Source organism: Ascaphus truei, chromosome 16 (assembly GCF_040206685.1).
Source record: "Ascaphus truei isolate aAscTru1 chromosome 16, aAscTru1.hap1, whole genome shotgun sequence".
NCBI lineage: Eukaryota > Metazoa > Chordata > Amphibia > Anura > Ascaphidae > Ascaphus > Ascaphus truei.
This window is the reverse complement of record NC_134498.1, coordinates 40,820,372-40,892,460: the sequence shown is the minus strand read 5'-3', so window position 1 is coordinate 40,892,460 and position 72,089 is coordinate 40,820,372.

The window sequence follows — 72,089 nt, the reverse complement described above, 5'->3', positions numbered from 1 at the left end:
CCTAAATGTTTTCCTCCAACCTTCTGCTTCATCAAGGTTTACCTTTTTCATTTGACTCTGTAAGACTTAGGGTCATATTTGCTATGCAAAAAACTTTAAATAAATCAGGTTCATCATAACGCATTTTTATCTGACAGTCATTAATATAACATCTCTATTGATTGGCATTTATTTAAAGGTAAAGACAACAAATGGGGCATTGTTGCTTAGTAAATAAAATAAAATTCATTTGAAGTTCGTATATAAACAAAAATTGTAAAGCTAGTAGTAAAATATGACTTTACAAAGCTCAGAATAATTATGGCTGTGAAGCGGTATAGCGATAGGTATGTATCAACTAATACTTTCCTATAAATATCTAGTTTTTTTTAGTCATCATTTTTGTTATGAGTCAGATATTTTGGTATATAGAATTACTAATTTGCAATAACTTTCTTCTGAAAATTGCAAACCCTACCCTGATATAGAGGGGAAACTCTGACCAATCTCACCAACAATATCTGCAGTTCCTAAGAGGTACTTGAAATAAAATAAATTGCTAGCTTCTAAAATATATAATTTTCTATAATGTTGAATATTTCATTCTGCAGCCACAAAATGTTTCCACTATTTTCAATTTAGCAGTGTGAGGATGAATTTGTTTTTACATTAAAGCAGTAAAACTTGTAGGATTGTGCTATTTTTAAAAAACATTTTTTTTCATTCGAGGATTGAAGCAGGGAGTCTGAACTTTGTTAATTTCAGCTCCGGGGACCCCGTGCTTCCAGAGATAGTTACCTCCGTATAGGGTGGTATAGGGTATAGGGTGCCGGTATCTCTGTGGACTTTAAATGTCCCTGTCACTCGGGCCAATAGGAAGCCGCAAGCGATCACGTCACGACTTCTTATTGGCATGTGTGACGTGGGACTTTAAATGCCACCAATATGTTAAGCACACAGTTCCCTGGCTGCAGACACCGGCACCCGCTACAGAGTTAAGTATCTCTGAAAACAGGGATCCTCGGAGCTGAAATGAACGCAGTTCATCTCCGGCGACCCCCCTGCTCTAATCCTGTAATAAATAATAACATGTAAAATTGCGCAGCGCTACATTTTCTTCCGCTTTAAAAAGAGATGGCCACAAAACTTGTAGTTACAGTAACTGAAAAGTGTGTTGATGCTCAACATTCGGAAAGATCATACCAGGTCACGGTAGCACAGCATGGGGGATATTGTGCTCACATTACCTTTAAACCCTTCAGAAACTCATGTTGTTTCGGTGGCCAATGGATGTTAGTACAGTATGTTGTTGCTTGTGATTTTGTGGAATTCGTTTATAGACGGAATAACAACAGAATACTGATTAAATCAACCGTGCCGAAAGAGAGGAGAAAGTTGGGATCCCTGAGGTCCAAACTTTCTGCCACAGACACTTTAAATAGTGCACCGCTTTCACCGGATCCCTAAACTAAACAAGTGCCAGCTGTTTTCTTTGTACAGATGCACATAGCAGCACGTGTTGTGCATCCTCTGACATGCGCCAGCAGGTGTCATATCGTCATACCTCCACCCCTTTTTTAAAGCATGCCTAATTAAAAGATAATGGTGTCTGCTCCAGCTTATGTTTGTGTGTCCAGCCGGTCTAGAACATTTGCTTACACCCATTTTGCCGCGACATCCCACCGCCGGAATCTGCCACCACCAACCATTTCGCTGCTAAGGGTAAGTGCCTAAACCCTTTACCCTAAAACCCTCTACCCTAAAACCCCCTACCCTGACTGACTGCTAAAAACAAAAAACCCTTAAAGTAGCCACCTACCTTAAACAGCAATAAATCTTAATTTAGAAGCGTCTCGCAGCAGGGATTCCAGCGGCGGATCAGCTGCGGCAGAGGGTCCCTCTGTGGCAAAGCGACGATCATTTGATCGCGATGAAACGCCCATGACCAAATGTCCCAATCTGGGTTCCCGCCACAATGTCGCAACAGGGGCAATTACATCTGCTACATCTGTTGTTATATCTCGTAATTAGAACAAGTGATGAACTATGAATAGGCAAGTGACACATCATCTAAGAAGACTCTCGAAGTTTGTCCAAGCTCTTTAACTCCTATTGACTGTTCAAGATGCGTCTACCATCAGTAACATCCACGGGGTTTAGACATCGTTTTAGAAAATAATAGAAATAGAATGAATAGAAAAAAGGATTAATGTTCCATTATGCACTGGCCTTCCAAAATTGAAATTCAGCAAACATTATCTATTCCACACAATAGCGGATTATAATACTAAAAAAAAAAAACATTTTCAATCTGTTGTGATATTAATTTCATAGCAGAAGATGAGTTTTGAATCACGATGGCGTTAGCTGGTGCACATTTGAGCATTTTTTCATTTTCAATTCTGAGAATGCAGGTAATAATTCTTAACGTATTTTTTTTAAAAAATTCATGTGATGTACTACTGTGTATATAAGATGTCAGTCATCTTTTTGGTGAATACCTCAAACAAATGTTAAGAATGAAATTGAAGTTCGCCATGGTCATATTTATTTGCCTTGTGTGTGTGGGTGAGAAAATTACAATTGTGGCAGCGTTGTCTTTTCCTACCTACTGTACAATGTGTGAGGCCGAGCATATCAAAGCAGCAAAACATGTCAAATCTTAAGTATATATTTTTAAATAAATCAGTTCGGTAGTATTAGATAATAGTGACTTTATTGTGTGTTTTTTCTTTTTAATTCTTAATGCCATTTTTAATATGTTTTAAAGCATCCTTTGATTTCCATAGCAGGTTTTAGCTCACCTCTCAAGCAGTGCAAGATATTTGCAACACTTTCCTGTTTGTGATAATATGTTGTCAATGTTCCCAGCAGTTTGAGCTGTAAAATGTCATAGATAATGTTACCTTAGCAGCTACAATGTATTGTTATATTACTGAGTTACACTGACTCAAGGATTGATTGAAACTGAAAGGCGGCCATTATGTTAGGCACACAATCAGGATTATTACAGATTTATAACAGGAGCACGAAATGATTGCCAGTTTAGGTAAGAATGTCGAATTATACATTGTCACATATTTTATATATAAAAATAATAAGAAGAAATAGAGTCAGAAAGTAGTAATGCTGCTTGAAGGCCCATATTAAGAAGAAGAGCGTATAAGAGAAAGGGTGAATGGTGGATTCTGTTTTTTTCCGACTAGCAAAGGAGGCTGGGAAGTTTTTGATATAAAGCAGAGATCATCTGTGATTGATTAATCAGCCTGTTGCAGCAAGGCTTACTGAAAGGTTTGTCTGGAATTGCCACTCCCAAAACATGACAAATACAGACTATTACTTTCCAATTGCCACTCATCGCTTGGGTATGCGCGGTTGGCTTTCGTTTGCGCACACGCGCAAGACGCATTTGAGCTCATTCGATGTTCCCGGACATTTTTAGTTATTTCAAATCCCCTCCCGGATGGCGACCTTCAATCAAAGAGCCGGACATGTCTGGGAAAATATGGACACATGGTAACCCTACTTGTACAAGCAGCACACAAGCCTGGAAACTGCCCTCGGGAAGGAAACCGGTAAGGAACCGTGGCATGACATACTGTACTAAAGGAAGTAATACTTTACAAAAAGGGGATAAGTATTTAAGATAAAAGATCCGTGCCTGACAGTTGGTGCATGCCAGGGAGGGGTTTTTCACAGCATAGGCAGATTGTCACTATTTGACAATGAACCCTATGGATGGGGCCACACCAACTTCTAGCCTTGACAGAGGGAGGCAAGAGCACACAGTGCCGGCAGGTGCCACAGGCTGACAAAATTATTTTCATGAAAGTTCTTGAGGACACGTGCCACTTGTGGAGAAGTCCTTAAACCTTAAGGGCACTGAGGAAGAAACTAGGGGGGTAAAACTGTTGTCGGAAGCGGCCAATCTGGCTTTTTTTGGACCAAATTCCCCATTGAATTCAGCAGGAATGCCGATTGGCATGAATGAATGCATGGGAACGAAGGTATAGAGGGGAGATACGGGGGTAGGACTATAGAAAGGGGCTCTTGGTAGGCGCCTTAAGGGATTTGCCGGGGTAGGTGAGTAGGAACTCCCAAACGTGTGGAAGCCACACCACGGGGGGAGGGGGGGGGGACGGCAGTGCGCTGAACCATGGAAGGCAACACAGTCGAATAAATTCTGCACCCAAATCAGGTATGGTGCAGATGAAAATGATAATATGGCAGAGTGAGAAGTTAGCTTTGGGTTAAGCAGGGAAGTGAAGGCAGAGATCAAAGGCTTTCATTGATTAATTATTCTGCTGCAGCAAGGCAGACTGAAAGCCAGGTCTGGAATTGCAACTTCCCCAGATGACAAATACAGGCTGTAGCCTTCATGTCTTAGGCTAAGGCCCCTTGCTTGCACGACAGGTGCCTGGCGGCGCTCGTTACCTGAGTCAGCACGACTTGGTGGACTCTAGGCAACACGCGACGGGGAGGTGTGGTTGGGTCGAGGGCCAAGACATCACGTGGCTGGTTCACTCTCATTGGCTGAACCGCCGCTGTGACGTGGCCAGCGCTCTGTCGCCAAAAGAAAAGACAAAATCCTTGTTTTTGCTAATTTGGTCGCGCATCGCGCATTGTGCCGGGGCGCACAGGCAGCTACTGGGGCCAGCCCCATAGAGTGTCGTACCTTGCGTGTGTCACGCACGCCGTCGCAGCCACGGCAACTGGGGGCCTACCATTAGGCCTCATCTCCACTGCTCGCGGCTGCGTGCGTGCTGCGAACAAGGTATGGCCCTCTATGGGGCAGGCCCCAGTCAGCATGTGTGCGCATGCTTACAAAGTGCGATGGCGCGACCGCATGTAGGGAAGACAAGAAATGTTTTTCCGTGCAGCGACGGCATCACATGGTTGAATATCAACCAATGAGTGCACAAATAGTTTTAACCAATGAGAGGCAAGTACTTTTAAACCAATGAGAGGGCGAATGTGACATCATGAGTCATGGAGGCACGACCCCTAGACCACATATCACGGCTGAAACTGGTATTCATCGGACGCACGCATGCACGCAGTGACTGGACCGTAGCCTTACTCACAGCGGACAAACTTGTTTCAAATTGAATGAGTATAAACTCATGACAGAGCTTCATTTTTTATTTTTTTTAAAAGGGGACAAACTATCATTTCAAATTTAACCTTTGTAATAAAAATGTGCTAGTTTCATAGAATTTCTCATTTAATGATTCAGTAGAGATGAGAAAAGTACAAAAAGATATAAAATTGTTAAACATTCCAAAGCTTCTTTTAACTAAATCAAAATCTGCAAGCTTGAAAGCTTCTCTGATAATACTCTTTTTGATGACCTTTTGAATGTATACTCGGGGAACAATGCTATAGACTTAATAACCATTCCTTCTCGTTATCATTTATTTTGACCTCAAGGCAAATTTTGCAGCCTACAGGGGAAAATGTTGCCTCTTAATTAGTTCTTGTTGGTACCAGTCCAAGTGGAATTGCACATTTCACCTTGTTTAAGATGCCTTTTGATAACCTATTAAGTCAATGTAAAATACTTGTACAATCAAAATGTTACCAAGTTGATATTTTCCTGAGGAGACGCACGATGATCAGAGGACTCGCGATGTTTGGGATGTGAGAAGTGAAAGACCCTGCAGACATATTTTACCAGGCACACTAGTTTATTCCTAGATAGCCTACATTCTTATTGGTTAACGTAATGGAATAATGTAAGTCCAATGAGATGAAATGTGTCAAAATAACATTACTATTTTTAAAGACATATCCATGTCTATTATACTGTATGTGTAACCCCTCTATATTCCTGTACCTCAGACTATACACCTGGTGCTGAGATGGGGGCCGAGTTGTTATGCCTATGATAAATACCACACGTGCGTGGGGCAAACAAGGGGACACAACTGCCACAGCACTTTAATATATATATATATATATATATATAAAACAGTGATATAACAAACGGTTAACAGGAACCTTGTGATCCCTAGAAACAGGATCACCACATACGATCACAATAAATGCTCATTACAGTTGACATAATCACGGCACTGGTTTGTGTGTTAAAGCCAACCTAAGAGGCCTCCCAATCCTGGGTATGTGAGCCTATATTTCAGGTACTGGTACACAGTTCCAGCTCGTGTTTGTCACTGAGTGTAGCAGGCCTATAAATTACAAAGGTTTATTTTGGTACCACTGTTTCCTATGTACGTGGGTGGGGGGAGAGAACACCTCTGTCGGCTGTGTCTCCTCCGTACGACTCCCGATCTCAGCTGCTCTTTCGGCTGCTCTCAGTCCTCTCAGCAACTGCGATCTCATTCAAGTGGGGCGCATCCAGGTCCCGTCAGACAGGCTAGATCGAGCCCGACTCCTTCAGGCCCGTGCAGATCTATCTACCTCTAACTAGTATGGCTGCCCCTTATAACAACTACTCTCCTTCCAAGTCCCTCTTTCTTCACCATCACCACCATCATCAGTCACATGTCCATAGAACAGGAACCTGCTAGGCGGAAGTGTGCATGTGTTGCATGCCATACACGGGGTAAGATATGATATAAATGTTTATATATATATAAGTTATGGTATACAGGGTTTAGTTCAGAGAACAGGAATAAATCATATATTTTAAGTGATAATGGTGGAAATAATATTTAACCAAAGTATCTGATCTCATTGGGGGCTCTATATTAAACTATTGGAATGTATGTTTCGACATGTTCCTGTTCATATCGCTCTTTATTGTGCTTAGCAGAAATCGTGACAATATATCTTCTACATCTATGATGGTTCCACCCCAAAAGATCTTACAGTCCATGGACTTTATGTACAGTATCATGTATGTATATCTTTATTTATATAGTGCCATCCAGGCAACACAATGGGAATAAACACTTGAGATTAAAACAATAGGAAAAGGAGTCCTTGCCCCAAAGAGCTTACAATCTATGTGGTAAGTGGGGAGCACTTACCAGAACGCCCTCCTACTCTCTCTGTAAGTGCGTCTGCAAGGAGTCAAGGTCAGTGCATCGGAGATATATAGTATCAGCCAGCGGAGCTACCCATAGGATTCGTTAAACAGGTGTGTTTTAAGAAAGGTCTTAAAAATGGAGAGAGAGAGGGTGCCAGTCGGATATTGAGGGGAAGGGCATTCCAGAGGTGTGGAGCAGTTTGGGAGAAAGATTGTAGGTGAGAGAGATCTTTACATACAAAGGGGTATCATTCAACTGAATAAACCCCACATACTGTATTACTTCTCATGATGATGTGTGGTTTCCTTACCTCCTTGCACTGGCACTCCAGGACAAAGTAGATGCAAACTACCATAAGACATTGATACTTTGATGAACAATCTACATATTTTCTTGATGAAAATTCCTCTCTTAGCATAAACACCATGACTTTGATACATACAGTATCACCACTATATTATGTAATGCTTAAGGCTCATAAAATAAAACGACTAGCCTAAAACCAGAAGTAGCTGGTACTGAAATTCAAAGGTTCTACTTCTTACACTTAAAAGGCAGCTATAATAATACTAGACCATTTCATCTCCCTAGTTGATGTGTGGATCATATGTTGATTTTATCCATGAGATTTATTTTTGTAGTTTGCTAGCATTCGTTTATTCAGATACATATGGAAATATGCTTGTCTTTAAGACATGGTAAAAACAAAAATCTCTTGTGGCTGCCTTCATGGCCAGATGAGATTATTATTATTATTATTATAATCATTTATTTGTAAAATGCTAACATATTCCGCAGTGCGGTACAGAGGGGGCACAGCGTGACATCAATTACATAAACGGAATTACATGCTATATAAGTAAGAACAAACAAGTGCAAACAGATTCTGAAGGTAATGAGAACCCTGCTCATGAGAGCTTACCATCTAGAGGGAATGAGGAAACAAAAGACAAAGTGGCTACTCATTGTGAGGTGGAGTATATCTCAGGATGGAGTATGGTCTTGCCTCACTGCTGGATCTATTAAGGTCTGGGGGTGTGGATAGAATGGAGTTTGGTCCAGCCGCACAACTGGCACCATCATGGTTGGTGGGTGGACGTTAGGAGTATGCCAGATAGACTTCCTTAAAAAGGTGACTCTTTAGAGAGTTTTTGGAATGTCTGAAAAGCTATGAGAGGGTCTGATGGTGCGTGGTAGCGAATTCAAGAGAGAGAAAGCAACACGGGAGAAGTCTTGTAGGTGGGAGTGAGAGCAGGTAATAAGGCAGGAGACGAGGCAGATGTAGTATGAAGAATGGAGTTAGCGTTTAGGGATATATTTGGAGGTGAAGGCTAAAATGTAAGGGGGGAGGGCAATGTCGTTGAGAACTTTTGTATGTCAGAACTAGAGATTTAAATTTAATTCTAGAGTATATGGGAAGCCAGTGTAGAGATTTGTATAGTGGAGTAGCAAAGGTGAAGTAGTGAGTGAGGTGGAGGAGTCTGGCAGCAGAATTTTGGATGGATTGGAGTTGGGATAGGAGGACGAGGGGAATCCCAACTAGGAGAAGGTTGCAGTAGTTCCCTGACGAAGTATACATCTATACGAAACGCGTAGGAAGAGGGCGCGTTCCATATCCTATACCCATTGAGGCTCTGATTCTCTGAGCAACACTGACTTTGTTCGGGACAGTCGTTGGTTTGTTCCAACACCCAGCGTGACGCAACACAAACTTTGGAAAGACGCCAGCTGATGACATCATGGAGCAACACGGAACCGGCAAGGAGAGTCTCCTTCTCCACAACAGCGGTAGTGGCGTCCCCACTGTGAAGTGAAGAACTCTAATTTGGAGTGGAGAGAGCTGATCCTGGGTCCTTGCTACTAGAGGAGAGAAACCTAAGCCACCACGGCGTGTTCCTGTGTTGCTGTTCGCCGAGTGGTAACATGTCCCTAACATGTCATGCTGTTTATTTTTAATCTTGCTGTACGTGCAATACTCACCATTAATATAAAATTATATTTTTAATTATACTACACTATGAGGTTTTTTTGTGCTGTTTTTCTTTTTGTTTTGTACTAGTTTTGGTGTACTGAGCCATCCCACGAGAACAGCGGCATCAACCTCATCCTAATCAGGTTGTCTAATTCCCCTAAGGGTGACAATTGCACCAATTCACAATTCACTTATATTACAATTTATGAGCACAGATCACTTTGTTTCACTCTATCACATGAAAAGCCCCATTAACGTCAATAGAACTTTTCATGCAATAGCACCTCATCTGCGCTTATCACACCTTACAGAAAAAGCCCCTTAGAGTATTGTGAAGTGACTCTGGTTTTGAATATAGTTTTGGCTAAATAAATATCGAAGATGCTGTGCTTTGATGACCAGTTGAACGTTTATGTTGCATTTGGTTTATATCAACTTCAGAAGGAACGACTGGATTTTGCCCGCTGGCGCTCTTACAATTCCCCTGCTCCAAAAAAAAATGACAAAATTCTCCTGCTCGAAAAAAAATTGACACGTTTGGGCTGACACGTTTTGGGCTGACACGTTTTGGGCTGACACGTTTTGGCGTGCTGCCAGGATTTTTTATTTTTTTGGGCACGCAGCTAGGCTCTATTTGAGCTGAGCAGTCAAGCCCATCCTTCCCTTTCTGCACAGAGGTAAGTAGTGTCTCATGCCCTCTCATGCCTCCCCCCTTGTCTCCCATGGACCCCCGTTTTCTCCAGGGTGTGTGGGGCCACCACCCCGCTCCCGTCACTCATATCCGTCGCTGCCTCATAGCTTTTAAGCAAGGGCTTGGGAGATGCAAAGCCAGTAAACCCACTCACAGACATGTTTCAACCTTGATGGGTATCATCAGTGTGAGGTTGGTTGCTGGCATTTGCTGGTTTGAGATTAAGAGTAGGTAATCAACACACTTATTAAGGTTATGGTGGGTAAAAAAAGTGACAAAAACCCTCCACAGTAAAGCATATAGCAACTGTAAATATTACTATATATTCATTTGCATGTCAACCAACAAATGCAAGCGACCAACCTCACACTGATGATACCCATCAAGGTTGAAACATGTCTGTGAGTGGGTTTACTGGCTTTGCATCTCCCAAGCCCTTGCTTAAAAGCTGTGTCTAAAGCAGCATGCATTGGCGAAGGGTGGTTCATGTAATGTGAGCTTGAGATAAAAGGTGGCACTGTGTGCTCGTTTGCATGTCATTTCCCAGAATCCCTTGCTGCAGTGGAAGTGCTGTGTGCTGGGCGATAATGGTGAAAGACAAGGTTGCAGACCTGTCTAAGACATGTATATATATATATATATATATATATATATATATATATATATATATATATATACATACTGTACATACATACAAATAAATGGCTGCACTCGCTCAAAATGGAGGGCCCTGAGGGCCAGTCTGTGCAAGGTAGAAAAAATAATATATACAGGTTTAACATTCCAAATTGAAATGAATACCAGCACAAGAAGATTATAGTAAAAAATAAATAAATATGAGTTTATTAATACATATATATCACATCCAAACATAATGCTTCAGTCCCTGGGGAACGAAATGTCAGGTCTGGGTGTGATATATATGTATTAATAAAGCATTATCTTTTTTACTTTTTTTCTATAATATTCTTGTACTGGTATTCATTTTAATTTGTAATGTTAAACGTCTCTCTCTCAGAATATATATTTATATTCTTCACTATTAGCTATACTATAATTATCATACATCTGTGTATCCTACTACCTGAAGAACAGCACAGTATACGTACTGTATATTATACAGTTTTCGCAAGTTGGTAACTTCTGCAATACCAACATACTTTCCAGTTTCCATTACATATTGTCATGGTTATTACTGTTTCATTTTATAAACATCTCTAGGCTCCCAATAGTGCCTTTTACTGGGTTCTATGGCATGGAATGTAGTCACAGAGGATTTCTATCACAATAACAATTGTAGGGAATTTGGTATCATTCATTCACAATCTGAATTCCTGGTAGGTACATGTCACGGGAGACCAGGTCTCTTAACACATTTATACCGGGATCATATGATTGAGCAAAGCAAGGAGGTAAAATAAATTGTAATTTATTTCCCGAAATGACATACTGTACTCATAATGTTCCACAATTACAGTCAAAATACACTTACTGGGACAGGGGCAAACAAAATAATTTATTTTAACAAAATGTTGCAAAATAAAGTCTGTAGGAGTAATTTCCCAGGAGTGGGAATTACTTGCAAAAGCCTTGGTCCGTTCTCCAATCTGCCGCTGCTGTACTGGCACTTGGAATCTTAATTAAACTTATGAAGCTTGATGAACCTTAAGATGAATCTGATTCCCGATGGGCTGCAGGGTTTTTTATAAGGTTCAAAACCCTATACCTAACCAGGGCAGCCACTCTCTCCATGGGAATAACTTTTCCCACCTATCCCGGAGTTGCCAATACCTCAGACACCTGGCAGAGGGGGCTTCTCATTCTGCTAAGGGCATGCGCGAACGTAGCACCTTTTCTTCTTAGCATGTGAGACCAAGCTCCTCTACCTGGCGACAGTAAGTCTGGGCTGGCAACCATTTGCCAAACTGCCCAGACTTCACATTAGCATGGGGTTACTTGGGCTACCCCTCCCCCCACCCTGACACCTCAGAGACACTGAGCCCTTTCAACTCCGGACTTTTACATACATTGTGGCATCAAGTCAGCGGGATGCCTTAGAAGTCCGGAGCTGCACATCCTCAGCTCATTTATAGTGAGTCACTACACGCTTACTAAATAGGGTGCTATAATAAATGAGTGTTTCCCTGTCTCCGGTGTTCTGAATGAAAGCCCAATTATTCCTATCATGTTTAATACACTAATTTAGGGGGACATTCATTCATCAATTTTTATAAAACGCTATAAAAATGAAGTTATGGTCGTTTTATATGTTTCTCCCTGAACTATGCGCACAGCAAGATTCAGAGCGCTAGGAGCTTCCTAGCAAAAGTTAGCAAAAAGCTGCTTTTATTCTTTAAGCACTGGACTTGGAAACATTTCCTCACTTTATCTTACAGGTAAAACATTCTACACTATCACTTAGAAAATAATTCCCTCTCGCCACCTCTTACCTGGTGGGAGATACTCCGAACCCCTACACTGGGTTCTGGGGGTTTGGGCATATACCGGGGACCCTGGAATGTGGTTCCCCCTGCCCAGTCTTGCTGTTCTGGTCTGTGCTGAAGCAGGGAGATCTGGCGGTGAGCCGCTAACTGCTTCCTTGGGAGAATTTTGTCCGGTGGTCTGTGTCTTCATTTCTCCAGGAATCTGGTACGATTCCTGGGTACATGTTTCGGGGTAATCAGCAAGTCTGGCCCCATTGTACCCAAGCACACCCTGACAACATTTTACCGTAAAATCATCCCTGAAACTCATGCCCTGCGAATCTCCGCTGGTTGGCACACCTGGAACAGTAAAACCCACATACCTCTTTATTAAAATACAGTACACACGCCTAACTTGGTTGCAGAGCTGACACTTCAAGCTCCCCAATATGGCTCAGGGGCACCCATCCGGGCATAATACCTTTATTATTGGCATGGGTACCCCCTAACCGTCACAGTACACAATTGAGAGCTATTGCTAAATTATATAGAAAGCATGCTTGTAAAAGTTGAAGAAATTAGATTTGTGTCTAGGACAAAAATCTTTCATGAACATATAATTATTTTTATTTTATTTGCCCATTTGCTGAATAGTTTTGGCAGTGAACATTTGAAAGTTGTTCCATTCCTAATTTTAATTAGAGAGACAATATATCTGTTATAATTTCAGCAATGTGGTAGAAATTATATGTTACACAATATCAATGCAAATTGGAGAGTATTTTAGAATAACTGTCAGTTATCATGAACAATAATTCATTTATAGTTTTTCTGTGATATTGTAGAGCAGCTATTTTGAATAGTGAAGGATCTCATTCTAGATGAAATGTATTCTGATTAAATCACCTTACCTCACTTTATTTATATAGCGCCCACAGTGTACTCAGTGCTTTACAAATACAATACAGTAGAGAGAATTATAATACAATAAGCTCAACAAAGTCAGACAATAGGAAAGGAAATCCCTGCCCCGGAGAACTTGCAATCTAAGTGGTATGTTGGAAAATGTTCTGCACTCACCTATTGTGCTTTGTTATCTGCATCCTTCTCTATTTGTATATACTGTGATTGTGTATTTACTTATCTCTTTGTTCTTTGCTACAACTTTATTAGCTAGTGTAGCCCATGCCCCCCCCCCCCCAGACACAGATCATGCCTCTAAGGCCTCGGTCCCGCTGCGCTCGTTGGCGCGGGCGGCAATGTCGCGAGTTCCCCACCAGCAGGGGAATCCTCGCGAGCCGGTCCCGGTCCCCACTGGCGGCACAGAGCACTACACGCTGTCGCGCGTCAGCCGCTGGAGACACCAGAGAATGGTGTTTTCTAGCTTTGACGCGTGACGTTTGTGGCTGTGAGCCAATGGGGAGGGGAGGCTTCGGGAGGAGGAGAGGCTTCGGGGAGCGGGGAGGAGTGTGGAGTGAAAGCAGGTGAGTGCCTTTCTCTGTGTGTGTGTCTGAGTGCGTGCCTGTCTGTGTGTGTATGTGTCTGAGTGCGTGAGTGCCTGTCTGTGTGTGTGTGTGCCCGAGTGCCTGCCTCTGTCTGTGTGTGTGTGTGTGTATGAGTGCGTGAGTGCCTGCCTGTGTGTGCGCGCGTGTGTGTGTGTATGAGTGCGTGAGTGCCTGCCTGTGTGTGTGTGTGCGCGTGTATGAATGAGTGCCTGCGTGTGTGTGTTTAAACTTACCTTCCAGCTCCAGCCCGAGTCCGTGGAGGGAGGGGGGGGAGAGTAGCGGGTCCCTCCGCTCAAGCCACGCCCCCCCTCCCTGTCAAACCGCCCACCTCCCGCCCACCTCCCGATCAAACCTCCCACCTCCCGCCCACCTCCCGCTCCGGCTCCCGCTCCCTACAGACCGCAGATCGCGGTCTGTGTATCTCAGCGCACCGCCTGTCAGCAGCGCAGGTGCGCTGACTCTGGGAGCGGGGCCTTAGCCTTAGGTGTATTGAGGGCTGGCTACATGTGTATGGTGGTGGATACCTGCTTGTAACAGAAGGGCCTGAGTCTCCCGCGTTGGTGTGGGGGATAACAGGGCCAGGCTTCTGGGGTATATGCCTCCATTCTTTAGTGGTTGTGGTGCAGCGCCTCAATCTCCATAAGTCCCAGGGATGTGGGATAGGACCCTTACAGAGAAAACCCTGGTCCCAGGACGAATGATCCAGCTCTCACACAGTCTCTTTGTGTAAAACAGCAATGTCTTTATTGTCTCTTAGCTCATACACAGCAGCAGTTCATTAGCAGCAGTACTTCCACCCCCTGCAGGGTGAGGGGCATTGGTCCATTTGTAGCTGTATCAGCTCTACTCAGATGGGGCTCTGAGCATTTCTTCCACGCACCGTTCTCACTCTACATGCGGTCTCTCAGTTCAGCCATTTAGCTCTGCTGGGTCCTACTCCACTTCAGACCAGCACGTCACTCCTCAGCTCCCAGGACATAACTCCACAGACTCCCTCCAGACTCTCCACAGACTGACAAGCTGAACGCTCAGCTTTCACAGGATCATCTCTCTCTCTGCTCCAACAGCACTCTCAGGCTGACGGTTCTCTCACTGCACAGAACAGACACACTGCTCTCCAGATTCTGACTGTCCAGCCAGACACTCCAACTCTACAGACAGAACTCTCACCGAACTCCTCAGACTCAACACCTTCCAGAACTGACACACACACACACACACACACACACACACACACACACACACACACACACACACACACACACACACACACACACACACACACACACACACACACACACACACACACACAGGACAGCCCACTAAATAGATACAGCCCTGCTCTTATGATGTCAGCAGGACCCTCCCCTGTGTCTATGCCTTCCACACAGTCAGGGGCCTACCTCTATCACTCAAAGCAGGGCTTGGTGAGGGGGGGAAACCCATGGTTACTACTGGTGCCTGCCCTTACCAGGGCTTACTCCAATAGGAGAAGGATAAGTAGCCTGCTCTTTCTTACAGGGGCTACACTAGTATTATATTTCCTGTGTATATACAGTATACTGATATTATACGTTCGCTGTGCATTTATTAGTGTTCTCTGTCATGACATTATAACATAGTAAAAAATATTTTTGGCATACCTAAGTGATATTTACTCTTTATTTCACCTATGAGTGCTGGAAACCCAGTTGGAGTTTTGTCTAATCCAACTTCACATTGCAAAGCCAGTATAACCAACCTCACACTAAAGAGACTCAAAAGTTCAAAATAGCTGTCTGTGAGTAGGTTACTAGCTCTGCACTTAGTTAACCCAGGCTGCGCTGAAAGGCTGTGTAATAAGATAGGCATATTCTTATAGGGCACCATGTTAAAATGGACATGAAGTAAAGAGTGACACACTGTGCTCATTTGCATGTCATTTCCCAGAATCCATTGCTGCAGTGGAAGCAATTTATGCTGGGAGATAATCTGGAAAAGCAGGGTGGCAGACCAGTCTGAGACGTGGAAAAAAATAAATGTTTAAGTGTAACCCCTCATTATTTTCCCCAGACTGATTGTACATATGCTAGGGCCCAAGTCCTACTCCTGTAAGTGAACGATATGCTATGCCACTAGCGGAGAGCTTGACAGAGGTCAGACAATATGACACAACATGTATCTTTCAATAACAGGGGCTTGTATTTATATGCTCCAACAGTAAGTCATCAGTGATCCTCAATCGTGAGGATCACATACAGTACTTCTCATTCAATACAGTTTGTACAACAATACACCAATATGTGAGTCACTGCGCGTTTGTCTCTCAATGTCTCTCATTAAGTCCCAATGACCAGTGTTACGAAGGGGCCCTGTGTAGGTGCCGGCACAGCGATGGCGCTCTTAGATGTGTTGGGTTAAACATGGCAGGCCTGTTACTGCACAAAGGCTTGGAAAGAAACCGGTACATGTAACCAGCGGTTCTGGGGTGTTTACAAGTGGGATCCCTTCGGGGATTACACATCACTCTCGGATCACAACCAACTGATTCGTGGGGTGTCCCTTGATTGTCCTATCTGCTCCGAGTCAGCAGAACTGAATTGGTTTTGCTCACATGCTTATCTGGGCCTCCAACCTCACTGGGAAAGGGACGCGATCCTACTAGTCTCGGCAACTCTCCCCCTTGTGATCCGCTGTGGGGCTCTTAATGTCTCTCTCTTTAGCCCCGCCCCTCCAGATAACCAATCATATGAAACCTCCTTGGATTCACAGTCATTGGTTCATGAGGCTGTCCATGAATCTCACGTATCCTTCAAGGGGTTACATAATGTTAATAATCATGATTTGTTTTGTGGCTAGCATCTGTGGTTGCCATGGTAAACTTTAGACTGCACTGGTCTCTGGGGAAAGCCCTGTCTGTTTGGTGCCTCCCTTAATTAATTTAAAATCAGCACTTTATATTCTACACTCTCCTCTGAAAAAAATCAGCCTGTAATATAAAGTTAAACTGAGCATGACTAAGCAGTGAGGCACTCCCAAAAATTTAATGAACTAGAAACACTAATATTAATGCTAAACCAGGTGCGCTCAAACTAATTAATGATACTAATGATAAAAATATATATATAAGGAAAAAAGTAGTACTGAATAAATAAAGATCTAAACTAATATGTTAGAGGCAGAATTGACAGGAAAGGGAGTCTGTCTCAATAAAGAATATATACTATATATTAAACAACACTAATTGAATAATGATAATAACAAATAGAATACAAAGTTCAAATATAAAGTATAAAAACCACAATTGTGTCCAAATAGTGTCTCAAGATTGTTGCTGCTTCTACAAAAGGTTCAGTAGGACCTCGTGGTAGTTAAATAATCTAAAAATAAAGAAAAAAAGCGCAACCACCATAGTGTATTATTTAATGTACAAAATATGTCAACATTAAAAACTTGAGGTATCACACTCGCAAATAACCATAGAATATGCGCGTTGCGCAGTAATATCTTTGCCGTCCTGTGGAAGCGTCTCACTCAATCCTGTGTCTGCTCTGTCCTGCGAGTGCAGTGTAGGATGGCGTGTCTGATGTTACACGTTGCCTAATTTACCAGGCACACACGATGGCGCAGATCGTGAGAGAGGAGATTGTGGATGCTCAGGCTACGGCCCCCGGTGTTGGCTGCTGCGCGGCGCGTGCACAGCTTAAAACCGTGGTCTGTAGGGAGCGATGGGAGGCCTGGGGGGAGTGGCCAAAATGGAGGGGGGGCGTGGCCATGACGTCAGGCACAGCCCAGCAGCTCAAAGCACCACAAAGTGGAATAATACATGCTATAGCAAAAACTTTAACAGATAAATAATTTTGCCCTCAAATAAACTTTCCCAAGATAATAATAACCTGTCACATGAATGTGCTATTTCAACCCCTACTTAATAACGATACACCATTTCCATGCCTTATTCATGGTGCATGCAGGGTTTATTTATATTCCTTTTCTAAAACTGTACCATACCACGGATAAATGCTTACGGGTTTATTTTGCTTGTAAGAGGAATATTAATAAATATTAATAAAAAATTACCACTTTCTGTCTATTAAGTGTTTCCTTAACTGATCATAAAGAATTGCATCTTTAACCTGCGCTAAAAGGACTTAGAAAGTCAGATGTCTAAATCCCTGGCTTCATTCTCCTCCTTAAACTGCTATTGGCTCCCAGCCCACCACGTGACTGCGTCGCTGCGTGGGAAGACATATTTCTTGTCTCCCCTGCTGGCTGAGTCAACTCGAGAGAACCTACTGGGGCCCGCCTGATTGAGGTTAGTGACTGGTGTGCAGCGTGTGCGTCGTGGTCAGCACCGGGGACTTAGCCTTAGAGTCAACAGAGAGCTCATTCAACTCCGCTTTTACTGGAATGCAGCCATAGTGATATATTTCGTTCACAGAGGCAGGTCAGCTACTGGCCATAACCCTATGCGTTTTGCAGCAGCCTGGCTACTTCATCAGGGGTCCTATGTATTCAAAGCAGTTTGTTCCCATCTGTTTGCTGTATCCCATAGTTAAGTTAAAGCATACGGTATATTCTACACTCTGCTTGTAAAAAAAACAGGCTGTAATATAAAGTTAGAAGGAAAAAACGAATGGCGCACAGCCAGGGAGCCAGGTGTGGAGTAAAACTGCTTCTTTATTGGTGCATGCAGGGAGACAAGTAATCCCCTTGGTGGGACAAAGACAGGAACCTCCTACGCGTTTCGGACCCCCAGGTCCGAAACGCGTAGGAGGTTCCTGTCTTTGTCCCACCAAGGGGATTACTTGTCTCCCTGCATGCACCAATAAAGAAGCAGTTTTACTCCACACCTGGCTCCCTGGCTGTGCGCCATTCGTTTTTTCCTTCTGTCTCTATCTGGATTCCGGATCCCTCATGGCTGGCACGCCTGTCCACCATCCCTGGAGATGACGTGAGTGGGGTTTTATGGTCTCTAGACTTTCATGGTTAAGTGTGACAGTTGTCTTTGAGGACTTACAAGTCTTTATTTACCACCCACTCCCACTGGTATCTCCAGGGTTAAATGTTTATCAATCATTGAATTGGATGGAGTCGTCCTGGGTTTGAGCACCCTATTTTTCTCATTCATGTAATATAAAGTTAAACTGAGCATGACTAAACAAAAAAAGTAAGCTGCTGACTACATGCATTTTCATCTCCCAACACCACAGAAGCCCTGCTATAAAAAAATAAAAATAAATCAATATTCTGGGGGGGATACTCTGCCAATGTTGGCTACTTACCATTTTCTTTAATAAGAAAAATCTACAGGAGGCTAGGAATGAATAGAAACAAATTGCAATTTGCTCACTAAAGCAAAAAAAAAATTAAAATCCAGCTTTAATAGCTAATGATTTATAATACTGTATTTCAATAATTAAAATATATATATATATATATATATATATATATATATATATATATGTAACGGGTATTTCCTGTGAATACAGATGCTACTACTGCTGTGTATACCTGTGTGGCTCTGAGGAGCCTAAGCCTCCGCTCGGAGAGCTTGGGGTACATACATATAACAATCTCGTGGTGCAATGCCTCCACCTGGGAGGGATCCCAACGGAGTGGAAGGAGGCCCTCACAGGAAACAATCACGGTAACCACACAGTTGTAAAACAGGACAGGCTTTACTGCATATATGCGCATAACTTATACTCTACTATACATAACATTCAACGTTGCATTTGGCTAAGGTATAACATACACCCCGCTCCCACCACCGTGTATCCCAACACCGTGTCCAATCGCACTATACAAGGCCCTTGGCCACTCTCCCGCAAGTGTCCCCAAATGATAACCCTACCCTTAGGTGTGCTTCTTGCGTTGCTGTACAGTGTTGGTGCACTTGAAGAATGATACCTGCCCGGGTCTCCCACCCCGGGGTTCGCAGACTATGACCTGGATTCCGCCTGATCCGACGTCGTCCTCCGCACCGCGTTGGGTGAATTCTGGCGTGGATTATATCACCTTAGTCTCAGTGTCTTTGGTGGCGTTCTGAGCCCAGAACCCACCTCGCAGGTCTGCACGGCTTCATCGCTGTGTCCCTGACTATGCCAATAGCTAATGGGGCAGTGTCCCTATCTAGGGCCTGTCCCTATAGCACCACAAGCTGGGGGTTCAGGACCTATCTGGGGCCTAGGGGATTGCTGGCCTAATGCAGTGGGTCACTGACCCCTGCACTCACCTCCTTCCCCTAGCTCTTCCTGGTCCAGACTAACGTGCTGCTCAAAACCCTGTGAAATGTATCTAAAATCCCTTTGGCAGGGAGATGCTACAGCCCTATTGGCTCCCTGGCGTCACGTGGGGTCCCCTAAGGCTCATGGGACTTGTAGTCCTTATCTAGAGCCCTCCTCTCATTGGTGGTGTCCCGCGCGCTCTCATTGCGCATGCGCAAGCTAACAGGGGCCTCCCGTCACACTATCCTCACTGCGCATGCGCGAGGCAGAAAAACATGGCGGCGCCCTGCAACGGGAGCCACCGGGAGTCCTCGCAACGCGACCGCGGCCTTAGCAACCGGCCGCGGCATCCCCGGCAACCCCCACACAGGCTCCTATGCGTTCTCACTCCTGCGACCTGCTGACGGGCCCTCCACTGTGCTCGGCGGCACCCGCGAGGGGGCGACAGGCAGGGGGGACCTGGCTACATCTATTATTCTTGAAAAGGGTGACACCCCTTTTAAGGCAGCTCAAATATAGTACTAACCATTGCATTCAATGTTTGAAGCATGCCGTATAATAACGAATTATTCATAATTGGGTCACATGCCATTGGGTTTATGACACTTGTATGGGACAGTCAGATTTTAATGTTCAGACAAGGATTTGCCAGCTCCAGTCCTCAAGGGCCACAGATAGGTCAGGTTTTCAGGATATCCCTGCTTCAGCACAGATGGCTCAATCATTGACTGCAGGTCTCAAGGACTGGAGTTGGTCACTCCTGCAATAAGGGAATTAACTGAAGGATGCCTTCAAAGAACACGGATGGGCAACTCCAGTCCTCAAGGGCCACCAATAGGTCAGGTTAAAAGGACATCCCTGCGTCAGCACAAGTTGCTCAATCAGTGCTGAAGCAGGGATAAAGTTAAAACCTGACTTGTTGGTGGTCCTTGAGGACTGGAGTTGGCCACACATGGTTTAGAGAGTTGAAGGAAAAAGTGTGTTACTGTATGTATTGTTTAGTGTAAGCTTAATTGACAATAGAGCAATATCAGTACAGTGAGATTTTAACCTCTATATTATACAGAACCTTTGCTCCCACACTTAACAGATGGCACTTCTCATTCTATGGATCACTTTACTATCCCTTATGGCGATGGGAAAAAAAAAAACAGATCCACCGCATGTGTCATATTGCGCTGGGAGGGAGAAAGTGAGGTTTAGGAATGGGGTAACCTAATGCAAACCAAGCAGGGAATCAGACAGCCAGCAAAGCTGTTAATGGTCATATAATGCATTCTAATTACTAAAATATAGGAGACATTTAAAGTAAATATTTCCAGAATGCAGAGAATAAATGAGCATTACAAAAGCGTTAAATCCTAATTGGAAACATGACATTTGCATGCAAAAAAAACACCCCATGCAACCATGCAAAAAAACCACCCCTATAAATCATCCTCACACATCCTCTTTATATCCATGCTTCTCCTCCTTGCTTCTGGGGATATCTCTCCCAATCCTGGTCCCTGCCTTATTCCTACATGCGCTCGTCCTCGCCTGCCAAATGCAACCTCTACTCCTTCTGGTGTCAACCCCTCCAACCTCATACCCATACCCTGCCACCCTCCCTCCTCTCTCCCTTTCTCCTGTGCACTTTGGTATGCTCGCTCCCTTTCTAACAAGTTCCTCTCTGTACATGACTTTTTTCTCTCTCACTCTCTGCTCCTATTTGCTTTAACTGAGACCTGGTTCACTCAGTCTGACTCTGCTCTGGAAGCTGCCCTCTCCTATGGTGGCCTTTCCTTCTCCCACACTCCGCGCACTGATGGCAGGGGTGGAGGCGTGGGGCTCCTGCTCTCCCCCCTCTGCCGTTACCGAACCCTTCCTATTCCTCCATCTCTTGCTTTTCCCTCCTTTGAGGCTCACACTGTCCAGATCTTCTCTCCTCTCCCGTCCATGTGACGGTCATCTATCGCTCACCTACCTCTACTCATCCCCCTTCTGCCTTTCTCTCTCACTTTGAATCCTGGCTCTCTTTCTTTCTCTCCTCATACTCCCCTGTTCTTCTCCTTGGGGACTTCAATTGCCACATTGATGACCCCTCTCTCCCTTGGGCTTCCCGCTTTCTTTCTCTAACCTCTTCTTTTGGCCTTCAACAGTGCACTGCAGCCAGCACCCACAAGGATGGGTACTACTAAGACCTGGTTTTCACTAAAAACTTCTCTCTCTCAGATTTCTCCATTTCCCCTTTTCCTCTCTCTGACCATCACCTCATCTCATTCTCTCTATCTCACTTCTCCCCTTCTCCACCTCCATCTACCCCCCGGTTCTGCAGAAACCTGACCTATTCACTTACTTGACTTTGAGTCCACTTTAAGCTCCTGCCTCTCCTCTCTCAGCTATGCTACAGACCCTGACAACCTGGTCAGGAACTACAACTCTGCCTTGTCCTCCTCTCTTGATCTACATGCCCCGCTTTCTCTCTGCCACCCTCACCCTTCTAACCCTAGACCCTGGCTAAATTCCCACACGCGCATGCTGCGTTCCTCCACTCGTTCCTCTGAACGTCTCTGGAGGAAATCTCATACTCTCGCAGACTTCCTTCACTACAAATTTATGCTATCCTGTTTCAACTCTGCCCTCTCGCAAGCTAAACAAGCCTACTTTTCTTCACTAATCAACATGCACAAGTCTAACCCACACCGACTGTTCTCTGTCTTTGATACTCCATCTCCGCTTAGGACTTTGCTGACTATTTTAAGGAAAAGGTGGAATCCATACATCAGAACATCCCCTCTGTTTCTTCCTCCCATCCTACACCTCTTCCTAACTCTCCTCCTGCCTTCCTTGACTCTTTTTCCACTGTCTCAGAGGAGGATGTGTCGCTGTTGATCGCCTCTTCTCCCTCTACCACTTGCCCTCTTGACCCCATTCCCTCCCATCTCCTAAAACCTCTTGCTCCTACTATAAATCCCTACGCTCACACACATTTTTAACTCCTCCCTCTGCTCTGGAACCTTTCCATCCTCCTTCAAACATGCAAAAATACCATTACCCAAAAACAGCAAGCTTGACCCTACCTGTCTTTCTAACTATCGACCTGTCTCCCTCCTGCCTTTTGCTTCTAAACTCCTTGAACGTATTCTCTCGCTTGCTCCATTTTCTCAGCACCTATTCTCTCCTAGACCCTCTACAATCTGGCTTCCGCACTGCTCACTCCACGGAAACAGCCCTCACTAAAATAACTGACGACCTCCATGCTGCCAAAGACAGAGGTCATTACACTCTGCTCATATTACTCGACCTCTCTACAGCATTTAACACCGTGGACCACCCTCTTCTCCTTCACATTCTCCATACTCTTGGTATTCGGAACAAAGCTCTATCCTGGATCTCATCTTACCTCTCCCATCGTACTTTCAGTGTCTCTTCTGCTAACACCTCCTCCTTCTCTATTGATCTCTCTGTTGGGATACCCCAGGGCTCTGTCCTGGGACCTCTTCTCTTTTCTCTGTACACACTCTCTCTAGGTGACCTAATAACATCTTTTGGGTTTAATTATCACTTCTATGCTGACGACACACAAATATACTTTTCAACACCTGACCTTACACCTGCTGTACAAACCAAAGTTTCTGAATGTCTCTCTGCTATATCATCCTGGATGGCCCTCCGCCGCCTTAAACTCAACACGGCTAAAACAGAGCTCCTCATACTTCCTCCCAAACCTGGCCCTACTACCTCCTTCCACATTACTGTTGGAACTATGATGATTCACCCAGTAGCCCAAGCACGCTGCCTAGGGCTCATACTCGACTTCTCTCTCACATTCGCCCCTCACATTCGAAACATTTCTAAAACCTGTTGCTTTTTCCTCCGCAATATAACAAAGATACGCCCATTGCTCTGTTGCTCGACTAATAAAACTCTGACTCAGGCCCTCATTCTCTCCCGTCTTGATTACTGTAACCTCCTGCTGTCCGGCCTTCCTGCCTCTCACCTGTCTCCCCTACAATCTATCCTAAATGCTGCTGCCAGAATCACTCTACTCTTTCCTAGATCTGTCTCAGCATCTCCCCTCATGAAATCCCTCTCCTGGCTTCCGATCAAATCCTGCATCTCACACTCCATTCTTCTCCTCACTTTTAAAGCTTTACACTCTTGTGCCCCTCCTTACATCTCAGCCCTAATTTCTCGTTATGCACCATCAGACTCTTGCGTTCTTCTCAAGGATAACTTCTTCTTTCTACCCTCTCCCGCCTTAAACCCTTTTCACTGACTGCCCCACACCTCTGGAATGCCCTTCCCCTCAGTACCCGACTAGCACCCTCTCTATCCACCTTTAAGACCCACCTTAAGACACACTTGCTTAAAGAAGCATATGAATAGCACTGTGGATATTCTGAACACATGATACATAAGCTTGGCCCCCTGCAGACGCACTTACCAGAACTCCCTTCTACTGTCTCCGTACGTTCTCCCTACCTACCAATTAGATTGTAAGCTCCTCGGAGCAGGGACTCCTCTTCCTTAATGTTACTTTTATGTCTAAAGCACTTATTCCCATGATCTTTTATTTATATTATCTGTTATTTATTTGATTACCACATGTATTACTACTGTGAAGCGCTATGTACATTAATGGCGCTATATAAATTAAGACATACAATACAAAATACAATACAAGTTCTTGAGGAGCCTAATGATATCCCAAAGCTTGATGATAAATGTCTTGGAGAACTCCAAGCATTGCTAGTGTCTTGCTATTATGGGATGATTTAAAGCCAAAGTACTGTAGGGAAATTGGGCACAACAGCTATTCCTAATAACACTATAAGAATGCCTACAACATCCCCCCTCCCCCCCACTTCCTCCATTCACTCATCTCCATAAGTGTCTCAGTTAGCATCAAAAAGAAAAGCAATTTTCACACACTTTTTACTATCTAAAGACTGCAATCTCCCAGCATTATTGCTATTCTAGTCACACCTATGTGCACAACCGTTATAATATCATTACTATTAGCAGATTAATGCAGGCATTCTAAACCCACTCGCCCCCCCCAATGTTTTTACTCAGGTTTAAATACAAGTTGGAATAGAATTTTAAAAGTGTGCAATTAGGGAGTCAATCTATAAGCTCCAAAGCATCAGATCGCTCTGTATTTGGTCAGAAACTCCAGTTGACTCCATCGAATCAGCCCGTTGATCTGTGCAAATGGTTTCTGGTATGTGTGCTCTTTATCGCTGAGACTGTTGGAAGGTTGGCTGTTGACAGGCCACATGCTAAATTATTGATTTTATTTACAAAGTGTCAAAGGCCACTTTTTATTGTTTACTATTCTGTAAATGGAAGAAAACGTCTGTTCATACCATTGAACGTATGGCATTTGAATACCTTTATTTAAACAGTTGGGGGGTGTTGCATTATATTTCTGAGTCCACCCAGAGCACTCAGTATTTAAGTTAATATGTAAAATCCAGATTATTTTTTTAGATATACAAAAACAGAAAGGCCAGCGCAACATACAAAATGACACAACATATAGTACAATACTTCAGTGGTTATCTGCTCATGAGTAAGGATCATTTAGTTAAACCCTTTGATCAAAAGGTTATAAGCCTGCAGCCACGTCACGACATGACCACTATGCAGGTCCTAACTCTATCTGGCACAATTCTCATGTACCTCTCTTTTCTGCTGGAGGGAGAAAGACCATACTGGGTCTGTGATTCACAGGGACATGATAAAAACTTCTAATTGGAAAGTGGGGTGGGGCGAGCTTTAAACCATGGGGAGGAGGCCCACACCTCCAAGCAACAACAGTTGCATAACCCATCAACTCCAGAACCCCCAAACCCACCCTCACATCATATATACAGCATATATATGTGTCAAAAAGCAGTGCTACTGAGCGTGGCAAGATATACAAACAAAACCAGAAAGGCCAGCGCAACATACAAAATAGCACAACATATAGTGCTTATCTGCCCATGAGTAATGGTCATGTTTTGTAGATACGTTTGACCAGAAACGTTAAATTGAACAGGTTTTTCTGTTTACATTTCTCCGGTTCACATCATTGGCAGTCGAGCGGAAAAATAATAGATTCAGTGGTTTCTTGAATCTGGACATATGTGTAGCACAGTCAGTAAAATATCTATAATATTTTTGAACTTTGGTCCTTTTCAATAGTTTCAGGGTTGTTATGTGACCTCAAACACTGTTTTGTTTTTCAATGTTTGTTTGTTGTAGTCAAGTCCTCTTTTATTCACCCCCCTTTAAAGCAGCAGTCCAAGCTGCCCCCCCCTTTAAGATGTTTATCAATACAATCCACACAATGATAAGTAATTAGCTAAGTTGCTAATCGATCCGTTCTCCTCTGATCGATCGGCGAAGATTCGGCTCGGGGGTTCACTAAATGGCTGTCTGTGCATCAGAAGAGGACCAAAGATGCAAAGTTCTGTGGGGAAGATCATGTGACCAGGCAGTCACTAGATACAATTGGTGCACTGCTAGAAAGAGGGCAGGCTCAAAAAGGGGTGTGCCAGAGCCTGTTTCAGAAGAAGCAGGGGATGTGACTTTATAAATGGTTGCTATAGAAACAAAAAATGTCTGTTACATTATAATACATAGAAAAAATAATTCAGAGTTGTTTTATTAGAACATAACTGATTTATTTTTTTAAAAAAAACACACGTAGGATATTGCTTGGCCTGCAGCTTTAATTTATCATACAGCTATTCCTCTGGACCAGAGGTCCCCAACTCAAGTCCTCAAGGAACGCTAACAGTGCAGGATTTAAGGATAGCCTCTCATTAGTACAGATGGCCAAATTATTTTGACTGAACCACCTGTGCTCTAGTAGGGGTATCCGTAAAACCTGCATTGTTAGTGGTCCTTGAGGACTGTAATTGGGGACCTCTGCTCTGGACTTCTCTTGCTTCTTCCAAGTGTCTTCTTCCTTCCCTGTGTCTCCTCTGTTTGGTCCCCTGGTTACACCTATTCTTCTCAAGTTCTGTTTTCCTTCCCTCTTACTTATTCACTCATTTCACATTTTACACCCCACCCCCCGTCCCCCCCCTTGCATTACTGCTAGAATGGCTAGAAGACATTCATATTAATAATTTCCCTCTCATTTAAAAACATGCTGGTACAATACATGCCAAAAGATCTATTCCCTCTAATAATGGCTTATTGAAAGTGATACTTGATTTATTATACTGCAGCAAGAAAAAGAGCTTACCCTGAGCAGTCAATGTTTGAATAACAGAACTATCAATCATGCCTTTCCACAACAAATAGCACAAACAATCCCTTTCTTCGCACCTTTCCTCGGAGTTGAGCGTTGCTGTGGGATATTGTTCTACTCCATCCATTTTGTGACGCCTATGCCAGCCTTTTGAATATTAAATGATTAGTCACAAGCAGTTTTATACATCTTGTTCAAATCTTCTTGAATAGCAAACTGTACATCAGTTGTAGCCAACTTCAGTCCTCAAGTTCCACCGGCAGGTCTGGGTTTCTGGATTTCCCTACTTCAGCACAGGTGGATCAATCAGTGGCTTAGTCAAAGGCTGAGCCTCTGATTGAGCCAAACTGTGCTGAAGCAGGTATATCCTGAAAACCTGACCTGTTGGTGGCCCTTGCGAAAACCCGACCTGTTGTTGGACTGGAGTTGGCCATCCCTGCTGTAGATGAACACATTACAATGGAGTTGTGTACTTAGCAAAGAAAAAGAGACATTTTCTGAGCTCCCCAAATGATTTAAGATTTCAATGATAGGAATAAAATGATTATAGCTCATATGTGCCAAGTGGAGCTATAGCATAAGAGATCTTCCTACTTGGGAAGACACTTATCAGCCCATTCAGGTATCTTCCTGCACGTTTTTTTTTTTCAGGTTAGGGGAGCACAGGAGATTCTCAGCACGTCTGAAAAAGAAATAAAAAACAAAAATAGTGCGACCAGTATGTGGTAATTTTCTTAAGAGATAAGTGATATCTTTGCACTCACAGATTTCTTCATGCATTTAAAGCATGTTAAAGACTCAATCTCTCTCTAACTGGAGCAGCACTCGCAAGCGACATCAAAATAGATCTTCACCAGGGGGATGTGGTATGGAGAAACCTCTTGTGTACTCGGGAATGAGGAAAAAGGACACTCCCGTAGAGTGGTATGTTCAAATGCATATTGTATCACAATAAAGGTATTTGCATTACACTCACATTTGCACATGAGAAAATAAGCGCTGTACGAGTGATGGGTCTCATGTCCGTGTCCGTGGCGTCTTAGTCTCCGGCGCGCGTCTCCTCTCCAACTCCCTACGTCACTTCCTGTGATGAATCAACTGCTGGCGGAAGTGGTAGGAACACGCTGGTACCGGGTGCCAGGAACTCAAGGAGCTTCCCCTCTCGTACACTGCACAGCTTGGACGGATTCTAGTGTATGAGAGGGGAAGCTCCTGGAGTTTTTTTTACCTTATCACTAGCACTTTTTGGTGGTGGATTCCACACACTAATTGGATTCCCATGTGATAGGAATTCTGTTATCCAATACGATTAATATATCCTTTTCCAACTTTATTCCCCAAATTATTATATATCACTTATTTTGTATAGGAGCGCCCGGTTGCACTGTTTTTTCACAATCTTCCTGCACTGTAAGGTGTCCTATAATACAGCAGCACTCAGCAAATATGAGCATTATATGGCTAAACAGAAATCAAATAAGATGTTGGGGGTTATTTACTTGCCGTTTAGCACTATGCATGTTTAGTCCATTCAAGTGAATGTACAGAATGCAGTATAGCTATAACCATATAGTGCCTTACTTTATTCTACCAATCCCCATATCTTCCCACTAGTAAACTTGTAATGGATTATTGAATTACAGTTTATTTTTGTGCAGTCTTTTAATAACGACTATCTGTTTTTTTTTTTTTTTTTAGCTCTCCACTTTCTTGCTGGCTCCAGATAAACCTTATCTTATCATCCTTTGGGAAATAGTTTTATGTGTTTACACTTCACTTCTTTTCTCAGGTGTTTATGCTATCATATTATTTTTTTTTATTATTATTATCTATATTCCCGGCTTAAGCTTCGGTGCCGTCGAAGACCGGGAGAGTTATAATAGAAAAAGCAAAATCTTCCTTTCTGAAGGAGGCAGAGATAAGTTGCTGGAATCTCTCATTGCTAATCTTCACAGGCTTTCTTTATTCCGCCCGTGTTCACAGATTTCAAAGCAGCGCAGACGCTACATATGGCAAATGCAATATGTTTTGCACAGCATTGTTTTGGAAAACCATAGCACATCAAATTGCTGGAGAACTATAGCATGCAGATGTCATGGGAAACAGTGTCGGCACATTGTTTTTAACGTGACTGGTCCCAATTTTTATGTGACACAAAATGTACCTACATTTATGGAATGTGCAATAGCTCCTGTCATGTTTTTGAGATACAAATCAGCTTCAGCTGCTCCTATTTCTTTTTAAACATGACAGCATTTGATCTTCATTGAAATGATGCACTTTACATTGGCAACAAGTGCTCATTCATTCCATCAGTTTATCCTTGAAGAGCTGTAAAAAAATAAAATAAATAACTTTTCCATAAAAGCGTGCAATATACCTCATTTCAAAGAAACTCATTTCAACATTTTGGAGCTAATGTACCTCAAAGGATGGAGATATCTTGCAACTAAAATGAAATGAAAAATGATTGCAATTCAAGATACATTTATGTTATCAAATATGGCCATTCAGTAGAATTCCCTTCAATGGTCATTAACAATCTCTAACAGCTATCACAGTTACCTGTATAATCCCCACTGTGTATTTCAAAATCACACGGTAATCACACGGTATCATACAATCAACACATATTGTGTTACCTAATACTAATCAATCAAGTAAAGAACTTCAATCAGAAGGTCAGTGAGGGGATGGGCTCCTAATCACTGTCCGTACATTAAGGGTGCACACTTTCACTGGTGTTTTTTTTATTTTGACTCCAAGAACCTTATGTGGAAGATCACTGCTCAGTGTGTGTGTGTGTGTGTGTGTGTGTGTGTGTGTGTGTGTGTGTGTGTGTGTGTGTGTGTGTGTGTGTGTGTGTGGAGAGGGGGGGGGATTGGGTATATATACGTTCACAGGTTATACCAGATTGGGTTATTTATGTTTTAGCACAAATGTGAGGGCATTTGTTCATCATTCAGCTCTTCCATATTGTGTGTAATAAATTGTATACACCAGCGGTGCGCAAACTGGGGGCGCGCCCCCTAGGGTGGGCGGGAGAATTTGCAGGAGGGGTGCGGGCTTACAGAAGCCCTGCGCTCTTCCCCCAGGCATTTAATTTAATGCCGGGGGAGGCGTGAGGCATCTGTAACCTCACTTACCTACTGGCAGCCGGGTCTTTGGCAACTCGTCTCCTTGGCAACTCGCATCAAATGACGCGGTGGGGTCACTTGACATACCCTATTTCCTCAATTCTAAGATGCACTTTTCTGATTTTCACATATCTGAAATCAGAGTGCGTCTTAGAATCGATGTAGTGAAAAAATAAAAGTGTCTGCAGTACTAACCCCCTCTTTTCACTTACCATGTTTCAGGAGAGGTCCCATGTCAACAGAGGACGAAGCGGGCATCGTCAGCGGCAGGAGAGGTCCCACGTCTGCAGATGGCTGAAGATGGGGAGCAGGCGTTAGAGTGGTGGGTGTGCGTCGCGTGTACGGTGGCTGTACAGCGGGTGTGCGGCTGGAGTGCGGCGGAGACGGCAGCAGCAAGACAGGTCCCAAGTCTGCAGGTGAATGAAGATAAGAAGATAGTTGGCGGGCGTGCGGTGGCGGCAGGAGATTATAATAGCAGTAGAGCTGAGCAGGAGCAGAGCGGTATAGGGGAATGACTTGGGAGGTGCACACTGCAACACCGGAAGTTGACGGGGTCTGATTTCCGGTTACAGTGTGCACCTCCCAAGCCATCCCCTGTGCCGCTCTGCTCATGCTCAGCTCTCCTGTTATTATGATCTCCTGCTGCCGCCGCCACCGCACACCCGCCCCACTGTCTTCTTATCTTCATTCACCTGCAGACTTGGGACCTGTCCTGCTGCCGTGCTCTTGCTGTGCTGCACACCCGCCGTACAGCCTCCACTCATGCGTCACACTCCTGTCCACTGTCCATCTTCAACCATCTGCAGACATGGGACCTGTACTGCCGCCACTGCCCGCTTCATCCTCTGCTGACATGGGACCTCTCCTGAAACTTGGTAAGTGAAAAAGTCATTTTCCTCGATTGTAAGATATATATTTTGCCAAAAATGCATAAGAATCCAGTCAGGACACTAGGGAGACTCATTATATCCGCTAGAGGACCCATTTGTCAAGCTTTTCCTCAGTTCATTGACTTTTACTGTATCTTCATCCTGCAGTGACCCATCTAAAAGGTTTTCTTAAAGAGTCTACCAGTTTTCCTAGACAATTCCAAGAACTTCCCTATTTTCTAAAAACAACTCGCTTGCAACTTTGAATGTTGGTAGCCTCTATACCTGCATCCCTCAGGATGCATGTATGTAAGCAGTAAGAGAGGTCTTATTCACTTCTTCCCATTCACGGAAGGAGATATAAATATATATATATATATATATATATATCAAATTATATATCAAAATATATATATATATCCTGTACTCATTGTAAAAATAAACAACACATTTCAATGTTATATAGTTTTATCTACTGAAAACCGGCGCTCCACTGAAAACAACGGTGTAGCGCAGGGGGATGGGGGGAGGGGCGACTCCAGTTCACAAGGGCCACCAACAGGTCAGGTTTTCGGGCTTTACCTGTTTCAGCACAGGTGACTAAATCAGTTGCTCATACGAAGCCTGATTGAGCCCCCTGTGCTGAAGCAGGGACTGATTGGGCCACCTTTGCTGAAGCAGGGACTGATTGAGCAATCAGTGGTTCAATCTACGATGGGAGTGGGCTACTCCTGGTCTACAGTTTGCTATTCAAGAAGATTTGAAAAGGACGTATAAAATTGATTGAGCCAACTCTGCTGAAGGAGCGACTGATTGCACAACCTGCGCTGAAGCAGGGATATCCCGAAAACCTGACTTGTTGGTGGCCCTTGAAGACTGGAGTTGCCCACCCCTGGTGTATTATCTCGGTAACATATGCAATATATTCCCTGTTATTTCTTGCTTTAAGTAGCGTTAGCGAGAGTCGTAACGGCTGCTACATCTGTCCTTACCACCTTCACATCAAAAGACTAAGTTTATAATCTGAAACTTTTCTCAAACAGCGCACTGTATATTTCATTTGAAATGCCACATTCTGACCTTTCAAAATGCCAAAGTAAAATAAATCTGTTCTTTGTGACAACATAACATCATTTAATTATAAAAAACACAGGGATACTAAAATTCTGCAAGTAGCTGCATACAATACAAAATGTGTTGATAGCTCTTTGCCACAATGGGTATTTAATTTGCTTTTACGAATAAATATGCCCCCAAAAATGATAAATTGGGAATAGATATTTGGTTACGGGTTGCTTATTTTATATGAGGATCGGGCTTAGGCCTCACCTCTGTGACGTATCTCATGACGCTCCTGGTGACGCACATCACGCTGACAGGATCGTGCGCAGGTGCCGTTCAATTGTTGTTAGGCAAAGGACTCAACCACGAGTTGACACTGACAGCAGGATAACTACTTAATCTAATTCACCTGCAGTGCTTCTCCGCCCCATGATGATCGAGTGGGCAGATGGCAATCAGCATTTACAGCCGTGCAACTCAGGGTGGATTGGCTCTTCAATCAAGAGGCAATCATTCCATCAGCCTTGTGCCTTACATCTGATTGGCTAACAGTCTTTTATATGCTCACTGATCCCTGCTCTAAATCGGCTGAGCATAGTAGTCCTTAACCTGTGACAAAGAGCTAGCCACAAGCACCCTGCTTGCTGTGTCCTGCTTTGCCTTGTGCAATTCTGCTAACCTTGTCTTGTCTTCTAGTATCCTTGACCTAGGCTTCGCACCTAGAGTCCCACCTTCTTTTATCCATGACCACGCCTTCGTACCTGGACTCCCACTTTCTCTATACCTCGACCTCGGCTACACACATCGACTATTCTACATCTCCAACCCTAGACCATGGCGAGTATCAACAGCAATCCTACTTCTCCTATCCTGACCCGACTACACGACTACGGATCTGCACACCGGACGCAGTCTCGCGGCTGCGGATTGGTGCATTCTAATCCCCACCTCAGCCTCACGGTTATGTCCTGTTTGTGGCGAGCACCTGTTACATGTTAATAGTTGTACTTCATTAAAAAAAAGTATTACAACTGAGAATACATCTTCTTGGAGTGGCAAGCATGCTCTTCTAAGACTGTAGATTTATTTTATTTATAAAATGCGTTACCAGGAAGTAATTCATTGAGAGTTACCTCTCGTTTTCAAGGATGTCCTGGGCACAGAGTTATGAGAATACGTGGTTGCATTAAATGAACAGTGGTAATATATTCAATTTCCAGACATGGACAGTTACAGATAATATACGATTATGGCCGTATGTATCAGTTACAGACAAGGTTAAAATTGTGTTAGAAGAGGTAGGATAGGCCTGCAATGTGCAGTGTTAGAAGACTTTACCCAACCCAGTAACCGGGCGCAAACGGCTGACACCCTTTGGCTGACATTCCGCTGCCGCAAAAGGCTGCCCAACTTTGGGGTGACACAGATGTTGGCTGAAGGGGTTCTGAATGAATTCAGCTGGGCTTTTAATTTTTTTTGTCCAGAGGCATAAACACTGCAGAGGGTGGGGCTGTCAAAACACATACAGTAGCAGCAAGCCATCCCAGATGTTAACCCATAGCATGCTTTGCAGACGGGTTCAGCTCTTAGGGAACCCTTTCAAATGTCCGCCTTTGGGGCGACACAGCTGTTGTTGAAGGGGTTGAAACCTCACAGTTCTTACTACACCTCACCACTCACCACACTGGTGGATTTCAAAGAAATGTTTCCAATCAAATACACCTATGAAGAAATATTTTATATACTGTATATACACATTAATATACCCTCTGTTTTAATCCATTGGACTGGTATAGGACTACTGCAGACAGTAATTTGAGAATACCTAAATAATATAGGGTACATTCTTTTCTTCACTCTTGCAAATTTTCTACACATGAGTCTATATTCCGTAAACTGTTTTATTAATTAACATAAATAATGAGGGGAAAAAGTCAGAATAAAACAATATATTGACACACTGGTATATGTATGATTTGATTTTTTTTTGTTTTAGACTGTGTATTATAAGAAGAATATTGAAGATCACACATCTAAGATTTACAGGTAAATCAATAGATGTTTCTACAAAGGGTTTCTATAAATGTCTAAGATCTAAAACTAAAGACAAAGAAGGGTACTGTAGTTAGTTTTATTCAATACACAAACAAAGGAGACTTTCACAATAAAGGATTTTATTAACTGTGACACTGATCGCATAGCATATCTACTTTAATGTCCTTGTGGCAAACAATACATTGGAAGAACTACCAGGACATTAAAAATAAGATTTGCTGAGCACATTAAAACATCCAAATAGACTTTCAACAAGATAGTGTTTCAAAACATTTCAAGGAATTCTATGTGCCTGATCCACTAGATCTCAAGTGTTGGGGGATTGAACATGATCCCCTAGGTCTCAAATATTGGGGGATTCAACATGATCCCCTAGTGTCTCGAGTATTGGGGGATTGAAAATGATCCCCTAGATCTCGAGTACTGGGGGATTGAACATGATCACCTAGGTCTTGAGTGTTGGGGTATTGAACATGATCCCCTATTGTCTCGAGTATTGGGGGATTGAACATGATCCCCTAGGTCTCAAGTGTTGGGGAATTGAACAATTTAAAGTTAGTTGGAGAGGAGGCAGCAAAGTCCCTAAAATGTCCCAGCAGCAGATCTATAGGATCCACACAATAAAAACACTCTTTCCACATGGTCTCAACACAGATATTGATGTAGGATGTTTCTTAAAAGACGATAAGTATACTTATTCTTTAGGTCTCTTTAAATGTAAATACTTTTCTCTGATTTTCTATATATTTTTTTTAGAATATAATCTTAAATGATGTGTCTGCTATACCTAAAACGGAAGACGGGCGGCTCAGTGAGTAACGACACTGACTCTGGCACTGAGTGTGAAGCAGGGGAACCTGGTTCAATTCCCAATGTTGGCTCCTTGTGACTTTGGGCAAGTCACTTTATCTTCCTGTTCCTCAGGCACCAAAAAAAACATAGATTGTAAGCTCTATGTGCCAGTGTATTTTTATATTCAAATAACTATTAACTTTTGATGTATTTAAAAAAAATAGAATTGTTTTATATGTTTGCCAGCATATACCACAAAGGTACGTTATGTGCAAAACATTTATAGAACTGGATCAAACTTACAGTGTAAGACAGACAGCACGGTGGTGAGGTGAGGCTAAGGAGGCGGATCGACAGGAAAAATCTCCGGAGATCACTGTGAGCAGCTGATTCACTGCACTCCCATACAACTCGTCTCCCACTACCGGCACTGCTGATTGGCTTGTGTAACCTAGGAGGGACCTCAATGCGTTTCACACATTGGTGCTTCGTCCGTGTTGGTATCTACATTAACTGTACAGAATATTTAGAATCGTAGAGTATATAGTTTGGAAACATTCATGATATCTTCTGATTATTTGCACACATATATATAGCAAATAAAAAGATCACTTGTGAGCACATTCACATGTCTTAGACATTCACATGTCTTAGATTATTTGCACACATATATATAGCAAATAAAAAGATCACTTGTGAGCACATTCACATGTCTTAGAGGTCTGCAACCCTGCTTTCTGCCATAATCACCTAGCATACAGTGCTTCCACTGCAGCAAGGGATTCTGGAAAATGACATGAAAATGAGCGCGCACACACACACACACACACACACACACACATATAGTGATTCCTAGTCACGTTGCAGGGTCTTGTGTCCCATATACAAGGCAGGAAACTCTATATTTAGTTGAACGATTTATTTTACAGGGGATAAACAACACATTAATAGGCCCACCATCCCTTTAAGAAAATAAATCATAAAATAAAGACCTACTCCTATCAGGCAACTGACTCACAGTATAAGCCTCTCTATGTCGCTAGCCAACTAAACTGGTTCCCAGCTTTAAATAACCCACCCGGCTAGCAACACTATCAACAGTCCTTAGGCACCCAAATATACATTATTAAGTTCTTATCTGTTGGGACTCGGTCCCACGAGAGTCCAGAATATCCCTCTGGATCCAATGTCCTGGGCAGGACAGCCCTGCTTCCACAGTAGACATCTGCTTGCTTCTTCCTGGGTGTGCAACCCAGGCAGTACCAGCAGGCTCTGCGACCAACGTCCAGCAGGCCTGAAAAACTGGGCCAGACAGCTTCCTCCTTGCTGGGGAGAAGTTTCTCTTTCTCCCCTCCCTGGGGAAAGCGCTCTCCATGTGTGCATCTCTCCGTCTGCCTTTTACACCTCCTCTTCAATCAGGAGTGCTGCTTGTTGATTTGTTGTACCTGCAACAAGCCTCGCCAGGGGAGGTTAACTCCTTGTAGGCTGGAAAGAACACAAAACAACACTACTAACTAATAGCATACAAAAAAGTGCTTCACCTAAAAATTAACCTGTGAGGTGATAGTGCAAACTATGATCCTAACTGGATGCCTGTGGTCACTCAATGTGTTCTGTGCAATATATACCAATTAGTGATAGGTGAATGGTGATTCCTTGAGTGGTGTTAACCCTCAGATAGGAAGGCAGCCAAGGGGAAAAGATATACAAGTCTTCCCAAAACCTTGTTACAGCTATAAAGGTATTGGCTCATCATCAACAGCTGAGCAAACATGATACTCTGGCACTTGCCTCATAACAGGTTAATTAAAAAATGTTAACACAGTATGTTTATGTGCTGTTGATTATGAGCCAATCCCTTTATTTCTCTACTTAATATGAGTGGTAATAGTGCTTTATTATTTAATATCCATTTCTCATCAACACTGAAGTAATGTGTACACTTGAGTATTTTTATGCTCTAAACCTTTATGTAAAGTTGCAGCCAATATTACTTTGCTGCCAAAATCCCCATGAGGAAGTGACGCTCCAAGTCACGAAACGCATAGGGCAGAGCCTATTCTGTCTGTCAGTACTGAGTTGGAGCTTCTGGCGAGGTAGCAGTGTCATCGGGGGAGGAGTCTGGAGGAGTCGCTACCGCGAGGAGAGAAGTGAGACGCCAACTCCTGCTACCAGACACCAAGCTAGAGGGAACTCAGGCTGCAGACGGCAACATTGTATTGAGCGACAAAATCTGACACATTGTAAGTGTATTTCTTTGGTCTTGCGCTTTAATTAAATTGTCCCCACTGTACCACGCTATGTTTGTCTCATTTATTTATGGGTAAACATTGCTGAAACCGGTGTGAGGGCCAACATTGGAGATCATGTTGGGAACTGTGTGGGATTCGTGGATCCAGTTACATGGTCATTCTAAAAGAACAGTTTATATCCACTGCCCTTTGATCTTTGTGCATGCTGTAAGTAGGCATTTAAACCGTGCAGAGGTTTTGGCTGAATGGGAGTACTGCACAATGGTCTTTCTCTTTTCTTTTTCCATAGGAATTTCATCAATTGAAGTGACAAATTGGGATCTGCACTCAGTATTTGGAACTGGTTCTTATTACAGCACTGGGACTGGTATCATTATACTAATTCATCTTGCGCTGGGGATTTATATATATATATAAGCATCGTAACAAATTAATCAATTATTTTTGGTATAACATGAGTAAATGTTTTGGGGTATAAGTAGAGAGGGAGAGCATACCCATAACCAGGGCTTGACAAATTACCCAAAAAGCTACTCGCCCAACCAAAAAAGCTACTCGCTTCCTGGCCCTACCCCCAGCCCTGCCCCCATTTACAAAATGGAATAAATTCCTAAAAAAAATTCTGCGTGTCTCCGCACCATTCTTTTCCCAAAACAATCTTCCACATCTGTAGTTGCACAAGTCTACTACAATTCTGCATCAACTGTAAGAAGCTGTTCTTACACGCCGCAGCTCTGCTAAGAAAAAAAACCGGGGCAGTGCGTCAAAACACTTTTCTGTACGCTTGATGCATAGACCCCTTAGAACAGGGGTGGGCAACTCCAGTCCTCAAAGGCCACCACCAGGTTAGGCTTTAAGGATAACCCTGCATCAATCAGTGGCTCAATCAAATATGTGCTGAAGCAGGGATATCCTGAAAACCTGACCTGGTGGCGGCCCTTGAGGACTAGTTCCATGTTCATTGAAATGCAGATGTTATCAAATGTGGGGAAATTACTAAATTGAGCATGACCCACTTAGTTTTTTTATGCTGAAAGTATTTTAGTGAATGCAGTTGGGGTGCAAAGAGGTGCCATAAGAGGAGGAAATGCACAGAATGAGACTTAGATCATCGGTGGTGTCAGCAAGAGAGAGAAGACTGGAGCGGAGAGTATGGCCATTTAAATGTAGTGATGTCACGGCGTCCAGTTGTCATGGCAATGTGGCATCATTTGACGCTGCGCGTTGAAAGGAGCTGTAGGGGAAACACTGAAAGTTACAGGAGAGAAAGAGAAGAATTCCGGGAGTCGCTGGCGTCAAAGCCCTCGACACCAGCCAAAATGCACTCGACCCCGGCATGTGGGCGAGTGCATTTGTTGAGCCCTGCCCATAACCACTCCTGAGGAAGCTGACCAAGCGAAACGCATAGTGTAAAATAGCAGCAGCCAGAATACAGCAATAGTGGTGCAGAGTGAATGGTCAGATTCCGATACGAGTCCTGGGTGATGTCATTTTGAGGGCAGAGTCTAATGGGAGCACAGGGAAAGTAACTTGTTTCCAAAAGACCTTCCTCTCACCGGCCTGGTTGATGATTAATATTCTTTTATGCATTAACATATTGTACATTCCCTGAGAAGACTGAAACGATTTACTGAGCACTGAATGTGATTCATCACACGCTTTTACCAAGAAACTCAAATGTGAGTACAAGATCAAACTGTCTGATTTATTCCAGCATATTTCAATAACATATTACACTATATATTTTTTCCATTTCTTTCTCTCCTTTTTCCCTCCAATTTTTTTTTTTGAGCCAAGGAACAATATTTATCCATAAATCAATACATGTGTTTACAGACTGTTCAACATGTGAATTTGCCATTGAACTGAGTATAGCATTAATTGTCTGAATACCATCCGTATCCAGGTTTGAAGGCAGAGAAGGACAAAGTAAAGTCATAGATGCTGGACACTGTTACATTTCCCAAGCCTGTAATCATACCTAGAGATGGGCGAAACTGTCCCAACTGTTCTTTCAATTCCCCTGCTTTGCAAGACATTTTGGCAACCTTTACTGGGCTCAACACATTGGAAAATCTGTCTTCAATGTTGCAAGAATAGGCAAAGGTTTGCAACACCAAGAGATCCATCAGACCCTGGAATATGGCTTTTGAAACCCTCTCCTTTTCCCTCCTCTACTGCAAAAGTCCTAATTCAGGGTCTGCATCAATATCACAAATTTGTTTCAACCATAAAATGCTTGCTAATGTTTTACTCGTGTGACCAACGGACAGTTTTACATGGCTGGCAAAGTGCTGTGAAAATGTGGCCCATCTCTAATACTTACCCCTCTCTTTAATTACACCCCTATTCCTTCTCACAAAAGACCAACTGCTTTAATGTGTGGATCTACAGCACATCACCATTTGCATGTGTTCATTTGGGAGACAATGTTCTCTTTTATCTGCAGATCTACATACTGTAGTTAATGATACTGTTCATTTGTACATAATGTATAATACCCAATATAGAATGGGGAAAAAAAGGAATAGAACACAGCTTTGATGTCTGTAAGGAACCATATCATGTTTTGGGGACATATCCCCACAGCGATTGCAAGCTTTTGGATTTTACCATTGAACAAATTTGAGTCCGTCCGTAGACCATGTTCTATTGCTTTTCTGCAAAGAGTTTAGGACAGGGGTGCTCAACTCCAGTCTTAAAGCCCCCCTAACAGGTCAGGGTTTCAAGATATCCCTGCTTCAGCACAGGTGGCTCAATCCGAGGCTCACTCTTTGACTGAGCCTCGGATTGAGCCACCTGTGCTGAAGTTGGGATATCCTGATCCCTGTTGGAGGGCCTTGAGGACTGGAGTAGTGCACCCCTGGTTTAGAACACCAAAAGTATGACATACCAAAGTAATTGACCCATAAATCTTGATTCACGCCTTCAGTTGTTTGTTCTTGTGTTATAAAACAAAGACAGCACTATTAAAGCCCAAATCTATAAAGGCAAATATAGAAGCCAGTGAAGTCCTTTAATTTGTTTAAAAAAAAAAAAAAAGGAAATTACTGTAATATCTGAACATATTTAACATTTGGCTGATAATGTTATTTCCTGAACGGAATGTATTATTTATTTCGTATTCAGCCATGTTTCATCCCTATTCTCTTACATGGTAATTGCTAAATTCCCACGGATAAATGAACCTTTGTAAAAATCAATGGTATGAAAATATATTGAAAGGCACAAAAAAATGCAGTTTAGCTGATTTTTATGGTGTTTAAAATTAAGATGACTGAGTGACCAATGAAGCAATAAATAGACCTTGTTGTAGCAGTGACTACATACTCTGGCTAGCAGCCTTAGTGTTCATTATGGTACCTGTATTATAGCTCAATAACATTATAGGCCATATATTTTCCCAAATTTAGACTTTTTTTATTGCAAAATGCTTTGATCTTGACCTTGAGTTTTCCCTTTTCCGACAGAAATGTGCTTGTATTATTTAGAGATCTGCAGCAAGAATCCTTGAAATACTTTGGCATTAAAATGTCTCAATAACTTTGCAAAGAAAAGCACTTATTCAACCACAAATACAGATTTTGGTTTGCTTCTTGAATTTTATATAGGTATGAATTTATTTTTGCCATCCTACCACTGTCCAGAACTAGCAGAAATATGGGTGCACCGTTTATAAACAATGTTGCTTAGGTTTACATTATACAATAGAAAAGATTAAATGAAAATGGAACGATTACATGTTTTTAGTGATCGAAAATAACCTGTAACCCGTAGAAGGAGGAAAAATAGAAATCCCATATTTTGCACACTGTACAAATGCTTTATTACTTTCATCACAAAGTTCAGAAACGCTAACATTCAAAATTGTAACGAATTCATAGAGCAAGCTAACAATCCTTTTTTAAACCACGATTACGGCATATCTGTATATGTATACATTGGACATGTGGGAGACTATTGTCCATGAAGGCAAACATGACCTTAAAGATGTAATACATATAGCATAACCTCCATCATTGTAGTAAACTGATATATGCAAAAAAATAAAGCTTCAACAGTGAAGGAAAATAGTAAGAAAATAAAAAAGGATAAAAGAAGGAGTTTGCTAGCTATTTACCAATCGGTCACGGCATTGCTCAGAACCTGATCTTCCTATAGTGATATACAGAAGTGCTTGAAAAATGATCAGTATAACCATAGATACATAGGGGCCTATTTACAAAGCAATGATAAGTGGTTATAGCGCGATAGTGCCTCCTCTGCTATTCACAAAGCAGTGATAACAGTGCAGTATCGCGCTATAATGGCTTTTTATCACCCATAAACAGTCAGCGGAAAAAAAAGTTGTACGATAAATAAAACTTGTACTTACCCCTGCCAGCCAGCCAGGATGAAGGCTGACCTCATCCTCATCATTGTCCTTGTCCTCCGTTGCCAGAAACAATGCAATAAAAAATACAATCTATTGGCCCCTAACCCCTTAATCACTTTAGCGGTTACTAACCGCTATAGTAATTAAGGGTTAACCCACCCTCCCCCGCTACCCACCCACCCTACCCAAGGGACACCACTCCCACCCTCCACCCCCACTATCCATTAATTGGCACAGTGTTAAATCATGCCCATATAATATGGGCATACTTTTTTTTCCTTCCCCACTATAGCAATAAATGGGGAAGGAAAAAAAACAGGCCCAAAATCAAATACATTACATAGAAAAATCAACACATTAGAACTGCCAATAAACCAATTGATTGGAAAGTGGTTCACCATGCCCATATAATATGTACACATCACAAATAATTATCTATCACGAAAATAGCTAAATTATAACAATTATGTTATTCCAAAACAATACAATTAAATAAACAACTATCCAAGCAAACTATTAAACAAATAAAACCACTAGCCAACAAAACAATTAATTAATTTACAACACTAGCCAACAAAACAATTAATTAATTAAAACCAGTAGCCAACAAAAGAAATAAATAATTAAAAACGCTAACCAATCCTAAAATTTACTAAAAACAAGCCATCCAAATTCAAATCAATTTAATCCAAACAATAAATAGAAATCGAAAAAAAATATCAATCAATAGAAAACAAGCATTTGCCAACAAATGCTTTGTCTGTCACTGTATTTATCTGTACCGGGCACAGATTAATACATTAGCAGTCAATGGGCAATGAAAAACATTAAAAGAAACAAATACAATAAAAAAAACCTGTAAAAATAAAATTACATACATTCAATATTTTTATTACCTTTAGAAGCGTTGGCCCTCCTTATCCCGGCGATTCTGCATTCTCTCGTACCGTGATGTTATCAAAGTCAATCCAACGCCATCTACCTTGAAGATCCGGAACAGGTAACAAAATTCTTCTTTCTTTTATCTTCTATCACCTTCTTCTATCTTCTTCTGTCATTATTTCTTTCTTTTCTTTCATGTTCTATCTTCTTTCTTCATCTGTCAATCCAACAGATGGTAAGTCCCAATGGATTTTGTCTCGTCATCTTCTTCCTGATAAATGAGATGTCAAGGCCTTATATATCTGTGACATCACATTTTCTGGTCAGATGATACTGCTCCAATCTGATTGGATGCTGCATCATGTGCCCACCTCTTTTTGTGTTAAGGATGTAACGTCTCCTCCAAGGAAGGTACGTAACATCCTTCAAATCACATGGCTGTATCACATGGTATTATATGTTAGACATTCCCATTGGTTACTGTACCAGGTGATAGGTTACATTAGGTTACATTAGTTCACAAGGATGTGACATCACTTTAAGGGATGATAAACTAACGTTTATTCAGTGTGTGAAAATACAGATTCTTTGTTCTTATTATTATGGTCCGACACAGGTTTCTTTGCAGTTCCAACTATCATTTATTCTTGAGGCAGTTTACAATACCCAACCTCAGCTAGTATAGACAAAGACAGGTTATCAATGGACTTGGGCTATATATTTTTCTGTTCTGTTCTGACGCATCTACTAAGAAACTTGATTCATATAGTAAGTCCTCGCTACAAAATTAACCTATTACAATTAAGCAATAATAAGATTAGGAAGCCGAGAGCTCTGTATAATAACAAAAAGAATAGATCAACAAAAGCCTGGGTGTACAGCCCATATTCTTATCTAAACATTAGATAGACTTCATCTTGTATCAAAAATGTACTATAAACAATTCAAATGCAAAATGTAAGTGCAAAGTTGTTATTTTGTTCAATTTAAAATAGTCCTGTGTCAAACAGCTCCTTAGTTGCAACATTTTCTAATATCTTCTAGTATCTGCCTGCGATGAGATGAGGGATGTATGGAGGAAGTAGGAGGAGTTATAGCAGTCACATTAGCATATTGCTACAGGTCTTTGTATTCAAAATACTGAAGCTTGCATTACCATTCTTGACAGTTTTCTCCATCACCTTAAAAGTCGTGTAAGATTTTTTGAAAGCAGAATACTAGCTCAGCACGCCCTAAATTCTAAAAATAGTAATAACAATACATTTATTTCATATAGCCCTTTTCTCCCGATGGGACTCAAAGTGCTTCACAATTACATTATAAAGTGACTTGCCCAAGGTCACAAGGAGCTGACAGTGGGAATTGAACCAGGTGTCTTTACTCACTGAGCCACTCCTTCTCGCTGTAGAAATTCACTTCATAAAAATGTCACGTTTCAGACAGAACAAAATGCTAATTTGCCTTACCCAGAGCCGTATGTTTTGGCTAGCTGTACATAGTCTCATAGATATGTGCGATTCTGAAAGGTTTCATAAATGATTATCCAATTAATTTATTATCTCTACCCAAATAGAATTCCTATTGACACTGACTCTTATGTAAACTATCTCAGGACATATTATCAGGTTTCAAAATATTAATGTTGATACATGATGATTCCAAGCTGTACAAGAATAAAGGATCAGTTTCTGTTTATACAAATGATTTTGTACAAAGTTGATTTACCTTCCACGTTAACATTTGGCAAATTCGATTCTTTATTCCCCTGTAAGATAAACTAAAGTTCCCAGCCAGGCAAAATAACCATTGGAAGACTGGAATCATCCACTAGTTTATAGAGACATCTTTTAATCCGGTTACATGTACTGTACATAAATATAAATAAAAAGCAATCTAAACTGAGGTAGCATCAACTAGCAGTTTATCACTGGTACATCGGACAACGATTATGCATCTTAATTTTGTCGCATGGATTTTCGTAGCTGAAGAGGGATCAGTTTCAGAAAATAACCTCATCAATATGCAATCAGTAAATAAAGACCTGACACTTTGTATCATCTTATTCATCATTTTTTCCCCCCTTCTGGTCGTGTTGCGTTTTAGCACTATAACATTGCAGAAACTTTAGAAGTCATTCTGCTCTCTTATCTCCGAGGAATTTTCATGCAAGGAATAGAAAGTGTTGTGTCAGAATATGAACGTAATCGTTTGTTTAACAGGCTCACTTTCAGTTTCTCTCATTTCCTATGGGCATAAGAGGACGTTTGGACACTGCTCTGTAAAAAAATAAGCAGTTATCTAATCCACCAGGTGATCCTTCATCAAGTGGAGGCATGGGCATAAGCCAGATAAATGACTACTGACTGCATATGATTGATCACCTCCTTTGTGCAGGGAAATTGCATAATATAAGATTGCAAAACATGATTTCAGGAGAAGCAACTTCATCATAAACCTCAGATGGATGAAGCATACAATAAATAAAATGCTGCTAATTCAAATATCTGATCAATGAGTGAATCAAAAGGCACACACTGAAATGGGGCATAAGATATCACTGAGAAGGCAGTTTTTGAAACAGCCTCGCAAATGAAGTTATCGAACCCAAGCGCTTCTCATAGAATTAAACTAATTGAATATACAGTAAATAGAAAGGTAATATCGGCTTACCAGTTAGAGATGTGAATATTTAAAGCAGGATGCTTCATACATTAGTTTTATTTTTTCAGACTTTAAGACCAAAGAAGGACCAAGGAAAGCAATTAGATACTTTCTGAGGTTTTTTTTCCACTTACATTTTTAATTAGGTTTGTACATAGAAAATACAGGTACAGGTGTGGAGGGGGGAGGGGGGATTACAGAAAATAATATGGAAGAGCAGGCGAGGATGAAAACACAGCATCATCGCTACACACACGTCATAGCATTTTACATATTTTTATAGAGCTGTACAGTCAATACGAGTTATTATAAATAAGTCCCCTTGCTTAAATAAGTTCACTTAGAGGTATAGTATACACCATTGTATCTCAGTAACCAAGGATCCCATACCTTATAAAACTTTTTGGCTGTGTGTTTCAAACAAGCTGATAATTTTTCCATATACATAACTATGTTTATTTTGTTAATTACCATTCTCCCGGATGGGTCCTCTGTTTTTTTCCACGCAGCAGCAATTGAGCTTCTAGCCGCCGTTAATATATGGGCTATAGGTTTATGTTTTAGTGACTCCCACCTTCCGCTGAGCCCGCCAGTATCCCCAGATCAAGGGATCTGAGCCCCCCAGATCAAGGGATCTAGTTATATCTATCTCAATCAATGTTTTCTCTATTAATCTTTTGATATCTCTCCAGAATCCAGTTATTTTAGGACAAGACCATCAGATGTGGGAAGGATTGGTTGTGGAAGAAGCACACGGGATCCTTTCTGTAAATTAGCTTACTCTATATTTAAGATATCAGAGCAGGTACAAGCATACATTATGCTTGTACCTGCTCTGATGTCTTAAATATAGAGTAAGCTGGATCCAGTCTTGAGGCGCCGGGATCAACGGAGGGTGAGCACCAGGGGGGGAGACATTGATTTATATTCTCTTAAATAACAGTGTGCGACTATTCCAACTCTTTATGCCACCAGATATGGATTAGGTCTCCTACTCCTCTGTATTTTCTCCACCTTCCCGGATATATTTTGCTCAATTTTTGAGGGGTGAGGTACCAATCAAAAAGGATTTTGTATATATTTTCCCTTATTTATGTACAAATCAAGGTCTTAGAAGCGTTTTCCAAGATATTAGATCACTCATCAGCCTTTATTTCCCTCGGTAGGTCAGTTTCCCATGTATCCATTGTCACGATGACATCAACTTTTATCAACACATTTATATTTCTGGGTACTTGATTGAACAGAACAAGTTGCAAAATAAATTGTGATTTATTTCCTTAATAGACAAACACACGACATCTGCAGAATACACTTAAAACAACACGCACCGGGATAAGGAAAAGGAAGAAATTGTCCTTGGAACGAAAGAAATTGTCCGTTGCTTGCCAGTGCAAGAAATGCAGCCTTGGTTTTAAAAGTACTGTGTTATGTGGTTGTTAACCCCTTCACTCCTGGACTGGTTGCTGCTGTACTGGAACAAAGTCTTGCATCTTTACATCATGGATTAAAATTCAGGAATCACACTGGGAAATACCTGGGAAGCCACAGTTATAGACTGGCCAATGCTATCTTTAACATGTGGATCCAATCCCCTCGTGGGAACAAAAAAAACCACGAATAGCCAAGTAACCCACAGTTCATAAGACCGGTCAAAAGGGCTGTCCGGTGGGCAGGGCGCATGGGTCAGGTTGATGCCCATGTCACTTAGCATACCTGGGCTACACCCATTTCTTGGGGCCACTGTGTCTGGTCTCTGACTTAGAGGTGTCACTAGCCTGACATCTGCTGTGAATCAGTATGCCAGTATTGTATACATTATGGGCCTATGGGTCTTGTCATAATTGACACTCTTTTAGACAGGGGGACTCTTAATCTGTGGGAGCCTTTTGAGGCTCCATCATAAAAATAATTACAACCCTTTCAGGCTTGGTCATAAAAATACCGAAGCTCATTCACCCATATCACAGCTGGATGTCCAAGTAATTCCTGCTTAGACTTACAAAAAAATACCTCCTGCCTTACATTTAAGATCTTCTATCATGTGTTGGTTAAAGGGTATGGCAAGCAATGCATCTTGTCTTTTACCCTCGCAGACAGGGAATGGCCTGCACATGGGGAATAAAAATGGCGGGGACAGGGCAACTCTTGAAGTTAGTAAGTCCTGAGGGCTGTCCTGGCGGGAAAGGCCATCAGCATTACCATGCTCACTTCCCTTCTTGTGCTGGATGGTGAAGTTCCACTCCTGTAAGGCAAGACTCCAGTGCTAAAGTTTAGCATTTTCCCCCAACACCCTCTGTAACCAACTCAAAGGATTGTGGTCAGTTATTACTGTGAAATGTCTGCCATACAAATAAGGCTGTAACTTCTTTAGAGCCCACACTACAGCCAGACACTCCTTCTCAATGGTGGCATAGGCCACCTCTCTGGGCAGAAGTTTGCGGCTTAGATATACTACTGGGTGCTCATCGCCCTACTCCCCCACTTGGCTGAGTACAGCTCCAATGCCAAAGTCTGAGGCATCAGTCTGCACCAGGAACTTTTTTGCATAGCCTGGAGCAGCAAGTATAGGAGCGCTGGCTAGTGCAGTCTTTAATGCCTGAAACGAGACCTCACAGGCAGGAGACCAGACTACCAGCACAGACTGTCGCTTCTGGGTCAAGTCAGTCAGGGGTTTGGCAATGGCGCTATACTGAGGGACAAACTTTCTGTAGTAGCCTGCGGTGCCTAGGAAAGCCATGACTTGCTTCTTGGTTTTGGGATCGGGCCACTGCACTGTAGCTTCCACCTTAGCTGGTTCTGGCTTAAGATGCCCGCCACCCACTCTGTGCCCTAGGTACAATACCTCTGCCATCCCTACTAAGCACTTGGTGGGTTTCAACATGAGTCCCGTTTCCCTAATCCTGGCTAGCACCGCAGCTACATGCACTAAGTGTGAATCCCATGAATTACTAAAGACAGCAATGTTGTCCAGGTATGCCCTTGCAAACCCTTGCATACCCTCCAGCAAGCGATTGACCAAGTGTTGAAAGGTGGCTGGTGCATTTTTCATCCTGAATGGCATCCCTAGAAATTCATAGAGGCCACTTGGGGTAATAAATACAGACTTCTCTCTAGCCTCCTGGGTCAAACGGATCTGCCAGTACCCTTTACTGAGATCCATAGTCGTCAGATACCTTGCCCCCGCGAGTTCATCTAACAATTCATCCATGCGGGGCATGGGTTAGGCATCTGACACCGTGCCCGCATTGAGCTGCCGGTAGTCCACACAGAACCGGGTGGTTCCGTCCTTCTTAGGCACCAGGACTACCGGACAAGCCCAAGGGCTCTGGGACAGTACAATTACCCCTAGGGCCAGCACCTCTTCTACCTCCCTCTCTATACTGCCCTTCACCTCTGCTGACACTCTATAAGCATGCTTATGCAGAGGTCTCAGATCCCCTGTCAGCACTGGGTGTTCTGCAATGTGTGTCTTCCCTGGCTTGTCTGAAAACAGAGCCCTATACTTCTCTAGCATAGCCCTGGCATCTGCTCTCTGCCTGACACTCAGCTGAGCCCCTATCTCCACCTGCTCTATGGTACCTCCCTGCCTAGCCTCCCCCAGGAGATCAGGCAGAGCATTGCTCGCCGGATCCCCCATCGGTGGGTTGCAAATGGCCAGCACCGACGGCACACTCAGTGCTATGTACTCCTTCAGCATGTTGATGTGATAAGTCTTATTTCTCCCTGTCTCAGCATCTACCTGTACAACATTGTTGCACTCGTTCATCTTTCGCAGTACCGGATATGGTCCCGACCAGGCAGCCATTAATTTGTTCTCCCGAATGGGCTTGAGAACAAGTACCTGCTGTCCTGGGATGAACTCTCTGCTACGGGCATTCTGATCATACCAAGTCTTCTGCTTGGTCTGAGCAGCCCTAAGGTTGTCCTGTGCCAACCCTATGAGCATCTCTAACCGGTCTCTGAGATCTATCACATACTGAAGCACAGAAGCATCAGTAGTGGTAGTCTCCCCTTCCCATCCCTCATGGAATAGGTCCAGAGGTCCACGTACCTTGCGACCATATAGCAGCTCAAAGAGAGAGAAGCCTGTGGATTCTTGCGGCACCTCTCGATACGCAAACAGCAAATGCTGCAGGTGAATCTCCCAGTCTTTTCCCTCAGCCTCTATAAATGTTCGCAGCATCTGCTTCAGGGTACCATTGAACCTCTCACATAGTCCGTTGGTTTGGGGGGGGTAAGGGGTAGTGCGCTGGTGCTTCACCCCGCACGCCTCCCAGAGACACTGGAGCAATTCACTCATGAACTGCGACCCCTGATCGGTTAGGATCTCACTAGGGAAACCTACCCTAGAAAAAATGGCTAACAGAGCTTTAGCTACTGCCCTAGCATCAATACTGGCAAGCGCTACCGCCTCAGGGCACCGGGTGGCAAAATCCACCACCGTGAGAATGTAGCGCTTTCCTGACCAACTGGGAACCATGAGGGGTCCCACGAGGTCCATAGCTACCCGCTGAAAGGGTTCCCCTATTACCAGTAACGGGTTCAGGGGTGCCTTCACACAGTCACCCACCTTACCTACTCGCTGGCAGGCATCACAGGATTGGCAGAACTCTGCCGCCTCACTGGATGCCCCCGGCCAGTAGTAACGCTGCAACAGCCGGGCTCGCGTCCTAGCGACCCCCTGATGCCCCGCTAGTGGAATGGAGTGGGCTACCCACAACAACAGCTGCCTATATTCCCGGGGTACCACTAGCTGTCTCTTCCCCGTCCATACCTCATCTAACCTGGTGGTCCCTTGCTCTCTGTATAGGAGCCCACGGTGCCACAAGAAGTAATCAGACCCCTTGCTTGGCTTAGACTCGGACGCCCGCAGTCTCATGTCCTCCAAGCTGGGATCAGATCACACTGCATCCCTAAACTGGGCACCTAACTCTGGCCACCCCCCCATCACATCTGAGTCAGGGGGACAGGGAACAGGTACAGGGAACAGTAAGTCAGAGTCAGAAAGCGACTGAGTCTGGCTTACCTGTCTGGTCTCTGCAGAGACTACTGGAACTGTAGGTCCCAAATGCAGGGGGACAGGGGCTGGTTCTGCTGCGATCCTTGCTGACTGGCTCCTGGTGATCGCTGCAACAGGTGCCAGCTCAGTGGTAAAAACACAGGTAACGTGTCCTAGGTCATTACCCAGCAAGACCTCAGCATCTAACCCAGGCAAAACCCCCACCTTCCTCATGCCACGTCCGGCACCCCAGTCCAAAAAGACCCGGGCAACCTGGAGTGACCGCGGTCCTCCGTCTGGCATGGTCACTTGCATCCCGGTGCCCGGGAGCAAATCCTCTGGCCGCACCATATCAGGGCGAACCAGAGTCACGGTGGCACCGGAGTCTAGCAAGCCGTCCGCCTGCCGGTCTCTGATAGTGACCTTCCGCAGATGCTTCTGTCAGACATCGTTGGGCTGCATCCCGACTGGAGCAACCTGATGTCCCCCGCTCTCAGCTGCTGGTCCTGAGGTGGCAAGTGCAGTCTCTCCACTGGGCATCCCTCTGTGGGCTGGTTCCATGGCTGTACTTGGCTCCTCTGTGTGTGCCAGTCGCACACGGGCGACCGGCCTCGTAGCTGGTGAGCGTTGCCCCTGATGGGGTCCCTAGGGACCGGTCCCGGTCCGGACAGTCTGGCCTGAGATGCCCGACCTTGTTGCAAGTGTAACACCGCCTCTCATGCTTGAACTCTGCAGCCTTGGGTGCACTGTTTGCTGCCCCAGACTGGTGTGTCCACGGAGGGGTAGTCTTAGCGCCCTGGGCCGCACGGCCCGCTCCTTTGGGTGCTACAGGGTCCTTCATTGCAACTCGGCTGGCCACATACTCATCTGCCATTCTCGCTGCATCCTCATAGGTCTGAGGTTAATGGTCATAGACCCATCCCCTCACATCTGTGGGAAGCTGCTGCAGCAGCTGCTCTTGGAAGAATAAGTCCAGCAGGGTATGGAATGTTGTAACACCATTCCCCTCCACCCACTGAGTCCTGTGCAAAGCCATCCTACTGGCATAGGTGCTGTATGACTCTCCGGGGAGTACTACCCCCGTCCGGAACTTGCCCCTGTGAGATTCTGGGGTCAGGGCATACTGGGTTAGCAGCTTGCTTTTCACATGACCATAGTCATCGGCATCCACGCATGGAATACCCATCACAGTCCGTTTGGCTTTTCCAGATAACAGTGGTCGCAGTCTGACCACCCAGTCCCTTCTTGGAATTTGGAACCGGGAACACTGCGTCTCGAAGTCATTCAGGAACGCATCGAGGTCATCTGTGCCATCCACGAACTTGTGGAAGCTGTGATGATCCGCCCGGGAAAGACCTTGTTCCCCGTTTGCAAGGTAGGAGTTGTAGGTTCTTCCGAGCACTGCTGTCAGGAGCTGTACCCGCTCCGCAGTGCTAACACCCATTCCCAATGTAGCCAGAAGTGCAGTGAGCCCAGGGACTGCACGCTCGGCAGCTGCAGCTGCTACCTTGTCCGCAACCCCTGGCGCCAAGCCACCCACGACCGGGGGGTCACTAGCACTCTCCTCATGTCCTTGCAGCCCCGGAGTTGGAGGGACCTTCTGCACTCCGGGCTGAATAGCGTCAGCCAACACAGCAGCTACGGGGACTTGCCCCTCTGGTAGGACCCTGCGGTCCTCATGATGCTCCAAATCCTCCTCCAGTTGTGCCTTCGACCGCCCATCTTTTGGTAAGCCATACCCCGCACATCTCTCCACGACTTTCTCTCTGGTCCATGACCTGAACTTTCCTGAGCGATCGCTCATGGTGCCTTCGGAGTATGGGTGAAGGGAACAGTGAAGTCTCTCGTGCTCTTTAGAAGTGTGTGTCAGTTGCTACTTGTCTGAGGAGCTCGCAAGCTACAAGGTCCTCACTATATTACAGAGCCCGCAGGAAACTGCTATATAATTCAATCAGTATCCCGCCAGCTGCCACCAGTTTTTTAAAAGCTTGTCACGATGACATCAACTTTTATCAACACATTTATATTTCTGGGTACTTGATTGAACAGAACAAGTTGCAAAATAAATTGTGATTTATTTCCTTAATAGACAAACACACGACATCTGCAGAATACACTTAAAACAACACGCACCGGGATAAGGAAATGGAAGAAATTGTCCTTGGAACGAAATAAATTGTCCGTTGCTTGCCAGTGCAAGAAATGCAGCCTTGGTTTTAAAAGTCCTGTGGTTATGTGGTTGTTAACCCCTTCACTCCTGAACTGGTTGCTGCTGTACTGGAACAAAGTCTTGCATCTTTACATCATGGATTAAAATTCAGGAATCACACTGGGAAATACCTGGGAAGCCACAGTTATAGACTGGCCAAAGCTATCTTTAACATGTGGATCCAATCACCTCGTGGGAACAAAAAAACCCACAAATAGCCAAGTGACCCACAGTTCATAAGACCGGTCAAAAGGGCTATCCGGTGGGCAGGGCGCATGGGTCAGGTTGACGCCCATGCCACTTAGCATACCTGGGCTACACCCATATCTTGGGGCCACTGTGTATGGTCTTTGACTTAGAGGTGTCACTAGCCTGACATCTGCTGTGCATCAGTATGCCATTATTGTATACATTATGGGCCTATGGGTCTTGTCATAATTGACACTCTTTTAGACAGGGGGACTCTTAATCTGTGGGAGCCTTTTGAGGCTCCATCATAAAAATAATTACAACTTTTTCCGGCTTGGTCATAAAAATACCGAAGCTCATTCACCTATATCACAGCTGGATGTCCAAGTAATTCCTGCTTAGACTTACAAAAAAATACCTCTTGCCTTACATTTAAGATCTTCTATCATGTGTTGGTTAGAGGGTATGGCAACCAATGCATCTTGTCTTTTACCCTCGCAGACAGGGAATGGCCTGCACATGGGGAATAAAAATGGCGGGGACAGGGCAACAACAGTAATGCATGGCAAATCAGGTATTAACCCTTTCCTCTCCGTCACATCCATATATTTGTTTTAGTGACATTTTTGGTGATATTAAGCATATATTTTTTGATCTGGTAACTCATTGCTGACTGGTAACTCTGGAGTTGAAAACTTGAAGAGTTTCTCGCTGTATCTTTTTGACTTATTGAACTTTTTTCCAGGTTTTTCATGTACATGGGTGAAAATAAGTGTTCCTTTATTTGTAATTGTGCGATTTTTCTAATATCACATGAAATATCCGAAAACAGATCTATGGGCCATTCATTTATTTATCGTCAGGCAAAAGAACAATAAAGCTTCATCTACAGGTGCAGGCCAAACTTAAACATACTATGAGTGGAGTAAGATAAAGCATTCTTGATCGTTCGATAGTATCATTCGGTCTGACGCATATCTACTCTAAAAACAGATTAATATAGTAATTTCTTCATCTACAGATTAACCTATGCATGGCTTTGTTAATAAGCTCTGTTACTGTTAGGCAATCGAAGCTGTATATTATAAACAGAATGAAACCAAACCACATTCTCACCATTGGAAAAGTCTAGGCACAGACCCTATAACCTTGATGGGCTCCATTTTGTACCCAAAATGTTCTATAAACAAATTCACTTGTTCTTATTATTTCTACAAGTCGGCAGATTTCACAATTTCCTTACAAAATGAATTTCTAACACATCTGACAAGCCAAAATGGATCCTAACAGACAAAATGGATTCCAAATCACTCACATTCCATTTAGAATGGAATTTCCCCTTTCACGAGTATAAGCTGCATTTATTATAGCAAACATATTTATTTATTTATAAAATATTTTACCAGGAAGTACAGTAACCTCGTTTTCAAGTATGTCCTGGGCATAGAATAGGAACTTAGAATAGGTTTGGTAATTATGATCAGAACCAAACTGGCAATTAACATTCTGCCGTGTAAACGTTACCCGTAACACCTGCTACTTTAAGAAATATGTACATTTTATGACATTTATTTTTTTCATTTTTCTTTTTCTCTCCTCTGCAATTTCTTGGTTTTTCTCTGTCAATCTCGACCTTATATATTCTCAGTTTTCCCTTTGACAGTTTATTTCTAACAGTAAGTATATGCATGGCATTTGCAGCGGGATAACAATTAGATTGTCTGGAATTCATCTAAATGGATTGAAATGTAAATTTGCCAATATTAATAAAGTGAATTTTGAATAAGAGTCCATGCATAAATTCTGACTAACATTTCCGTTTTGACTTCCGAAAAAAAAAATAATTGAATATTTTTTTATACCAAGAAAAATGTTGAACGTGCATTTGAACTTTAATGTGATCCACGGTTGTGCCTAAAATAATTGTGCCTTCTTGAACAAGATTATTCAATTAAATCATAAAATACATAAATACTTGATGAACAAAAAATAGAACTAGTTTAGACTATGGTCTGACCTAGAAATGAAGTACAGTAGATCTCCTCTTTCAAAATTCTGGCCCATCTGAACTCAACTTGTTACACATATCATTAGCACATTAGTGATGTCAAAAGGTTTTTTACTGTACTAGGCTCTTCACTGTAGCAGGTACTTCAAGTCCTCCCAGGGACTTATTACAAGAGTAACAATGTACAATGTAAGGTAATGGAAGGTGAAGTTTCTGAGTGCAGAACTTTATTAGGAGAGTTAATTCCCTGAATAACTCCATTACAGTAATGAAGTTGGATTTAAATACTTCCAGATTCCCAGTAGCTTTTTGATAAATGACCTAGATCTTTCAGACTGTTGCAACAATGAAAATAGTGCAAGATAACAGCATTGTAAAATATTTTAAGCAGATAAAAATTAGATTGTTCAAAAAATACAATATATTTGGCAAACACAAATTGTTGGTGCCAATTGTGTTGTGTGACTATAAAATGAACTACAATACAATTATGAAAAAATAGTTTGAAAAAAAAATGATATATAAAGATTTAAATATTTTGCTTGTCACCGTATACAGTATGTATCCTGTTGTAAGGTATGCCATTCCTGAATGGGTTACCGAAATGTGTAACGTTTAAAACTTGTGTTTGAAACTTCTGCTATCATATTAGGTATAGAATCTCAGGTTGCTGCTACTGTGATTTCCCAGAATCCCTGGCTGCAATGAAAGCTAATGGTATGCTAAGAGATAATGGGGAAAGGCAAGGTTGAAGACCTTTCTTAGACATGTAGAAGGAGAATTTTTCTCACTTTATTACTCACCGTAACGTATATAATGCGTGATTGACACCTACTCCAACCTCTCTCTTATGTGTATGAAGAGGTCAAAACAGCGGCCTGTGAGTAGATTTGCTGGCTATCCATTTCTTTAACCCAGGCTGTGCTGAAAGGGTGTGTAATATGGTAGGCATATTATTATAGGGGTCCATGTTAAAAGGGGCATGAAGCAAAAGGTGACACTGTGTGCTCATGTCATTTCCCAGAATCCCTGGCTGCAGTGGCAGCACTGCATGCTCAAAGATAATGGGGAAAAGCAGGGCTGCAACCCTGCCTGAGATGTGTGAATATGCTCACAAGAGATATTTGTATTTGCTGTATACTGTTACTGTGATGCAAGTCTATATCTAACATAGTCTGGTTTGTACAACAAGTCTTCACACATAAATCATCATTTACAGTAGTCAGTTATATCATCCAATACATAGTATATGTCAAAGTAACATTACAGACCTCCCTCATACATGGCAAAAAATGAAAGATTGTTGGACTTCAGCTGCCTATATGCCAGGAACCGTTAAACATCATAACGCTTTTACAGAGCGCTGTGTAAAAGGCTCTGAAGGGAAATATACAGGCTGCTCAAAAAATGAAAGACAAAGGAGCAATGGAAACAACAAAATGATACTGGAAACAAGGAATGGGGTGATGTACAGCAGTGGGGCTGAAGTCCCGTCCTCAAGGGCCACCAACGGGTCAGATTTTCAGGACATCCCTCCTTCAGCATAGGTAGCTCAATCAGTGGCTCAGTCAAAGACTGCGCCACCTGTCCTTAAGCAGAGACTGATTTAGCCACCTGTGCTGAAGCTGGGACTGATTGAGCCACCTGTGCTGAAGCATGAATATCTGAAAACCTGACCTGTTGGTGGCCCTTGAGGACTTGAGTTGAGCACCCTTGATGTAAAGTACCTTTACTAGTGCAGATGGTTTTGATGAAGAGTTTTATAATCAGTTATTAACAAAAACATGGCTTAAGAAAGTTCACAAGAAAAATGTAATTTGTACTATAATTTATTAAGGGGCAAGGAGGTCAATATTGTTTTGCACGATAGTAAACAATTGATGTGAAATTATTGCCCACTACTAAATATATTGTGCTATTTTCCTTTATGTTGGAGAATATTTGATGTCCTTTGCATTTGAATAGAGCTGAACTCCACTCCAGCACGAGGAAGATAGCTTCACAATAAGGGCCAAAAAGTTTACGTAGCGTTAAAAGTACCGTAACTACGTATGTACTGTATGTAGTGGAGATCAGGAAACCGGAGGCAGGAGCGTGGCTGAAAGGTACATTTTTAATCCCTTGACATACAGTAACTAGTTGTAAATCACATCATCCATTCCTGGATAACTGCTAAAGACTCCAATCAAATCTGCACTATTTTAAAAAGAACATGGATGGATTTGAACACAGAGCATAGGAAATACTAAATTACTGTATATATACTGTATTTAGATCATATTTTAAAAATATATAAAGTTTTGGCAACTTAAAATCATTGTTTTTTTTTTCAGTTCAAGTAAATATCTACTGTCTATTTCTGCTTTTCTTTAATTCAAATCATGTTTCACCTTATTGTCCTCCTTCTGTGAGTGACTCATTGTTCCAAATATAGAATCTACAGGGCTCATGGTTTGGGACTCGTGTGTTTAATACATGGTCGTCGAGTTATCTGCAGTAATTAGCACTCTGCTTGTAAAAATGTGTCACAGGCCACTCATTGGTTAAATAACATTTATTAAAGGGGGAAAGTGATGCCTGTGACTCCTATGAAATTATCCCAGGATTCCTTCGAGTGTATATTTGCGCTATGCTCTTTGGTGATTGTTTCCTAATTCCACTTCTGAATTCCATTCCCTAGGTCCATAAATAAAGCTGTGATTGACAGACACATCAATCAGGTTAGCGGAAGAGGAGAGACGAAAATATATCAAATGTATGACTTCATATTATTAATATATGTAAACCAGTGGTTCTCAACTCCAGTACTTAATAATCCCCTCGCCGCCCCCCCCCCCCCAACAGGTCAGGTTTTAAGGATATCCCTGCTTCAGTACAGGTGGCTCAATCAGTCCCTGCTTCAGGGGAGGGGAGGGGGGGGGAAAGGGGAGGGGAGGGGGGGGAAAGGGGAGGGGAGGGGGGGGGGAAAGGGGAGGGGAGGGGGGGGGAAAGGGGAGAGGGGGAGGAAAAAGGGAGGGGGAGGAAAAGGGGAGGGGAGGGGGGAGGAAAGGGTGACAGTGGACAGGAGGGGGGAGGTGGGAGGAAAGGGGGGGAGGGGAGGGGGGGGACAGTGGACAGGAGGAGGGGAGGGGGGACAGTGGACAGGAGGGGGGGGGGCAGTGGACAGGAGGGAGGACAGTGGACAGGAGGGGGGGGACAGTGGACAGGAGGGGGGGGAACAGTGGACAGGAGGGGGGGACAGTGGACAGGAGGGGGGGGACAGTGGACAGGAGGGGGGACAATGGACAGGAGTAGGGGGGACAGTGGACAGGGGGAGGGGAGGGGGCAGAAAGGGGGAGGGGGCAGAAAGGGGGGAGGGGAGGGGGGGACAGTGGACAGGAGGAGGGGAGGGGGGATATTGGACAGGAGGGGGGGGACAGTGGACAGGAGGGGGGGACAGTGGACAGGAGGGGGCAGTGGACAGGAGGAGGGGGGGGACAGTGGACAGGAGGAGGGGTGGACAGTGGACAGGAGGAGGGGAGGGGGGGACAGTGGACAGGAGGGGGGTGTACAGTGGACAGGAGGGGGGACAGTGGACAGGAGGGGGCAGTGGACAGGAGGGGGGGGAAGTGGACAGGAGGATGGGGACAGTGGACAGGAGGGGGGGACAGTGGACAGGAGGGGACGTGGACAGTGGACAGGAGGGGACGGGGACAGGAGAGTGGACAGGAGGGGACGGGGACAGTGGACAGGAGGGGACGGGGACAGTGGACAGGAGGAGACAGGGACAGTGGACAGGAGGAGACAGGGACAGTGGACAGGAGGTGGACAGTGGACAGGAGGGGACAGTGGACAGGAGGGGGATGGGACAGTGGACATGAGGGGGATGGGACAGTGGACAGGAGGGGGACAGGACAGTGGACAGGAGGGGACAGTATGACAGTGGACAGGAGGGGACGGGACGACAGTGGACAGGAGAGTGGACAGGAGGGGACGGGGACAGTGGACGGGGACAGTGGACAGGGACAGTGGACAGGAGGAGACCGGGACGGATGGGGACAGTGGAAAGGAGGGGACAGTGGACAGGACGGGGATGGGACAATGGACACACAGTGTCACACACACACACTGTCACACACAGTGTCACACATACACACACACACACACACACACACACACACACACACACACACACACACACACACACACACACACACACACACACACACACACACACACACAGTGTCACACACACACACACAGTGTCCCCCCCCCCCAAACACACACACAGTGTCCCACACACACACACACACATACACACACACACACACACACACACACACACACACACACACACACACACACACACACACACACACACACACACACACACACACACACACACACACACACACACACACATACACACACACACACACACTGTCACACACACACACACACACACACACACACACACACACACACACACACACACACACACACACACACACACACACACACACACACACACACACACACACACACACACACACACACACACACACACAGTCACACACACACACACAGTGTCACACACACACACACACACACACACACACACACACACACACACACACACACACACACACACACACACACACACACACACAGTGTCACACACACACGTGTCACACACACACACACACACACAGTGTCACACACACACGTGTCACACACGTGTCACACACGCACGCGCACGCACACACACACACACACACACACACACACAGTGTCACACACACACAGTGTCACACACACACACACGCACACGCACACGCACACGCACACACACACAGTGTCACACACACGCACACACACACAGTGACACACACACACACACACACAGTGTCACACACACACGCACACGCACACGCACGCGCACGCACACGCACACGCACACGCACACACACACACACACACACACACACACAGTGTCACACACACACAGTGTCACACACACACACACACGCACACGCACACGCACACACACACAGTGTCACACACACACACACACACACACACACACACACACACACACACACACACACACACACACACACACACACACACACACACACACACACACACACACACACACACACACACACACACACTGAGACACACACACACAGTGTCACACACACTCTCCTTCCGGGCGCCCCCATGTTAGTTACTCCGCGATGGAGGAAGGGGGTCCTTCCAGCCGTCACCATCTTAGGCGCCACGTGGCAGCTGCAGGCTGTCTGTCCCCCCGCCGGGGAGGGAGGTGAGTGGAGCGCCGGGGAGTGGGGGAGGTGAGCGGAGCGCCGGGGAGTGGGGGAGGTGAGTGGAGCGCCGGGGAGTGGAGGGAGGTGAGTGGAGCGCCGGGGAGTGGAGGGAGGTTAGTGGAGTGCTGGGGAGTGGAGCGCCGGGGAGTGGAGGGAGGTGAGTGGAGCGCTGGGGAGTGGAGGGATGTGAGTGGAGCGCCGGGGAGTGGAGCGCCGGGGAGTGGAGCGCCGGGGAGTGGAGGGAGGTGAGTGGAGCGCCGGGGAGAGGGATAGGGAGGTGAGTGGAGCGCATGGGAGAGGGGGAGGGAGGTGTGTCGAGCGCCGGGAAGTGGAGGGAGGTGAGTGGAGCGCCGGGGAGTGGAGGGAGGTGAGTGGAGCATCGGGGAGTGGAGGGAGGTGAGTGGAGCGCCGGGGAGTGGAGGGAGGTGAGTGGAGCGCCGGGGAGTGGAGGGAGGTGAGTGGAGCGCTGGGGAGTGGAGGGAGGTGAGTGGAGCACGGGGAGTGGAGGGAGGTGAGTGGAGCGCCGGGGAGTGGAGGGAGGTGAGTGGAGCGCGAGGGAGGTGAGTGGAGGGAGGTGAGTGTGATGGGTAGGGAGAGGACAGAGAGGTGTGTGTGTGTGTGTGTGTCTGTGTGTGTGTGGCGCCGAGGGGGAAGAGAGTGGCAGTTGGGTGACGTCAGACCCACCAATCTGAGGCTGAGGCTGAGGACCAATCAGATTCACCGCAGATAGCACTAACCATTCGATTTTATATATATAGATATATATATATATGATGTAGAGGTATCTGTACCGTGTTAGCCGAGCTTTAATAATCAAGAATGAATAGATTATACCGTTCTGTGGCTAACGAAATGCATGTATGTATGCATGTAAATATAAATAAATAAAGAGCCCGCAGTGTATACTTCGCTTTACAAAAGGTGTGTGGAGTGGGAGTGTTAATCAATGGTGTGGGTAGGTGTGCAAATGTAAGAGGGTGTTGCATTGCTAAAAGTGTGTGTGGATACTATGTGGTACCTATTGGTATATAGGGATGGAATTACATAGAGTATTTGTATGTGTAAGAGACAGCTGTGTGTGCATACATGTAGTGCAGTATATATAGACATGGCCATTAGCACTCATGGGAAGAGTGTTCCCTTGTGTCAGTAGTGACTCATAAAACTGCAGTCTCGGTTTAGGCCACTGCTATGTGTCCCGAACAGTTGCATACATTTGTATTCATGCAACCATCTCTCTTTCGGTGTTCTAAGATTACCTTTGAGTATGGCCACCTTCAGATCGTTCATTTTATGGCCAGAGTCAGTGAAATGTTCGCCGACAGGACTGTCTCTTGTTCCGTGTGTGATGCTGTGGCGATGCAGATTCATTTTCTTGTTTAGCCCCTGTCCCGTCTCACCTATGTAGTAGCAGCCCCCTAGGCATTTCATGCACATGATGAGGTACACGACATTGCTGGAGGAACAGGTGAACCTGCCTCTAATTTTGTACTCCAGATTCCTGTGTGGTATTTGTATTGTGCCTGCTGTGTGGAGCATTGCTCAGGTTTTGTATCTTGCGTCCTGTCATGGTCTTGTCCCGCATTAATTTGTACTGTTGAATACTTTACTCCTCACCATAATTTTCTTGAGATTATGAGGTTGTCTGTATGAAAATAAGGGGGTTTCTTATACATATCCAGCAGCCTTGAAAGAGTTAACTTTTTTTGTTTGCTTTGTTTCAACTTCCATTACTGATTTAAGACAAGATCATTTATTTTCCACATACAACAGGAAATCTCACTGGGTAAGTGTAAAAAAAAATCAAAACTCAAGAGCACTTGCCTCTGATTGCCTGTCATAGCTAGGAGTCAAAGAAAATAAGCTGACATTGCTAAAATGCTGTATAAATAAAACTGTCTTACTAGCTCCAGAGATTGATTTAATCTCCGGTAAGCAAACAGTGGTAATTTTACATAGTGGAGTTTATAAACATTACAATGGACATTTTCAAATGTCACCTTCTGTAATTTATCTTGTAAAAAGTCTCTCCCAAACAGATATCTCCATTTCATTTGCAATGTAAGAAAACAAGACAAAACCACATCTGTAAATTTCCTATTCAGTCATCTGCCTGTGGGTTTATTGTGGGTTTATTGTGGGTTTTAATCCTAGAATAGAAAAAAACAACAACAACTAAAATGATATTAAATGCATTAATCACCGTAATGTTCAGAGAATTTATCCTGTGTGATTGCCTCTCTCTACCTCCCTAGAAGTAATTACATTAAAAGGTCACTTTGGAACTAAAATACCATGACAAGGACAAAAGGTAGAATTCTCTGTACGGTGGAGGGAATATGAGGCCTATTTTAACAGGTAAATTAATCGTGTACACTTTGAGAACTCTTTTGTGCCTGTGAATTTAAATCTCTCTTTAGAATATTTAGCTGTGAATCACGTGAGTGACCTTGTTTCTAGTCAGCAGTAAGCAAACACTAAGATGTATACAAAGGGAAATTATATACATTTGTCAAAGTCAGCGCACTATCAGGTAACGCAGGGGGCCTCAACTCCAGTCCTCAAGCTTCCCCCAACAGGTCAGGTTTTCAGGATATCCCAGCTTCAGCACATGTGGCCCAAACAGATGCTCATTTGTAGACTGAGCCTCTAAATGGGGCACCTGTGCTGAAGTAGGGACTGATTGAGCAACCTGTGCTGAAGCAGGGACTGATTGAGCCACCTGTGCTGAAGCTTGGACTGATTGAGCCACCTCTACTGAAGCAGGGATATCCTGAAAACCTGGCCTGTTGGGGTGGGGGGAGGGTGCTTGAAGTCTGGAGTTGAGCACCCCTGATGTAACACACAGGGAGAGTCTATGTACTATGCGTCACAAAATAATTTTTTGGCACAGAATGGGCACGTCAAACTGAGTTTCAATTGCGCACCTACTGTATGTACTCAGCTCAAATGTATCCATCTGTGCTAATTGCGTCAAAAAATGACTGCGTGTAGCATACAGATAGAAATAGTATGTATTAAAAAAAAGCATTTTCGTGCTGCACCAAATTAATTTAAAGTGCGTCCAATTTGTCCGCCAAGTTCAAATCTACATAAACTCTTAAAGAATGCCTAATAGTGCTAGCACAGAATGAAGTTGCTATTTATCAACCCAAAAATGTGTTCAATGCAGCACGGGTGTTTTTATTATGTAGGTTAACAAAATGTATTATTTTCTCAGTTTGGCTATTATAAATAATATTCCACTCATCATTTATATTTACTAATAGTTATAAATTAAAAAATACACATATTAATAATAATAATCATAATAATAATAACTTTTATTCATATAGCGCTTTTCTTCCAATGGGGCTCAAAGCTTCAAAGATACAAAAAGGAAAAAAAGAAGAAACATTTAAGGTTATAAATGAGACCAAACACAAGGAAAGATACAATGCAGGATGGGACGGTGCTGTAGCTATTAATTGCTGGACAGGTTGTGGTTCATTAATTAAATGCCTTGGTAGGCAGGGAGGGCTTGAACCTGTTTTTATAGATTCCCAGAGACGGGGCCTATCAAACTGAATGAGGCAGACTGTTCCAAAGAGTGGGAGCAGCGTGGCTAAAAGCTCATGCATCAAAGGAATTTAAGGACATTCTGGGAACTGTTAGGACACCTGCAGATCGAACTGAGCGAATGGGAGTGTAGGGAACTAGAAGCTCTTTCAGATAGCTGGGACCCTGGGCATGTAGGGCGTTGAATGTCAACAAGCCAGTCTTTAAATAAATTCCCCATTTTACAGGGAGCCCGTGTAGAGAATGGAGAACAGTTGCCATGTGGCAAGAGCGGGTCTGTTTAGTTAACAACCTGGCCACAGCATTCTGCACCAGCTGCAGACGGCGCAGCTCTTTTCCCGAAAGACCCAGGTAGAGTTTATTGCAGTAGTTCAGACAAGAGGACACAAAGGTATGGACAAGTGTAATAAGATCCGTTGGGGGGATCAAGTGCATAATCCTGCCTATTTTCTTTAGGTGCAAGAATGAATATTTAATCACGACTGACACTTAATGTTTAAGGGTCAAATCTCAGTCAAGGACAACACCAAGATAACGCACACGGACAGATTTTATCAACTGGTAAACCCCAAGCTTAAGGCCAGCATGTTGACCTAGCAACAGTCTTGTAGTCTTCCGATGGTGAGCATCTACAGCACCATGAGCACTTCTATCAGGATTCATCCTCAACCAACTGGCACTTATCCAATCTAGGAGCTCAGATAAACATCTATTAATTACTGATAATGGGTCCTTAGTACCTGGTGCAAAGGACAAGAAGAGTTGAGTTTCATCTCCATTGCAGTGATAACCCAGACATGCTATCTGATTTTGTCACCTAGTGGCTGCTTGTACACTATGAACAACATAGGAGATAGGATAGAACCCTGTGGCACTCCACATCACAGGGGCATTGGTGCAGAGAAGTATACTCCTGAAGATACTCTCTGTGACCTGCCAGTGAGAAAAGATCTGAACCAGATGCGAACTGAGCCACCCCGTCCACAGAAATCCTTCAGGCGCTCCATTAAAATCCCATGGTCCATGGTATCAAATGCCGCAGAGGTCATGGAGTACTAAGATCAAACTGTAACCTCTGTCTCTCGCCACCAAGAGATCATTAATCACATGAACCAGAGCTGTTTCATTATGTTATCATGTAAACTGTATTAATCAGGTATTCAACAAGAGGAATGCATCAAGCACACAGTATGCAAAGATGTCACAGCCTTTTGCTTTATGATTGATTCTCAATATAAGAATATGAGCCTATTTTAGTACCTAATGTCTTTGAGTTCCTTTGACTCAAAAAGAGTTGTTTGTTGCATCATATTGCATCTATCTATCTATCTATCTATCTATCTATCTATCTATCTATCTATCTATCTATCTATCTATCTATCTATCTATCTATCTATCTATCTATCTATCTATCTATCTATCTATCTATCTATCTATCTACCTACATAGAGAGATATACAATATATGTATATATATATATATATATATATATATATATATATATATACATACATACAGTATATATACAGTTTATATATGTGTGTGTTTGTGTGTGTGTGTGTGTGTGTGTGTGTGCAATGTTTGTTTTCTCTGTGTGTTACTTTGTTATTGCTATCTTTAATTAGAACTTTTGTATCTTAGCATTTACTTATGTATTCCATTATCTTTTTTGTTCCCATGGAAACAATCTTTGAAACTGAAATCTTTTGAATTTGGGGCCCGTTTTTCTGCCTTATGTTGTACCAATACAGCCATTCAGGGAAGTCCTTTGTTAGAGTTAAAGTTAATTCTAAATGTGTTTAAAGTAAAATATACGCAGTATTCATTTTGAATGCTTTCAGTTCAAATACTATTATTTAAAAAAAAAAAAGCTTCTTTACATATTTTTTTAGAAGAAAGTAATTAGATTTTCTGTGTGCCTTTTTTATTAATTCCTTTAATATTTCTTTATTGATGTAATCAACTTATACAGGACAGAGCCACAGAAATACCATTTAAAGAAAATGCACAAGGAAAGACAAGTTTGTACATAAGTGCAACTAAAGAAACCATAGCGTATTTACTGACATATACATGCAAGAGAAGAGAGGCAGTTCAGAGGCACAGAAAAGAACAGTCAACCAAAATATAGATTCTGCAAAGACTTACTCTATGAAATCTCTATATATAAAAGGCTAAGGATGTCTGCAAGTCATCATGAGGGGTGGCTTAGTCTCAGGCACATAGCCCTTCTTGACACATTCCCTCAAACGTGGTACATCCCTTGAAGAGGCAGGTAATGTGTGGGCCTATACTTGGGTAAGAATTAATTTAGCTTAATATGAGTGCCCTGTGCTTCAAATAGTTCTTTCAATGTGATAACATCAGCATCCCTTAGAGTAGGGGTGGCCAACACCAGTCTTCAAGGACCACCAACAAGCCCGGTTTTTGGGATATCCCTGCTTCAGCACAGGTGGCTCCATCAGGGGCTCAGTCACAATGATTGTGCTGCCGGGAGCGAAAGGTTTGCAGTGGTCTGTGTGTTTGTATGTGTGTGTGTGTGTATGTGTATGTATGTATATGTGTAATTTATTACATATTTTAAAATTAAAAAAAAAATATGACACGGTAATAAGAATAAAATATTTATTAACATTGTGCACACACACATACATACACACACATACAACATACATACATACACATTCCTTACATTACAGCTGCGGTAGCGGCACGAATACTTACTTTTTGAGTCTTCCCCGCTATCGCCTGGCTCCCCGCTCCCTGCAGTGCATGCACGCGCCCCTAGCATACAATGGCTGGCTAACCACAGCTTGTGCAGCAAGCGCACCCACTATATTACGGGCCTTAGACAGAAGACTGCTTAATAAATATGGGCCATGATAAAATGTGATGCCATCCATAGGTACTGTCACAAAGTTTGGTGCATAGCACATTTTAAACTTCCTAGATTACATTGGTTTTCATCCAAATTCATTTGGGCAGATTTAATGAACAGAAATATATTATGCTATTGCCATTGAAGTTGTGTCACTTAATAAATCTGACTTAATGTTTCTTGATTAAAAAATATTTCTAAAATATATTAAAAACAATAGTCAGCACAATAAAATTGTGTGACATACAAAACAATTCCTTTTATGTGTTGGGTGTAGGAGTTTGAGCTAGCTGGGAATGTGTGTTAATCATGTTCTGACTGGTATCAGTTGTATGGAGGTAGGTGGCACCTCCCCCCAGAGCTCACTCCTCCTCACCTTTTTAAGTTCGGAGGTCTTTTCACTTTGCTAAAAGACCAGGGCCTACATTACTATGGTTCTTTCCCCTCATTCAGGGGTAAAATGAAGGGTTCACAGTGTAGTGTAGAACCTGCCTTTTTGGTTATACCTTGACGTTTGGAATGCAGGCTTACGACGCGTTGGCCAAAGGGTTTAACTAAATAACCAAGTAATTATTATTATTATTGAAGTATTTAAACTTTGTAATTATTACCATATATGTTTTGTCAATTGGATGTAGCATTGGACACCCCTGTCTTTTTTTTAATGTGTTTATGCAAAAGTTGTGTAAACTGTATAGAAAATAATGTATCATAACCAATCTAGGTTGATTTACCATGGTAGGAGATAAGTTTGAAACGTCATCATTGTTGTGCTGTACTTCAGGGTGCTCAACGCCAGTCCTCAAGACGCCCCAATGGGTCAGGTTTTAAGATATCTCTGCGTCAGCACATGTGGCTTAGTCAAAGACTGAGCCACTGATTGAGCCACCTGTGCTGAAGCAGGGATATCCTGGAAACCTGACCTGTTGGAGGGGTCTTATGCACCACTGCTGTATTGTAGTTCATATAGGCTTTAATTCACCTTTCAAGTGCAGTCCCCAAGTGCAACAATCATCCTTTGATTTCTATCACTGCTAACAGACATTTGAGTGTGTCCCTTTGAAATAGGCAACATTTTGCCTGTGGCATGAAAAAGCAAAGAAACAAGACAGTAACACTTAGAAAACTTGATAAAAACATATTAAATCTTAAAATATGAAGTTGTAGCCTTAAAGGGCTCTTCGAATTTGAAGGCAAATATTCTGTTTTTGGAAGAAAGTGTTGTTTTTGATGTTTGATGACTTTTTAGACCACTTTTACAAAGTAAATGTTAACTAATATTGCAAGTTAGTTAATCCTACTACAGGTAAGTCATCGTTTGTCATGAGAGACAGAATGAAATTTATGATTGTGGGACTTGTATCCTCTTGGGTGGATGAACAAAAGAAGAATGGGGAGAAGGATAACTTGAATGGAAGTGAATCTATTATTAATGGATTCTCATCGTATTGAATGGGCGCCACAGTCTGTACAAGGCAGCGCAACTTAAGCAAACTATGAAAGAACAGTGTTTTAGGTCAGAAAAAGACCCTATCGTGACCACTTGTGTGCATCATCATCCCCACCAACCCCCCAACCCAGCTCATCCCATATCCTCACTCCTTCCCTCTCTTTTATACTATTTGTTAGCTGTGTCGTCTCTATTTTGTACAGTATGCTCATATTTTTCTGCATCTCTTGTTTCAGCTACAGAAGAAGTTAAAGCTGCAGTCCAAGCAATATCCTATATGTGTGGGGTTTTTAAATATAAATCAGTTCTGTATCATGATAAAATACTTGTCCCATTTAAAAAAAACAACAACAACAACTCTGAATTACATTTTTAATCTATTGTAAAGTAATAAGCCTTTTTTGTTTCTATAGCAATTATTTACAAAGTCACATCCCCTTCCTCTTCTGAAACAGGCTCTGGCACACCCCTTTTTGAGCCCTGCCCTCTCTCTAGCAGTGCACCAACTGTATCTTGTGACTGCCTGGTCACATGATCTTCCCCACAGAAATTTGCATCTTTGGTCCTCTTGTGCTGCACTGACAGCCATTTAGTGAACCCCCGAGCCGAATCCTCGCTGATCAATCAGAGGAGAAAGGATTGATCGGCAACTTAGCTAATTACTTATCATTGTGTGGATTGTATTGATGTACATATTAAAGGGGAAAAAATAAAATGTACAAAAACTACCTGCTGTTTGGACCGCTGCTTTAAAGGAAACGAAAAGAACATTGGAAATAGAACCAGTTGTAGTGCAAAACAGCAGTAGGTATTGAAGATATCCTTGCTACCCCCTGTTGTCACTGATTGTAATCATGTAATAACAATTATGCACCAACAGAAGATTGAAATTACCTGCTGACTGGGGCATGAGAAACACATTATCCCCAGAACCATTGAAAGAAACACTTCTTTAGTTATGCATCATGAAATGTATCTGTGGGGGTTGCTACTTTAATTAATTTTCCATCCTATATTCATATCAGTAAATAAAATACCACTATGTTAAGCCACAAAAAAACACTGTAGAGTATTATTTGCACTGACCTGACTGTCTTCTGTTGAGCATTCTCAGAGATCAAGGAGACGAATGCAAGAACGGTTAGCTCCCTGATCCAGAATAGTGTCAGCAATCAACTTCCTTGTACAGTAGGTTTTTGTTCATTCAGCCATATAATATAAAGGAGGTAGCACGGATGTATTTGTTTCCAACACATTTTTGAAATCATCAAAATGAATGCAAAATGTCGCTTTGCTACCCAATCCCTTTTGAACTCTCCAAATAAATTCCAAAGTTTACTACGATGCTCATTTCATTTGTATCAAGAAACATTTGCCATCCCCTTTGCTCTCCGGTGGTTATCATATAAAAACAATAACATAGTAAGATTGCCCCTAGATCAGGCTCACTTTATTTCACACAGTCAGTTATGTTTCTTTTCTTTCTGTAATAAATGGGAGATCTGCACTGCATCAAAGTTTTTATTCCTCTGCAAAAATTACTATGCTTATTCACCTATTTGTTTAAGCTACCAGCACAGGTGGTGTGTGTGCGTGTGTGTTGTGTGTGTTGTGTGTTGTGTGTGTTGTGTTGTGTGTGTGTGTGTGTCTTGAGGACTGGAGTTGAGCACCACTGGTCTAAATCATTGTGACCTTGCTATTGTTATTATAAGGTAACTAGTAGTAACACCAAGGTGACTGAGAACTTTTTCAACAGGAATGAAACACTTTAAATATGTATTGTTAGTTTATGTCTATGCCAGGGTTTCATCCTTTTCAAAATAAGTTTCACATTATGGGATATGTGGTTTGCTAAATTCAATTCGTAGATTTTTTTTGCTACAAAGTGTCAAGTAACTTGACAGCTCAGTTAAACAGTTTGCAAAGTTGTTAATCATGAATCTTTATTTCCCAGCGAAGATAAAGACAAAATGTGTACATTTTTAAACTACAATTCAAATTTCCAAAAAGTACTTTACACATGAGTGCTTTACACATCTGTTTCGATGTCTTCCCCCGCATGGGATAATGGGGAAATAGTCACATATTCATCGTAAAAAAAATCGATGTAATTAGGATTGTAGGCAATTCTTGCTGCATAGAAAATAGCGAAGGAATTGTCTCAACAGTTAAAAAACAATTTGTACTGCAAAAGTGCTCAAGACATAAAAAGTAAATTGCAGAATTATAAAGAAACAGGAGTTTAGAACAGTTTTTTTTTTTTTTTACATAAAGATACCAACCATTAAATTAGAACCCATATGGGGAGGGAAGCCACGGGGACCATATAAGATTTTCTTTAAAAGAAGAACAATGCTTTATTGATCCCATACCCACCTTTTATACCACTACAGTACGTTAGCCTACTTTGTGCACTTCAGTGTTAAATCTATTAACTTGTATGTCACTTGGATTAGCTGTGACTTTAAAGCTGCAGACCAGGTAATGTCAATGTTCTTTTTAATAAATCAGTTCTGCACTATGAGAAAATACTTGTAGTATTTTTTTAAACAGCTGAATGACATTTTTTTTTGTAAACTTGTTCTTTATATGAATTTTCTATAAGAAAGGTGGGGGATGGGATACAGAACGAAAAAGGGTGTTGTGTTACTTTTTGTTTATATACATTTGCATACATCCCTATACAACATATTTAATGGGGTTGATATTAACAACATCACTGTTAAGACCGTGCTTAAAATAACAAATACAAAAAATCAACTAATAAGACATTTTTAATGTATTATAATGTAACAAACATTTTTTGTTTCTATAGCAGCCATTTACAAAGTCACATCCCCTTCCTCTTCTAAAACAGGCTCTCGCACACCCCTTTTTGAGCCCTGCTCTCTCTCTAGCAGTGCACCAATTGTATCGAGTGACTGCCTGGTCACATGATCTTCCCCACAGAACTTTGTTCCACTGACTGCAGAATACTCCACTGCAGTCATTTAGTGAACACCCCCAGAGTGAAATCTTCACAAATCGATCACAGGAGAACGGATCGATCGGCAACTTAGCTAATTATTTATCATTGTGTGGATTGTATTGATCCACATATAAAAGGGGAAAAAAACAGTTACTTGGACTGCTGCTTTAAAGGTAGACCTGCAAGTAGTCTACTATAGCTATAAAAACTGCAAAATGGTCTGAAACTAAATGTATAAGCTAAGAAGAACTGATTTAAAGAAAACTATTAAAATTGCTATGCATTTTGGGCAATTAATATATGCTGACTATCTACCGAGCATCAGTGCTACCTTGTACAAAACAAGGTCAAACGAAATGTGCCATCATAATTAAAGCTATTTTAAGTGCACCTCTTGAATAGTTGAATGCCATTACTGATGATATCAATATCTGTCTGGGCCACAGACTCAGAAAAAGAGATGGCAGACAAAATGTGTGTTAAGGAGCTCAAAATAAACAATAAAAAAAATTACCTATATCAAAATGCTTCACTGAGGGTGTACACCAGAGTCCCTTTTCCAGTAGGACAGACTTAACGATCCAATAGTGAAAGCAATAAGAACAATCATAGACCTTTTGGGCATACCCATTAGGTATATGAAAACAGCGGATTTTATATATATGGGGTTCTGTTTTATGTTTCCAAAAGAGCCAATAGACATGTAGTATATATTCAAAATGAGTCACCTTTACAGCAAAATGGGCATTTACCTGATCCACTGTAGCACACAATATCCTGGGTGCAATATTCCATTGGCCAGTCCATGTAACAATGACTCATGTTGATTTCCTTTGTCTGGTAAAGAGGATTTCTCTGTAGGGCAGTTGAATTGTTTCAGCTGACTAAAGACTACTGTGGATTAAATAAACTCTGTTAAATCAGGGCATATCACGTGGCATTACCTAAAACAGGGACAGATGTGAGTTTCCCTGAGGTAACACCATATCCACTAAGCTGGTTATGAACAAAATTAACGGGCATACTAGACCTTATTAGAACTTAACGTTATTTCAGGATAATGCTTACTTATCTTCAAATAAGGGGACATTGTTAACTTTTTGTTTTACTCCTGTTGTGACACTGGCATAGGGCTTTTGGAGGAGAGGGAATTAACCCAGTGAAAAAACACCACATCCTAGACCCACAGAGCTAGGTTTTTGCATTACCAAGGTATTAATTTACGTTAATGTTGTGTTAAGTGCTAATGGTCATTTTTAGAGCTCCCCAAACGCAGCGCTGAGTGCTGTTTTAAGCCGTAACAGGCCTTGTGTTAACTAGAACAGATGTTAGTGCTAATGTTATGCAAATAGGTGTTCCCTCCAACGACACCTAATCTCAGAGCTCCGTTAAAGTTAATGCCGGGATTTAACTATGCGCTAGGTCATAAAT